Source organism: Callorhinus ursinus, unplaced genomic scaffold, assembly GCF_003265705.2.
Source record: "Callorhinus ursinus isolate GAN/ISIS: 27379988/994484 unplaced genomic scaffold, GSC_fseal_2.0 scaffold69, whole genome shotgun sequence".
NCBI classification, from domain to species: domain Eukaryota; kingdom Metazoa; phylum Chordata; class Mammalia; order Carnivora; family Otariidae; genus Callorhinus; species Callorhinus ursinus.
Genome location: NW_027397131.1, coordinates 3780660 through 3852748, shown reverse-complemented (window position 1 = coordinate 3852748; position 72089 = coordinate 3780660). Strand labels below are relative to the sequence as shown.

At 38.8% G+C, this 72089-nt stretch overlaps 1 protein-coding gene and 1 non-coding gene across 6 annotated transcripts; one reads left to right on the top strand and one right to left on the bottom strand.

Annotated features, from left to right (window-relative positions):
- Positions 1-47003: 47003 nt before the first annotated feature.
- LOC112807498 (U6 spliceosomal RNA) lies at positions 47004-47108 on the bottom strand. Its single transcript, XR_003204100.1, has one exon. It is a non-coding gene; the product is annotated as a U6 spliceosomal RNA (small nuclear RNA).
- Positions 47109-47849: 741 nt separating this feature from the next.
- Positions 47850-63812, top strand: CDK1 (cyclin dependent kinase 1). 5 transcript variants are annotated; one of them, XM_073886186.1, is made up of 8 exons: positions 47850-47976; positions 49925-49986; positions 54685-54841; positions 55708-55831; positions 58481-58651; positions 59916-60079; positions 60199-60340; positions 62399-63812. In XM_073886186.1, exons 2-8 carry the CDS (start codon positions 49950-49952, stop codon positions 62495-62497), a joined length of 894 nt encoding a protein of 297 aa, XP_073742287.1. In that variant the 5' UTR covers positions 47850-47976; positions 49925-49949; the 3' UTR covers positions 62498-63812. The 5 variants fall into 5 exon arrangements, with proteins under 5 accessions (XP_073742287.1, XP_025706045.2, XP_025706046.2 ...); XM_025850260.2 differs by lacking the exon at positions 47850-47976 and adding an exon at positions 47977-48086; XM_025850261.2 differs by lacking the exon at positions 47850-47976 and adding an exon at positions 48009-48072.
- Positions 63813-72089: the final 8277 nt, after the last annotated feature.

The window sequence follows — 72089 nt, the reverse complement described above, 5'->3', positions numbered from 1 at the left end:
ATAGTGCATGGTATATATTAAGGATTCAATAAATATTTATAAACATCTGTTTAATGAAAGTTTATTTATTAACAAAAAGCCCATGCTCTTCACAATTTACCACTTGGCTGAGGCTATTTCTCATGAGTCACATTATAAGGGTTGGGAAGAAACCATTTCCCATATTCCTTAACATATATCATCACCCCAAGAACATAAGCAGACAAAAACAAACTACACCAATATATTGGCCAGTTAGTTCAATGCAAAGATGATGCTATGCCCCATTTAAGGAACAATACTGTTACGTCAAGGATGCCCACTCTCGCCACTATTGTTCAACATAGTACTGGAAGTCCTAGCAACAGCAATCAGACAACAAAAAGAAATAAAAGGTATTCAAATTGGCAAAGTAGAAGTCAAACTCTCTCTCTTCGCAGATGACCTGATACTTTATGAGGAAAATCCAAAAGACTCCACCCCCAAATTACTAGAACTCATACAGCAATGCAGTAATGTGGCAGGATACAAAATCAATGCACAGAAATCAGCTGCTTTCTTATACACTAACAATGCAACTGTAGAAAGAGTAATTAGAGAAACGATTCCATTTACAATAGCACCAAAAACCATAAGATACCTCAGAATAAACCTAACCAAAGAGGTAAAGGATCTATACTCTAGGAACTATAGAACACTCATGAAAGAAATTGAAGTAGACACAAAAAGACAGAAAAACATTCCATGCTTATGGATCAGAAGAATAAACATTGTTAAAATGTCTATGCTACCCAGAGCAATCTATACTTTCAACATCATCCCGATCAAAATTCCAATGACATTTCTCAAAGTGCGGGAACAAACAATCCTAAAATTTGTATGGAATCAGAAAAGACCCCGAATCGCCAAAGAAAAACAAAGCTGGGGGCATCACGTTGTCCGATTTCAAGCTATATTACAAAGCAGTGATCACCAAGACAGCATGGTACTGGCACAAAAACAGACATATAGACTAATGGAACAGAATAGAGAGCCCAGAAATGGACCCTCAACTCTATGGTCAAATCATCTTCGACAAAGCGGGGAAAAATATGCATTGGAAAAAAGACAGTCTCTTCAATAAATGGTGCTGGGAAAATTGGCAGCTATATACAGAAGAATGAAACTCAACCATTCTCTAACACCATACACAAAGCTAAACTCAAAATGGATGAAAGACCTCAATGTGAGACGGGAATCCATCAAAATCCTAGAGGAGAACACAGGCAGTAACCTCTCTGACATGGGCCACAGCAACTTCTTCCAAGATAATCTCCAAAGGCAAGTGAAACAAAAGCAAAAATGGACTTTGGGGACTTCATCAAGATAAAAAACTTCTGCACAACAAAGGAAACAATCAACAAAACAAAGAGGCAACCCACAGAATGGGAGAATATATTTGCAAATGACACTACAAAGAGCTGATTACCAAGATCTATAAAGAACTTCTCAAACTCAACACCCAAAAAACAAATAAGTCAAAAAATGGGCAGAAGACATGAACAGACAATTCTCCAAAGAAGACATACAAATGGCTAACAGACACATGAAAAAATATTCATCATCATTAGCCATCAGGGAAATTCAAATCCAAACCACATTGAGATACCACCTTATACAAGTTAGAATGGCAAAAATTGACAAGGCAAGAAACAACAAATGTTGGAGAGGTTGTGGAGAAAGGGGAACCGTCCTACACTGTTGGTGGGAATGCAAATTAGTACAGCCACTTTGGAAAACAGTGTGGAGGTTCCTCAAAAAATTAAAAATAGAGCTACCCTATGACCCAGCAATTACTCTCCTGGGTATTTACCCCTGAGACACAGATGTAGCGAAAAGAAGGGCCATATGCACCCCAATGTTCATAGCAGCAATGTCCACAATAGCCAAACTGTGGAAAGAGCCGAGATGCCCTTCAACAGATGAATGGATAAAGAAGATGTGGTCCATATATACAATGGAATATTACTCAGCCATCAGAAAGGATGAATACCCAACTTTTACAACAACATGGCTGGGACGGGAGGCGATTATGCTAAGGGAAATAAGTGAAGCAGAGAAAGTCAATTATCATATGGTTTCACTTATTTGTGGAACATAAGGAATAGCAGGGAGGACATTAGGAGAAGGAAGGGAAAAATGAAGGGGGGAGAATCGGAGGGGGAGACGAACCATGAGAGACTATGGACTCTGAGAAACAAACTGAGTATTCTAGAGGGGAGGGGGGTGGGGGGATGGGCTAGCCCGGTGATGGGTATTAAGGAGGGCACGTTCTGCGTGGAGCACTGGGTGTTATACGAAAACAATGAATCATGGAACACTATATTAAAAACTAATGATGTATTGTATGGTGACTAACATAACATAGTAAAATAAAATAAAATTTTTAAAAAATTAAACAAATAAAGAACAATACTGTTGAAAGTGACAGCCTCATCTTAATAGAGATAAAATTCTGTTGTTTAGATAAGCAGCCTTGCCAACTGGTTTAACTCTTAGAATGCCATTCTTCAAAGGTCTCATTAAAAATGAAAAAGTTGGGCGCCTGGGTGGCTCAGTTGGTTAAGCGACTGCCTTCGGCTCAGGTCATGATCCTGGAGTCCCGGGATCGAGTCCCGCATCGGGCTCCCTGCTCAGCAGGGAGTCTGCTTCTCCCTCTGACCCTCTCCCCTCTCATGCTCTCTCTCTCTCATTCTCTCTCTCAAATAAATAAATAAAATCTTAAAAAAAAAATGAAAAAGTTATGGTCTATAAAGGAAAAAAACTTTCATTTCACACCAAGTTCAGGGGAAATCAACAGGATTTTTTCCATAACTATGTCTTGCCATGAATATGGTCATATGTATTTCTATTCTTAACTAGATTACAGGTCTTCACGAGGAGGGACCACGTTTCTTTTCATTCCCATGATGTTCAACACACAGACATTTAATAAATACTTAATGTCTTAAATAAAAAATAAGGAAGGGGAGGAAACCATGGAAGTGATTGATTTCAAGGCAGTCGAAAGGCTTCTGAATCACCAGCCTGTTAAAAGGAAGCAATAGGCATTTGATTTGCAATACTGAAGAGCATAGTTGTGGTAAAAAAAAAAAAAAAAAAGAATCAGGATTTAGAAGGGCCACTCTCAGGGAGCAAGAATTCCTGCCCTCTTATAGGTCCTTCTATAAGGACCAGTCTATGGCTGGACTAAGAATCAAAATGACATGAGACACATTAACAGGAGAAAATCAAATTTAATAGCTATACATATGGGGAATCCACACAGACATGGAAATGCCAAAGACAGGCAAAATGAGGTTATGTATGTCATTCTGAACTAAGCAGAAGGAGGTAGGGGTCTGGGACCTCAGAGAAAAGGAATGCATTTCACAGAGTGATAGAAAAGCAGATGTTTGGTAATTAGACGTTTGCCCTGCCATACTGATTGGTCACTCAGATAAAACTTATCTCTGTTAATAACCCTTATCTGGGAAAGACCTCTAATTTGGATTCTTCTGTGTAGTTAAATGAGGAACAAAGTTTCCCTTGAGCCCACAGGGTCTGAAATGCCTTTAGCTCAAAATAATCTACATGTCAAAGTGCCACATTCAGAGGGTGAGGGGGTCTGAACCCCTTCAGCTGCCTCATCTGAAACTTCCATGGGAGTTTCACATATTAAAAGTTGAGCTGGTAGGTTGTTTCATCTTATTGATCCAGTCTCTTAGTCCTTACAATAAATCAGTTCAGTCAAACTCATTTCAGAAGGCATGATGTAGGCATATTCTTGAAGTTGTATGGTTCAAGGTATTAAATAAGAGGCATTTCTATGGAAACAAAAGAAAAACAACGGTTAATGATTGGATCAAGACAGTTTCTGAGTCCTGAGGGCTGGCAGTTGATGTCAGACTTGAAGTATCTTAAGACAGAGTGAGGATAGGTAGTGCAATCTGACAGATCTTCCTGGTTTGTAGTTCAAATGTCTCTAGTGATCTAAGTGGCCCATAGAGCAAGAGCACAAAAATTGTCTATGCATTAGCTATTATGGTGATTTCTTTACATCAGTCATTTATATTTAGCTTGCAGGGTTTCAGGGAAAAGGGCAGTTTTAGTCATCAAATGATTCCAAGTCAGAAAGGTAGGAGAAAAACCAAAATGTTAGATGGAGAGTTGTAGCTAGGCATTGAAGAACACTAGAAGAAATCAGGATCTAGTCCATTTTTATAATGAATCATATTAAAATGTAATATCTACAAAGATGTGCCATTGAAATGTATTTTCTCTATATAAGCACTCTCATTTTTACCAAAGATAGCCAAATTAACAATAATTTGTTTGCAAAATAAGTCATTAGCAAAAAAACCGCAGCCTAATTATTTACGTAAGTGCATCAAGAATAATCATTGACCATATAGACTCTTTAGAACTTGCTTTGTTGGAATTTTTCATAAGGAATCTCTAGCCTGAGCTTTTAATAGCCTCTCAAGGCCAGAAGCCAAGCCAAATCCTCGCCATCAGATTTCACCTGCGATACCTATAGATTTGGGTGACTTCCTCTCTTCTTGAGGTCCCCAAAATATCCTGAGGTCCTGCACCTGCCAGGAAGTGACCTTCTTTACTTTCCTGGTAAGGCTGCTAGGAACTCTATAAGCAAGGTATCAGTCTGATATTTCCAAGGAGACTTTATTGGCTCCATAAAGCCAATCTTAATCGCTTCTTGGCCTTTTGGCTAAAATCAAGTGCATAAAGCCAATCTTAGTTCCTTCAAGCTGTCTGGTCATATCTGAGCCTATGCAGGTCCTTCGCATATGACATTCCAATCAAAGCCTTGGTAATATAACCAGTGTTATCATTTGTGTCTTGTCATAAGGATAACAGATTCTTTGAAACTTACACAAATAAATATATTATCATAAAATTCTCTCTGAGAGTTTCTGAATTCTGGAAGGATCTGGTAGGGAGAAAAGATAAATGTTTTAATTTGTTCACAAAGGTATATTTGATTAAATTGCTGTAAGTCAGTTAGCTTAAGAGGAAAAGTTTTCTTAAATCTGGGAAAAATTTTTTTTAAAAAGTCAGCAATGTTTCAAACAAAAAGTCATTAAAAGTATAATTATCTTCCTCAATTCATTGAGTCTCATATTATTAATTCTTGTTCTGTGTGAATCCAATTTTTCCACTACTGGAAATTTTTACCCAGTTCAGTTTTATGATCTTAAGCTTATCAGAAACCTGTACTCAGAGTTTTTTTCCATGAATCTCAGTGAAGATGAAGCACATTTGCAGGAAACTTTTACAGAGGCATCTGAGTAAAAGTATAAACGTCTGTAGGGGCACCTGGGTGGCTCAGTCGTTAGGCGTCTGCCTTCTGCTCGGGTCATGGTCCCAGGGTCCTGGGATAGAGCCCCGCATCGGGCTCCCTGCTCGGCAGGAGGCCTGCTTCTCCCTCTCCCACTCTCCCAGCTTGTGGTCCCTCTCTCACTGTGTCTCTCTCTGTCAAATAAATAAATAAAATCTTTAAAAAAAAAAGTATAAATGTCTGTAAATGATAAAAGACTTAAAAATAGCCATGGTTAAAGATCTGATTTGACTATATTGTACACCCGAAAATAATATAGCACTATTATGTTAACTATACTGGAATTAAAATAAAAAAACTTAATAACAATAAACCACCCACACACCACACACACTACACACACAATTTACATATATACTATGCACACTCTGTAAGAGTACAAATAGGACACACACACACACACAAACACACACACACACACACACACACACACATCTGATTTGAGTTCATCATAATGCAGCTGACAAGGAAATTTGGTTATTTTTGTGACATAGAACACCTCCAGATAGTAACATACCAGGACAGGGGCATCTGGGTGGCTCAGTGGGTTCAGCCTCCAACTCTTGATTTTGACCCAGGTCATGATCTCAGGGTTGCAAGATTGAGCCCCGTATAGGGCTCCTTGCTGGGCGTGGAGTCTGCTTAAGATTCTCTTTCTCCCTCTCCCTCTGCCCTTCACCTCCCCCCACCTCTTGTGTGTGCTCTCTCTCTAAAAAATAAAAATATAATAATAGTAATAATAACAACAGCATACCAGGATATCAGATTTCTAGGAGTTTCATATAATTTTAGAACATTTGTTTTAATAACCTACCTATGTAAATATAATCTAACAGTATTTGATACCACTTATTTGACAATGCTCCCAAGTAATTTAACATACCAAATAAGCTTAGTTAGTTTAATTTCTCACAAAATTTTTTTCTCTTGAAATGTTCCAGGGGCCCGCTGGAAAATTTCAGTTAGATTGTGGTGAAAAGACTTCTTTTTAGAATTTGATGTTGGAAACTATGTCCAAAAAAAATATCAAAAGATTTGAACATTTGATTGCATAGAATCACAATTAGGAAACAATATTTAATTATCCATTTCATCAAAGTGGCAATAAAAGATACCAAAGGCAAATACAGAAGGTCATATAGTTATAAACAAAATTTAGCTTTTAGTATTAAGATTTAAGTATTAAGAAGATCTGCTTCTCCCTCTGACCCTCTTCCCTCTCGTGCTCTCTATGTCTCATTCTCTCTCTCTCTAAAATCTTTAAAAAAATAAAATAAATCTCTCCCAATTCCAATCTTAGTTAGTCCTGATCATGCACAAAATTCTTTTTCAAAGATTTCCCTTCACAAACCTTCCACAACTTTCTTTTTCATTCAGATTTTGTCCTAAGCCTTCTATCTAAATAACCAGTCTCATTTTAAGACAAAATTACTTTCTTTTCCCTCAACAAAAATGTATTCCCATTCCTCATACCTTTCTTACCAAAAACACATCTTATTTTCCTTGCATACAGAGTTGCTTCACTTATCATTTCTAGCATTCTCAATTACATTGGGAAGACCATTACTTTTAGGGGCGCCTGGGCAGCTCAGTCGGTTAAGCGTCTGCCTTTGGCTCAGGTGGTAACCCCAAGGTCCTGGGATCAAGCCCTGCAATTGTCTGGCTCCCTGCTCAGCCCCTCCCCCCTCTCATTTTCTCTCTCTCTCTCAAATAAATAAATAACATTAAAAAAAAAGAATATTACTTTTAGAAACCTCAGTCTCCAGTGAAAACTAAGAAGTAACCAATTGTGAACTGTCTGTTACACTAGAATTCTTTAGATGGGCAGATTTATCAATATGTTTCATTTCATAATTTTTGGAAACATGTATTTTTTTTCATAGTACAATCTTCCAGTAAAGCATAAAATATGTTTACTAACAGACCAAAATTTATCTGTAGTTTTTTCATAATAAGACAAAAGTAGATAAACCATGCTCAGTACTTAATGTTTCATTATTTTATCTTATTCAGAAATATTATCAACGAACTTAACTTTACTTATTATTTAACTTGGCCAAACTTTAAAATTTTAGGTTATCAAAGATTTTGGAAGCCATCTGAAAGCTTAGCTACAAACCTTTTTATTTTTTTACATCTATTTAATTTACTTGTTCTTAACAATTATGCTTAGGCTACCCACAAAAACTTCATGAGGCATTAGACAAAGTCAACCATTATTCTAAGTTTGGGTTTTTTTTGACAAATTTTGCAACAAAAATTTCATGAACTTATTTGACTTTTAGTAAACACAAATAGAATAAAAGTTTTGTACTTAATGCTGATAACTCTAAAAACATGTCTATTTTAATTAAACCAGAAATCTTAAATTAGCTTTAATACCAAATATTTTCCCAGATCATGTGAGCTTGAAAAACATTTGGGTTAGTTTCTACCTTTCTGAGTTTTAGAAAGCCCAATCCTTAGAGGCACATGTCTTCAAGCCAACTAAATAGAGCTCTTTTACATATTAATTTTAGAAATACCATCTGGAGGTAGAGAAAATATCTCATATTTACAACATTCAAAGACACACACACACACACACAGACACACAAACTCAGACAAGATGTAAACAAAAATCTTAATTTTGTTTCTACTAATATTTGTGGAAAGGACAGTATACAGCCAGTTTTTAAATACTTCCCTCTATTTATTTATTTATTTTTATGAAGAACATTTCCCTAAAGTTTGCATGTCAAAGATTGGCTCTTAGGTCCTAGAAGATATTTGTACCAAAATTGATATCAAAGGCAGAGAGTATCTGAGTTTTTTGCAAGTTGCATGTTTATAGCAGATCTGCCTGTTATCAGAGGTGCTAGAATCTGGGCATAAAAGCCCTTTTAGCAATTTGTATTTTTAAAAGGCCTCTTTCCTTCTTTTTTTTTTCTTCAGTCTCAGAAGATTGTGGGCTGTGTTTACATTTTAAAGACATGATAAGATTTATAATTTCAAGGGACAGAGTAAGAACGTAAAGAAAAAAATTTTCAGAGTTTCCGGGTAATTGCTATTTAAAATGTACCCTTCTTTTTAAAGTACAGAACAATTTTGACCCAGTATCCTGATTGGTTTTTTATTTAAATTCAATTAATTAACATATAATATATTACTGGTTTCAAAGGTAGAGGTCAGTGATTTTTTTTTTTTAAGATTTTTATTCATTTATTTGACACACAGAGAGAGACAGCTAGAGAGGGAACATAAGCAGGGGGAACGGGAGAGGGAGAAGCAGGCTTCCCGGCCAAGCAGGGAGCCTGACATGGGGCTCAATCCCAGGACCCCAGGATCACGACCTGAGCCGAAGGCAGATGCCCAATGACTGAGCCACCCAGGTGCCCCAAGATCTGTGATTCTTGAGTCTTATATAACACCCAGTGCTCATTACATCACGTGCCCTCATTAATGCCCATCACCCAGTTACCTCATCCCCCCCACCCTACCCCTCCAGCAACCCTCAATTTGCTTCCTATGATTAAGAGTTTCTTATGGTTTGTCTCCCTCTCTGATTTCTGATTTCGTCTTTATTTTTTCCTCTCTTCCCCTATGATCCTCTGTCTTGTTACTTAAATTCCACATACAAGTAAGATCATAATTGTCTTTCTCTAACTGACTTATTTCATTTAGTATAATAACCTCTAGTTCCATCCACGTTTTTGCAAATGGCAAGGTTTCGTTCTTTTTGATGGCTGAGTAGTATTCCATTGTGTGTTTATACCACATCTTCTTTATCCATTATCTTGATTTTTTTTTAAAGATTTTATTTATTTATTTGACAGAGAGAGACCAAGAGAGGAAACACAAACAGGGGGAGTGAGAGAGGGAGAAGCAGGCTTCCTGGAGCAGGGAGCCCGATGTGGGGCTCGATCCCAGGACCCTGGGATCATGACCTGAGCTGAAGGCAGACGCTTAATGACTGAGCCACCCAGGTGCCCCATATCCTGATTTTTTTTTTTTTAAGATTTTGTTTATTTATTTGACGGAGAGAGACACAGCGAGAGAGGGAACACAAGCAGGGGGAGTGGGAGAGGGAGAAGCAGGCTTCCCGCAGAGCAGGGAGCCCGATGCGGGGCTCGATCCCAGGACTCTGGGATCATGACCTGAGCCAAAGGCAGGCGCTTAACAACTGAGCCACCCAGGGGCCACCTGATTATTTTTAATAATATCCACAAACATCTTGAGAGAAATAGGCAAGGTTTGGAGATTAATAAAATGGGTGGGATTTAACTTGTATCTAGGGTTGTAGTTTGGTTTTGTAAAGATTTCTAAGATAAGGGCAGTTGTTCCTAATTCCCCAAAGAACTGGATTATACCTTGAATATCAATGAATATCAAAGAATTACCTCATCTGTTTAACCAAATTTGTTCTTTATATCAGGGAGAATTTTAACTAAAATGGGAGCTAAAAGATTTATGCTTTTGTAAAGTCTGTATAAAGCATTTTATTAAAATCCTTTTTTCTGGGAATACAATTTAACCTTGGCTTCTATTAGCCCCTGAATATTGGCCTTTGGCAAATCACTTGTAGGAGGGCCCAGGAGAAATCTTGATCATCTATTTCCTCAAAAGGGAAGGTTGTGAATATGGCCAAATAATCATTCTAATTGCTCTCTAAATTTAGTAGGATCTTTTGAAAGGTAAAAGGGCTTTATAATTTAAAAGCTCTCCTGTTGTCCAAGGGACATAAATTTTTTTTGTAGTGGGGGTCTAGGGTACTCCTGCAAAGGACATTGTATAGGAATGCCTGAGGGTAGACAGCCTGATGATAGAGCCCCAGAAGGTCAGAGCAAAAACAGCCCAGCCTCAAGTGCTTTTGTTAAATTTCTTTTCTGGCTTTTAACATTTATGTGAGCAACCTATATACTTAGGACCTAGAGTTTAGGCCAGAATGATCTCTGTAAATCTTGTAGGGAAACAGAAATTCAAACAGACAGATGCAACCCGATTTTAATAAGGGGAATTTATATTGGATGTGGACATTTCTTTTTGTTTGATGTCTAATTTCTGTTCTTTTATCTTGTCAAGGGAGTCCCTGAGGCTAGCCATTATACTAATAAGACAACTGAGAACTCTTCATAATATATATGTTTTTTTTAAGATTTTTATTTATTTATTCATGAGAGACAGAGAGAGAGAGAGAGAGAGGCAGAGGGAGAAGCAGGCTCCCAAGGAGCAGGGAGCCCAATGCGGGACTCGATCCCAGGACTCTGGGATCATGACCTGAGCCGAAGGCAGACACTTAACCATCTGAGCCACCCAGGAGCCCTAATATTTATGTTTTTTAAATATAGCCCTTATCTGGCCATTGACAAGTAGGATCTCTTAATAGTAACTCAAACCAATAAGACTTTTAATGGCTTAAACAAAGACATAAAAGGTGTCCAGAGAGGGCATAGATGACGCAGCCCCCATGATCCACAGCTTCACTCCTAATATGAGTCTAAGAAAGCAAAGCCCTTCATTGCACAGGTGGTAAGGAGATGCAGTGAAATCAGTGTCTCCAGGCTCCCACGAAAATGTGAGATGTGCCCACTCACAGACCCGCTAATCTGTGACACCAGGAAGGTGCTTCTGGAACTTTCTAACAATAACAAGCAACAAAGGTTGAGACAACAAAGGTTCCTATGTGGGACTTGACAAATTCCCCTGAAAGCTGGCATAGCCAAACCCAGAGAGAAACTAGGATCCCCAGTCTATTTGGTTGATCACCAAGGTGCATCTCAGTAGGTGCACTCTCCGAAGGGTGGATACCGCAAAAAACGTTCTCACTGGTAACAAAGCCAAGCTCTTAGGACATAGAACAAGACAAAAGGAAAAGTCTAACAGCTTTATTTAAGCCTTGGATCTCTTGGAGCCACACTAATACCTAAAGGGATGTGCCACGGAGTGGGAGACTGTGTGTGTGTGTGTGTGTGTGTGTTTTTAAAGATTTTATTTGGGGGCACCTGGGTGGCTCAGTCGTTGGGCATCTGCCTTTGGCTCAGGTCATGACCCCGGAGTCCTGGGATAAAGTCCCACATCCGGCTCCCTGCTCAGCGGGAAGCCTGCTTCTCCCTCTCCCACTCCCCCTGCTGGTGTTCCCTCTCTCGCTGTCTCTCTCTCTCTGTTAAATAGATTTAAAAACATTTTTTTAAATAAAGATTTAGGGGCACCTGGGTGGCTCAGATGGTTGAGCGTCTGCCTTTGGCTCAGATCATGATCCCAGGGTCCTGGGATCGAGCCCCACATCGGGCTCCTCGCTCGGCAGGGAACCTGCTTCTCCCTCTCCCTCTGCCTCTCCCCCTGCTCATGCTCTCTCTCTCTATCTCTGTGTCTCAAATGAATAAATAAATCTTTAAAAAAAATAAAGATTAAACAAAATAAAGATTTTGTCTATTTGAGAGAGAGAGAGCATGCACGCACACAAGTGGGGGAGGGGAAGAGGGAGAGGGAGAAGCAGGCTTCCTGAGGAGCAGGGAGGAGCAGGGAGCCCGATGCAGGACTTGATCCCAGGACCCTGGGATCATGACCTGAGCTGAAGACAGACGCTTAACCACCTGAGCCACCCAGGCGCCCTGAGAGTTTGTGTTGTTTTCCAGTGGACCTCAAGTTTTCTTGAAGTTTACAAGTGACCTAGTGTCAATCTAACCCATTCTGTGACCAACTTAAGCTATCACGGGAGTCTTCTTGAGGTGACGAGGCCTCTAACAGCTTTAAAGTGGTCAACTTGTGCCCACCAATTTTGCGGCTTTGGCTTCCAAGATGTCCCTTAGCAACAAACAACATAAAAGACACAGACAAAAGAAAACAAAGACCCTCTCTGGGAGGAAATGGATCAGTAACCAAAGAGTACTCTGCCAAATTTAACCAAAGAGTCGCCAGACTAGTTCCACAAATATTTTCTCCTGCAAATCTAAATTTAGAAAGAGAGAAAAGATTCTTACCACTCTCACTCCATCAGACTCTGCAGAGAGAGATTCCAGGAGACTGACGTGGTAAGAAATCTCACCATCTGCGGCTGTACGTCTGATGTCCCAGGATCTCAGCAGCAACAGGGTCAGGGCAAGCAGTGTCTGGTGAGTTAAAGTACCCTGCCAACCATGCCAACTGTCAGGAGCAAGAATTCCTGTCCCCTTACGGGTCCTTCTGGCTGGACTAAGAATCAATTTGATTCTTGACATGAGACACATTAACAGGAGAAAAATCAAATGTAATAGGCATACGTGCTGGGAACCCACATAGACGTGGAAATGCCAAAGACAGTCAGGCAGAATGAGGTATATATTTCACCCTGAAGGAGAAGGGGGTAGGGGTCTGGAATTTCAGAGGAAAGGAATGCATTTCACAGGGTGATAAGAAGAGCCGATGTTTGGTAATTAAATGTTTGCCCTGCCATCCAGATGGGTCACTCAGATAAAATTTATCTTTGTTAATAGCCCTTATTCTGGGAAAGACCTCCAATTTAGATTCTTCTGTGTGGTTAAGGGAGGGACAAAAGTTTCTCTTGAGCCTTCAGGGTCTCAGGTGCCTTTAGCTTGAAATAATCCACATGCCAAAGTGGCACATTCCAGGGACAAGGGCAGGGGGGTGAGGGGCGTCTGTCCTGAACCCCTTCACTACTCTGAGACCCTGGACAACAACTTCAACTTTTTCAGCCTTGGTTGCCTCCACTAAAAATGAAAAAGGATTAAACTATGTAATCTTAAGGGTCCTTCCCAATGTTAGCATTCTGTGATTTCACCAAAACTTTAATCCCAGCAGCTGAAGAGGTAAGCCTGAGATTCAGCTAAATAAGACACATTGCCATTAACACATTAGTACAAGAAATACAGGGAAAAAAAAAAGAGCAACCAGAATATTCAAAGATACTTGGGCCCACATTCTTCATTCACTCACTTTTGTATTCATTCATTCAAAAATACATTTTTGAATTCTCACAGATATTTTACTAGATGTAGTGAATGGAATGAATCCTAGAAATATTTTTTATTTATTTATTTATTTATTTATTTATTTATTTATTTATTTTAAGATTTTATTTATTTCTTTGACAGAGAGAGCACACAAGCAGGCAGAGCATCAGGCAGAGGGAGAGGGAGAGGCAGACTCCTCACTGAGCCAGGATCCCAATGCGGGACTCGATCCCAGGACCCTGGGATCTCGACCTGAGCCAAAGGCAGATGCTTAACCAACTGTGCCACCCAGGCACCCCCCCAGAGATATTTTTTTAAATACCCAATGCATTCTACGCTCTCTAAATAAGCAGGAGAGAAAGCACAAGGCTTGGAGTATATACACCTGGTTCTAGTCCATAGAGCTCAGAAAGAAACATTCCTAACTTGGTACTCTTCAGAATCTGCCCAGTTCCCTTTGCCAGGATGTGATGGGTCAGCCACAACACTTTTAGATATTTAGATGCATCCTTCCTAGAAATAAAATTTAATGATATGAGGACAGTGGGGGCAACCTGGTCAACGAGTGTCATCAATTATAAGACTATTTCCGATTAGACATTGTGTAGGAAGCTTGAAATGCCCTGAAATCTGAGAGCTCATGTATGAAAGAAAATTGATAGTGGTTTTCCCAAAGTAGAGAACATCCTGAAAAATTTATAGGACATTATCAGTAATTAGTATGAAACCAACATAAACTTTTCTAAACAAATTCAGATCAACCTAGAGGCAAAATTGAATTCGTTCCATTTTCTCTATAGAACATTTTACAAGGCTGTTGTCAGGGTTCAGTCTCCACAAAATCTAGATTCTCCCCAGGATTTGTCAGTAGAAGAGGAATTTAAGGAAGACAAACATCAGTATAATTAGGAAAGTTTTCTCAGAGTGGGTGGGATAAGATGTGGGCTTTAAAGGGTGAACAGAGGGGCACCTGCACCCCAATGTTTATAGCAGCAATATCCACAATAGATGTGGAAAGAGCCCAGATGTCCATCGACAGATGAATGGATAAGAAAGATGTGGTATATATATATACAATGGGATATTATGCAGCCATTAAAAAATGAAATCTTGCCATTTGCAATGATGTGGATGGAACTAGAGGGTATTATGCTAAGTGAAATAAGTAAATCAGAGAAAGACAATTATCATATGATCTCACTGATATGTGAAATTTGAGAAACAAGGTGGAGGATAATAGGGGAAGGGAGGGAAAAATGAAGCAAGACAAAACCAGAGAGGGAGACAAATCATAAGAGACTCTTAATCTCAGGAAACAAACTGAGGGTTGCTGGAGTGGAGGGGGTGGGAGGGATGGGGTGGCTGGGTGACGGACATTGGGGAGGGTATGTGTTGTGGTGAGTGCTGCGTATTGTGTAAGACTGTTGAATCACAGACCTGTACCCCTGAAACAAATAATACATTATATGTTAACAAAGAGGAGTGACCAAGAACCACAGGCACTAAAGGAAAAGGAATCCTGCAACATATATATAATGGAATATTCCACAGCTATAAAAATATGAGATTGTGGGGGCGCCTGGGTGGCTCAGTTGTTAAGCGTCTGCCTTCGGCTCAGGTCATGATCCCAGGGTCCTGGGATCGAGCCCCGCATCGGGCTCCCTGCTCGGTGGGAAAGCCTGCTTCTCCCTCTCCCACTCCCCCTGCTTGTGTTCTCTCTCTCGCTGTGTCTCTCTCTGTCAAATAAATAAAGTCTTTAAAAAAAAAAATGAGATTGTGGCATTTGAGATAACATGGTTGGAACTAGAGAGTCTTATGCTAAGTGAAACAGGTCAAAGACAAATACCGTATGATTTCACTCATATGTGTAATGTAAAAAAAAAAAAAGAATAAATAAATAAAAAGCAGAAGCAGACCTATAGAAAAAAAAATAAAGGGTGAGTAGAATTCAGAAATTGTTTAAGTGAATTCACAACTCAGAGAGAGTTCACAGAGCACCCCATCTTCCAAGCCATGCTGTATTCCAGGCACGCCAAATGATTGTCCTCCAGAGTGCCATCTCTAGTTGATTAGTCTGGGTTCAATGGAGAAGACTGCCCTGATCAGCTGGTGATGAGATCAGAGATGGGGGAAAGGAACCATGTGTACCACACGCTTGCCTTACCTGCTCACATCTCCTAGGGACCTGTTTTTCCACATCACAATGAGAACATTTTGTCCCAATTCAAATGTTATGTATCTTCACATGAAAATACCTTCTCCTTAAGTTATGCCAATGCTGAGGTGTCCTAGTACCAAGATGGGAGAAGAAAATAAGAATGGGTGTTTGTTTTCAGGAAAGGGTTTTCTCACGTTCTCCCCAAATTCCACTGCCCTTCACCTGCTCTGCTTCCTGGACAGCAGAATGTGTGTAGCTGAAGGTGAGAACGTGGAAGTTTCGATATTGTGCCTCTAACACAGCCATAGAGGTCTATGTGACGACCTCTAAAGGGAAGGAGAGGGGGAATCAATTTGTCAGGATGCCAGGTGAAGAGGGGTCCAGCCTAAGGGCCTCTCTGTGCATACATTTTTCCCCCCACTTATTCCCCTTCGGGCTGCAGCTCCTTTGTTTTCTCACTTCTAGAAAACAGTGGGATATACGGAAGGAGGGAGCTGAAGAAGCAGAAGAGCATCTGTGTGGGACATGGGCTGTGGAAAGGCCAAAGGAGCTCTCTCACCTGCTGGGTCTTGGCCGCCATGTCTCTAGGGTTGCTGTGCTCCGTGTGCAAGCCGGGCCCTTACTCTGTGCCAAACACTGGGCTAAGTACTTGGGGTACATTTTCTTGTGGTCAGAAACAATGTAACCAAATGGAAAGACTGGCCTCAGGCTGACCTTGGTTTGAATCTGGGCTCCATCAGTGATCACCTATACGATTTGAGTTGAAATAATTCATTTCTCTGAGTTTCAGTTAACTTGCTTATGAGAAGGTATTACAATAATAATAATCTTGCATTATTGCTGTAGCCGTTAGAGATACTGTCACAGAGTAGGCCCTCCATAAACAGGCTTTAGCACTGTCAGGATTATTATTATCATCATGAACTCCTGGTGAAAGAGCCTGGGGGAAAGACAACTAGGCCTAAGAAGGTCCAAGAACAGTATGGACACAGACTGTTTTTGGAGGTATTGGTGATTAGTGGGGCAACAGGAAAGATGGGGAAGTTGGGAGTGAATGGTTGTGCAGCTTCCCTTGTAACAGCAACAAAAAATGTCCTTCTGGGGTCTTGACCAGAGTACCTGGTCCTAAGGTAGACTTGGCAGGCACTCAGGGAATGCAGGAAGTAGGCTTGAACAAAGACTTGACTTCCAGACAGTTCCCTCCCCCTCACCCCAATGCTAGTTCTCATGGTGCTTTGTGCTTAGCTGGCAGTCAACCCTACTAACGTGTAGGAAGTACCCACAATACGCCACGCCTTGGGCTAAACCTATTAGTGACTAAGGCAGAGTGCCTGTCAGAGACATTGCCATTTGAATAGAGAATCATGAAACCCTATTAACTAAAGAAAGGCAGCTCTCGGTGTCACAAGGCAGGCAATGCGGTTCGTTGGAACAAGCCTGCAATTTACCACTTGTGGTCAGCTCTGTCAAAAGCTTCCAGTTGGGGAACTAGAGAGCGTGACACTGGCCTAAGTGTGGTGCATGAGTCTCCTATGGCTGCCCCGTAACAAATTATCACAAACTTGATGGTTTAAAGGAGCGTAAATTTATTTTCTTATAGTTTTAAAGGGCAGATGTTTGAAATGAGTCTTATGGGGCTGAAATCATGGTGTCAGCAAGCAGGTTCCTTCCAGATGCTCTAGGGGAGAACCTGTCCCTTACCTTTTCCAGCTTCTAGAGGCTGCCGACATTCCTTGGTTCATGGCCTCGAGTCACATTGTCTCTTCTCCCCCTCTTCTGGCCTCCTCTGTTGTCGTCAAATCTCTCTTTTCCTCTCTTTTATAAGGACACTTGTAATTACATTTGGGGTCCACGTGGACAGGCCAGGACAGTCTCTTCATCCCAAAATCCTTTAACTTAATCACATCTGCAAAGTTCCCATTAGGTAAGGTAACATTCACAGGTTCTAGGAATTAGGATCTAGATATCTTTTGAGACTACCAGACTCAGCCTACCAGAATTGTTATGTTTAAAAAATGGCATGTACTGTCCCATTTTTAGATGTGATACAGTAGAGACATTTGAGCCTAGCAAGGGATACCAGGCGATCCTTTGGCACATCAAGTTGGGTATGTTCCAGCCTTGGGGCCAGGATCTTAAAAGGTTCCTTCCTAAGGAAGTGTTTCTAGAATCAGAGAACTGCAAGGGCCCTCTGTGAAGGGATCGAGGTCTTTCATCTTAGAGATAAGACTGAGTTTTTGCAAAATGCCATAAGGTAACTTGCCCAGATTATTCAACCAGACGAGAGCCCAGATGTTTACACTCCAAGCCTCATGCTCTCTTCTCTATTTCTGAAGAGAACTCTGAACGCAATTTATTTATTTAATAAATGTCCGTAAGTTTGCAAGCTTGCAAATGTTATTTCCTTCATGGAAGGAGTATGGCAAAACAGCCCTCTGAAAGGCCGTGCAAGTAGAAATTCACTTGTCTGAGCACCTGAGATGCATAGGAGTTGTAGTGCTGTGCCTTTTTGTTTTTTTGGGGGTTTTTTTTGAGCCCACCTTTGTTCCCTAAGTTCTGGAAACTTTCTCATAGCCCTTTTCAAGCTCAGCTGTCATTGCTGGTGGGATGGAACCTGTCAAGAAATATTGATCTTTGCACTAAGTGGGTCCCCCACCCTATCAGAGTCACTTGGAGGACTTTTTCTTCTGCCCTCACACATTATGGTTTCCAAGTTGTGCAGTGCCTGGAGCAGAAGCATCAGCATCACTTCGAATTTGTTAGAAATGCAAATTACTGGGCCGCACCCCAAATCAGATCTGAAACCTGAGATTTCAGGTTCAGCAGTTCAGAAATCTATGTTTTGGAGTGCCTGGGTAGCTCACTCAGTTAAGCATCTGACTCTTGATTTTGGCTGAGGTCATGATCTCAGAGTCCTGGGATGGAGCCCCACGCCATGCTCCCCACTCAGCAGGGAGTCTGCTTGTCTCCTCTCCCTCTGTTCCTCCCCCTTCTCTCTCTCTCTCTCTATCTCTAATAAATAAATAAATCTTTTTTTTTCAAGAAATCTATGTTTCAACAGGCCCTCCAAGTGATTCTGATATAAGCTAAAGTGAGAACCATGTCCTTAAGATAAAGCCAGGTTTCTCTGAGTGAAGGGGGTGGTGGGCAGGAGAAGAAAGTGAGAGCAGGCCTTGCTTCCTAAGTTGAGAATGACCATGGAAGTTATGATGCTTAAGGATGTGTTTTCTTCACAGGTGTGTTGGGCTAGAGACACCTCTCTTCACGGTGATCGACAGGACAAAAGGAATTGACAAAGGATTAAATCTTGTGGCTAACACTGTGGAAAGGATTCCAGAAAATTCAGGAGTGTAATTTTGGGTGACTGCAAGAACAATTTCAATTTCAATCACTATGTTAGGGAAACTTGGAATATATAGAAAAAATGTCTTTCTTCCCAGTGGCCTAGAGATATGAACATTTTTTTTTTTTCAAGTTCTGTCTTTGAACAAAGGAGTAAGGAAAGAAAGATGGATTCCCAGCAACAAAATCATTACTGGAGAAACTGACAATTGACCGGGTGACACAAGCAGAAATTTGTTTAACTGAGAAACAATTTAGGAGCCTGCTCCTACTGGAAGCAGCTTGATTCAGTTTAGTTATAGTGGGATGTGAGGAGCAGTGGAGAAGGTTTCCTTTCTCCTCTTAGGTCAGGGTATGAAATATGAAGAGATAAGATACAACAGTCTTCAAACTTACAAGGAGCAGAACTTCCTTCTAACACCTGAAGGGACGTGGATCTAGGGCAGTGGTTCTCAGCTGGGGGCTGTTTGTTCCTCAGGGTACATTTGACAATGTGGAGGCAACTTTAATTGTCACAGCACCCAGTGCTGCGACTGGCACCTAATGAGTCAAGGACAGGGATGCTCCTGAACGCCCTCCACAGCACAGGACAGCCCTCCACAGAATTATTCTGCCCCAAAGGTCAACAGTGCCGAGATCAGGAAACCCTGCTCCGGGGTAAGGTGTCCCACAGACCGCACCTCAGTCACACATTAGGTATCAGGCTTCCTAGTGAAAACCTCATATTTGCAGGCAGCAAAAGTTGCACCTTTGAGTATTTAAACGGAGTCAAAGTGACTGAGAACAATTTTAAGTGGTTGGGAGACCTGGGGGTAGTGACAGAGACAGAGGTGAAGACCGATGGTCAGACTCAAAGAAAAGAAAATCATGTGAACAGGTCAGAGAGACACCCCCCATCTTCTGCATCTGGAAGTCACCTCTTCCTAACCCTTTCCCCACATGTGGGCAATGGCTGTCTTCACATCAGCAACTCCAGCCTTGTGAGGGGGCGGGACTGGAGATACATACAACTTTGGGACGGGAACTGTGCTATTTATCTACTCTGAACACCAAACACAAATTACAACCATCCTGAATCACCAGTATGGTTTCATCATTTAACTAGTGAAAGTAAAACCTATTCATTATAAAAGGAGCCCTGTAATGAACTTCTCCATGACCTTGTGTGATGAGAGATCCAAGAGGCTACTATTTTGCGCTAAATGTGTGCCAAGAATGCACTGTGTATTAAACATAAAGATCTATCTACTTGCCATCCAGAATCACCCAAGGCTACCAGATATTCAATTAAGAAAGACTTGAATACAATTCACTAAAGGTACAGAAGAAATAAAAATCCGATTTTACCACCTCTGGCATCTTTCCTCCAAACTGCTCATACTGTCTGCCCCCCCCCTTTTTTTAGTCTACTTAATTAGGTAGTGATGATGTCAAAATTTGCAGATAAAATATAAGTTTATTGGATTCCTTTGTTGATTTTTACTGCTCTCCTAATTAAGAGTTGTGTAACATTTCTAAGTTTGTCTTGTTTTTTAACCGCTTAATTAAAATTTCCTGCAATTTAATTAACTTCTAATTAATTCCTTCACTTCACAAAGTGGTCAAGATAAAGAAATTTGGGGTATGGTTTTCAATATGTAAATTGTAATTACAGCAGTTGTAGATTTCTTTTTTCTTTTTTTTTAATTGGGTGATTTGACTAGAAGACTAGATTTGACAATCTTCTCTGAGGACACTTTTTCCTGCTTCCCCACCTGGTCACCTGTTAGAGCCCCTGGTGGAAATTTTGCTTTGGCCTCAGAACCTCTGGAGACCATGAAGGATGAGACTACTTTTTTTAAGATTTTTTTTTTTAATTTATTCATTTGAGACAGAGAGATACAGAGAGAGAGAGAGCATGAGTGGGGGGCAGGGGGTTGTAGAGGGAGAGGGAGAAGCAGGTTCCCACTGAGCAGGGAGCTGGATGTGGGACTCGATCCCAGGACCCTGGGATCATGCATGACCCAAGTGGAAGGCAGAGGCTTAACCATCTGAGCCACCCAGGCACCCCAGGATGAGACTACTTACTTCCCTTGTTTTTAAAGAAGTTTTTAGAATTGGAAAGAAGAAATGCCATGAATATACTTGGTTATATATTTATTTGGTCTGATAAAATCACAAAGGCTAAAATTCTTTCTGGATAGAAAATAGACATACTTTAAAGCTTGTTAATTTTTTCCTGGTCACTGAGTAATGAGTAATAATGAGGAAATTACTCTGGCTCTGCACAAGGCTACTGGAGTCAAAGAAAGGAATTCATGTGCCTAAGCCAGCACAGAGGAGACTGGCCTAGTCACAATTAATGCAATTACTGTTAAGAATGTCAGAAAACAAAAATGTGATCTGAAATAAGATTTAATTTTCTACTAAATGGAACTATTCCTTTTTTCTCTGATCTTACACAATCACACAGGCTTGCCTGTGTGCGCTTACGCATCCACTTCTTGCACACAATTTCTTTCCTTTTTTTTTTTTTAGAGAGAGAGATTGTGCAAGGGGGGCCAAGTGGAGGGGTTGTTGCAGAGCGAGAGAGAGAAGAGAGAGGATCTTTTTTTTTGTTTTAAGATTTTACTTATTTGAGAGAGAGAGCCCAAGTGGGGTGAGCTGAAGGCAGACGCTTAACCATCTGAGCCACCCAGACACCCCTGGAGAGAGAAGATTTTAAGCAGAACCCACGCTTAGCAGGGAGCCAGACACAGGGCTCCATCTCCCAGAGATCAGGACCTGCGCCGTAATCAAGAGTCAGATGCTTAACCAACTGAGCCACCCAGGTGCTCCTACACACAATTTCTAAATCCCCATTCTCCTGACTACTCTCATTGATCCATCCACATATAAATTATTAGGATTCTTAACAGGGAAGTCTTTTCTTAAGATTGTTAAGGGGTTGCCTTGACATCAAGCTCCTAAAAGTATTGCCTGCTTTACTCTCCTTCTGCCCACCACTTACTGTTAGCTACATTTTTACTTATCCTTTAAAACTCAGCTCAGTCACTGCCACCTCCTCTGGGAAGACTTCCAGGATGCTCCACTCTCAGTTTGGAGGGAGTGGTTTTCCCTCTGGACTCCCTGGCGACTTGTGTAGCCCTCCATCTCCATTGTAAAGGTGTGACTACTGGGGACACCCTCTCCCCTGCCTATGAACTCCGTTACAACTGTCTTTTTTTATTATTATTATCTTTGTACAGTTGGTGCCTAGGACAGATCCTGCTACATGCTGGGTACCAATACATGTTTTATAAATGTTTCTTGACAGGCTTAGTGATAGAATAAAAAAAAATCATTCCTCAGCTCTACAGTACAGGAATGCATAACAATCAAAAGCATGGAATTCAGAGTAGCAACATTGAAAAGAACCAACCAACATGATTAAAAACTGCCACAGGAGATAATACCCAGAGAGTTGCTACAGTTGAACAACTACTCCAGCTTAAAATAAACTCATTCATTCATCCAATAAACATTTGGTGGGTGTTAAAAGCCAGGGGCTGAGCGACTATGCAGGGAACCAAAGATTAAAGAGAGTGTCAAGAGACTGTTATGTGCAGTCATAACAAAGTGAAATAAGGCCCAGTAAAGTTGTGCAGGAGAGGATTGCACAGTGATGAGGTCAGAAGATCCAGACTCAGTGTCCAGGTTCTAGATCCTCACCACTGATTAGTATCCACGTGGCCTGCCGGGGTACACACTCTACCAAGCCTCAGATCCTCACCTATAGAATGGAAACCTAGTAACTCCTGCCTCATATTGGGGTTCTGATTATTAACTAATCCTTCTAAAGTGCTTACAACAATGCCTGGGACATGGTAAATAGTCAATGTCAGCGCTTTGCTTCTGCAACGACTTCAGTGGTATAAAAGAAGGAAGGACATCCTACTAATGAGAGAGAGGGACAGTGAGACGTAATTTTTAAAAAAATTTTTATTTATTTAATACATTAAAAAAACCACATTACTTCACCACATTAGAACACAAAGTTTATACTAAAATCTCCTGTAGTCTCAAATGAACATTTTGATGCATGTTGTTCTTCAATGTTCTATTTCCATATATAAAGATCGTACTACACATACTATTTTGTATCATATTTTCCTACTATTACTGTCTATAAATATGTATTCATATCATAACCATTAATAGTTCCATGTGTTCATTGTATAATTGCAAACTATTGTATTCAGATACTTGTCTGAGTTTTCTTTGTTCTATGAACAACACTGTAATGAACACTTCCCTCTCTCTCTCCAGCCTCCCTCTCCCCGAATTGGCTGATAACCAATTGCCTGATAATTTCTTTCTGATTTATTTCTGGAAGGTAGCAAATATACAGCAACAACTAAACTTATTTTATTTTATTTCTTCAATAGATAAAACATTTGCATTTTCAAATATGAAAACAATATAAAAAACCAAATTTAGATATCTTACTAACACTGAATCCATTCATCTTGTTTCCCATTTCCTTCCATCATAGGAAACAATTTTAATTAGGTTATTATGTAAATTTTTAGTGTTCTTATGCAAATATTAGCAAATACTCCATATATATTCATATTTTTCCCATTTCTATAACAAAAGCTAGCATAGTATGCTCAATGTTCTGTGTTTTTTTTTCCCATTGGAGATACCATTTGTACATAAAAAACTTTTCTTTCTTTTTCCTTACTTCACTCCAGCTTTCTTTTTTAAATAGTAGCATAGATTACGTTATGGGGAGATATCATTTAAACAAGTTTCTTATACATTGGCTCCCTGTTCTAATCCCCAGGATAGGTTTGGATAAATTTGACCCTCCCCTCCACCCCACTAGTCCCTCCTTACTGAGTAATGGAAGGATGGAAGAGCAAGCCAGTGAGCAAACTGCCTGTGGTGTTCCAAACGCATGCGGGACAGTGAGTGTCTACCATTTCCCCATTTAGGTTCTTGCTTTCTGGGGTTTCCTTCCAAACAGAAGAGTGCGATTAGACTATGAGAGACATTTACAACCACATGCTTTATAAGTTTACACTGACTCTGACCAAAAATAGTGGGGAAAACACAGGTGTATGATACCAGAAAGCTCTCCCAAGCACAGGATCAAGTTAATCCTGTATATACATAAACCATTTCCTTCCCCTCCATGACTTCATTCTTTGTTTACAACACAGACCCCTCCCAAAATCATCTCCTGACTTGCTTCCAAGAAATGGTAACTAGTTCAAGATCCCTAATTACTGTTTATTTCATTTGCATGTAGATTTTATTCATCATGGTACAATTACCATTAGATGATCCCATTGCCAGGTCAACAAGAACTGGATAATAGACAATGAAACTTGAACTAATAACTGAATTTCCTCTCCTTGCCTCCCACGCTCAAAGCTGCTCTCTCTCGTGTTCTGGATGACCTTCAGTTTTCTTAAAATTACTGAATATATTGCTTCCATTTCTACCAGCTAAACTTGAGGCCTTTCTCCTCTTCTCAGCCAGTACATTGGCTGACCCTCCTCACTCAACGAAGTGTCAACAAAGCAGGTAGACATTGCAGATAGAGACAATGCAATATGATATGTTTTGAAGAATCACAATTTCTTTGAACTTCCAGGACCACAGAGTAAACATGGGAGATATCAGGAGATGTGACAGATCAGATAGACTGGGACTGTATTGTGATGAAAGTGGAGTAGTATGCTAATTAGCTAAGGCTTTCTAATCTCTGTGATGGAGAGCTCCTGAATAATTTTAAAGAAAGTCATCACATGGCTGTGGAGAATGACGAGAGACTGGAGGGAGGACAACCAGCTAGGCATTTATTGAAATGGTAGACCTAACAATTGATGAGAGCCCGAACTAAAAAAGTAGTAGTGACAATGGGAATAAACGAAAAGGTAAAATGGACATGTTGAATTAGGTGTGGCTGGGGAGGAAAATGTCAGGATCAACCTTGAAACTTCTGGAGTGGGTGGAAATGGAGAGACTGTACTTGGCTGAGGAAGACAGCTGAGGTTAAGATGCGCGTAGGAGGACCAGGTGGAGCTATCTGGTAGATACAAGCCTGCAGCTCAGAGGACAGGTGAGGATCAAAAATGTGCACCATCGGATAGGTGGTAGCTGTGACCTTGGGGTTCAACAAGATCAAGCAAGGAAAGAAGACGAGCAAGGAAAGAAGACAGAGTGAGAAGAGAGTGCCTAGGATAAAATCCTGGGAACCATGAGGGAGAGAAAGAAATCAGCCAGTGAAAGACATGGGGAAGCCGAAACCACTGGGTAAGAGGAAAACCGCTCACCACAAGGGGGCTGGTGTTGGGAAGGATGCATCTTTTAAGACAGTTTCAAAAGAAAAAGTTTTGCCAACAGCATCGAATGCCTCATAGAGGTCACATAAAATTATATCTATGTTTAGTAAATAAATACTTTTTTTTAAAATTTTTTCATTTGAGACAGAGAGATACAGAAAGAGAGAGAGAGCATGAGCGGGGGAGGGGCAGAGGCAGAGGGAGAAGCAGGCTCCCCACTGAGCAGGGAGCCCGATGCGGGGCTCGATCCCAGGACCCTGGGATCATGACCTGAGCTGAAGGCAGAGGCTTAACCGACTGAGCCACCCAGGCGCCCCAGTAAATAAATACTTTTTGTCTGACTTTTCTGTGTGTATGAATAACAAACCAAGTAATTTCTGTTTCTGTAAAATAATCTAATGAACCTAATATTTTTTCAAATTCCCCGTATAGACTTACCCTCTACCTACACTCTTTGTTAGATAACCAATATGTATTTGTAGTCAATATGTAAATGCCATTCTTGTGCTACCCTCAACCAATTTATCTCTATTTCACTACAAAATTATTTATTGGCCCCTTACCATGAGTTAACCCCATCCTGTCCCTGTGGATTCAGAGATAAACAGTCTCTGAGTCCAGGCTTACATAGTCTGTAGTCTCGTCATCCCTTCTTGTCACCTTACACTGAACAAGTAGAAGTCACAAGGACCGGCTGTGGGGGAATCCTGGACCAAAGTGCAGCACACAAGAGTTCTGCAGGTGGAGAGCGAGAAAACAGGGGGAACCAACCTGTCTGGAGTGGGTGCTTCCCCACTGCTCCCCCTTGACACTCCCCAGACTCACTTACCCAGGCTAAGGAGTACTTCCCTTGAAAGCAGACTCATCCTGCCTTTCACAGAGAGAGAAATAATTCATTGTGAGGCTTTGGTGCCTGGGCTCTCTACCCTGGGGCTTAGCCCGCTTTCCAGCACCCAGTCAGGGATGGACTTTGGCATTTCCCAGCACGTGAAGGAGGCAATACTTCTAGGAGAGTAGGAGCTCACAGGCTAAAATAACCAGATACCTATTTAGAAAGAAAAATAACAAGTGATTACCGATTTCCTTAGAAGCATATGTTAGAACAACAAAGAATTTAAAATAAGTCTAAAACATACACATATAGAAAAAGAGGGAAGAAAAATAAAAGTGTAAAAAAAGAAACTATTTTAAAAAGAAAAACAAGTGCAAAAAAATTGTTATGAGAAATACAATCGATGGGATAAATAACATACTAGACGGGATAAATATTAAGAGGATCCGGCTGAGGAGAATAGCTGGGAAGATCATATTGAGGAATTCTCAACAAAGGAAGAAGGAGAGAAAAAGACAAAAGAAAGTATAAAAATAAAGCCAGATGATATGAAAGAATATAATTGGGTGCCTAGCTGGCTCTGTTGGTGGAGCATTCAACTCTTGATCTCGCTGTTGTGAGTTCGAGCCCCACACTGGATGTAGAGATTACTTTAAAAATTAAAAAAAAAAAACTGAAACAAAAAGAAAGAATATAATCACTAACATATGGGTATAAGCTGTCATCAAAATAGAGAAAAATAGAAATAGGGAGGAGTAAATATCTGAAGAAATAAAGGAGACAAAATTTTCAAGTCAAAAAGCCCATAAAGCCCCAAAATAAGAAAAAAAAAAAACCCAAAACAAAAAAAACTTCACCTGGATCTATTTGAAATTTTAAAATGTCATATGAAAAAGAAATTCTAAATCTTGCAGAAAGAGTGAATATATATTTTTTAAAAAGGAAAAAAGATTAAGGATCTAGAATTTTTTAACAGCTAAATATAAGGGCTTGGTAAAAATTTTCTCAGATGTTTAAGGCCTCAGAATATTTACAACACAAAGACCCATCTTGAAAACAGTTTTAGATAAAGTACAAATAAAAGGAAACAAGTCTAAAAAGTATGAGATATATAAAGATCTTCAAATATTTGGTAAAGTTTGTGTTTACTTTAAAATATCTATATTAGGGGTGCCTGGGTGGCTCAGTTATTAAGCGTCTGCCTTCGGCTCAGGTCATGATCTCAGGGTCCTGGAATCAAGTTCCACATCGGGCTCCCTGCTCAGCGGGAAGCCTGTTTCTCCCTCTCCCACTTCCCCTGCTTGTGTTCCCTCTCTCGCTGTCTCTCTCTCTGCCAAATAAATAAACAAAATCTTAAAAAAAAATCTATATTAGTTTTCTCTTGCTACTATATAACAAATTAGCACAAATATAGCAGCTTAAAATAACATAAATTTATTATCTTACAGCTCTCTAGATTAACAGTACAACACATGTTTCACTGGGATGAAGAGCAAGGGTACATTTCTTTCAGGTGGCTCTAGGAGAGAATCCATTTCCTTGTCTTTTCCAGCTTCTAGAAGCTGCTATGGCATTCCTTGGCTTGTAGACCAGCTTCCAAGCCAGCAACCTTGTATCTCTCTAACCATCCTTCCAGATAGTCATATTTTCCTCTGACTCTCTGACTCCTTCTTCCACTTTTAAGGACATTTGTTAAGGACAGTTGACTAGATTGAGCCAACCTGGATAATTCAGGAAAATCTCCCCATCTCAAGGTCCTTAAACTTAATCATATTTGCAAAGTCCTTTGTGCCATGTAGGGGCAAAACACATTCATAGGTTTCAAGGATTAGGATGTGGACATCTTTGGGAGGCCATTATTCTGCCCACCGTAATATCTATATAGTAGGGAGGACAAGAGAAAGAGTATCCATAAATACCCCAAATTTAATATTCTAGATATTAAAGGCATGTGAGAGCATGCCAAAATGGCAAGATATATAATGAGAAGGTTAAAAGAAGCACAGAAAAAGGGGGTAGATTTTGAAATAATAAATTGCAATTATAGAAACAGATCATTTTAATAATTAATAATTACAATAAATATAAGTGAACAGAACTTGGCAGTTAAAAGAGATCATCATATTGTATAAAAGCAAAACTGAAATCTAGAAACCTTGTTTCATCAAATATAACATGCCATCGAATCTAAAAGGTATATCATATTTTGTAAATCTAAGTAAAAAAGAAGAAATGCTATCAATTAAATTATGACAAAAGCTTTCTGATCACTTAGACTTTATGCTAATTTAAAGAGCTCTTTTAGATTTATTTAGACATGTAATTTATCATACGTAACTATTATGTGCATATAGAAAGTAAAATAGAAGCAAAATAAATTGATTAATGTGTTTCTAAAATTTCATCACATTCACCCAACCCTCATGAATCACCTTTCCATTTGCCAATATCCATACAATATTATGGTTTGTTCCATCAAGAGCATTGGTGACTTAGCACTTCCTAAAATAATCCAAAAAAGAACAGAAAGCCACAGTTCTGGACTCTTAGGGCAGCTTCGCAATTATGTAGAATAGTCTATTTTGTTTACTCTTATTTTGTGAATATTGCCAAACAGGTCTGATTCACACTTTCTCCACTCCTTTCCCACAACCGTTTGGTTCTTAGGGGCTAAAAGAGAGTCCCACTATGCTCTCTTGGGATTTGATTCTGAGACACTGACATCCATTCTTCAAGTTTTGATATGGGTACTTTTTGTTTGTTTGTTTGTTTGTTTGTTTACATAAGCTTTAGGCCCAACGTGGGGCTTGAACTCACAACCCCAAGATCAAGGGTTGCATGCTCTACCAGCTGAGCCAGCCAGGCTCAGAGACACAGGTACTTTTGATGCTCGTGCATGTTCAGACAATGTCAACTATGGTGTAAATACCACCTGGATGACAGAGATTGTTAATTCTCCATTGATTGTAAGGTGAATCCTGATTTCAAAGTAGTTTAAATGACAGATTTTATATATATCTTAAACCCCATAAAACAATGCGTATGGCTTTTACAAGGACACAGGGCTCAGGAATACAGAATGTTTCAAAGTAAAAGAGGAAAAAAGAAGCTACAGACAAATATTAACCAAATGTAAGCTGTTGCTCCGATGTAGACCTGCATTGTCCAGTATGGTAGGCACTAGCCACATTTGGCTCCTGAGCACTTGAAATGTGGTTAGTCTGAATTGAGATGTTCCATAAGTGTTCTATACACACCAAATTTCAAAAACTTACCACAAAAAATAAGAAATGTATGATATCTCATGAATAATTATTTCTTTAATATGTTTAATTGAAACATTTTTAATATATTGGGTTAAATAAATGTATTATTAAAACTGATTTCAACTGCCAAGCAGACAACTTCCTCAGGGAATGGGAAAAAATAAATAAAAATAAATAAAATTGATTTCACCTGTTTCTTTTTCCTTATTTTGTTTTTTATCCTTGTTTTTCTTTTTTTTTCTTTCTAACCTTTTGATGTGGTCACCAGAAAATTTTAAAGTACGTGTATTTCTCATATAAAACTTTCATCAGACAGTTTAAGAGCAAAAGCATTGTTAGGAAAAAAGTATGATTACTATATAATGATGAAAGTTTCCATTAGCCATGATGTAGTATAACTAAATATGTAAGTACATAATAAAATATCCTCAAATAAGATAAAACAAAATTTGATAGAATTGCAGGTAGAAATTGATAAATCCAACTACCATATTGAAAGATTTCAACATATTTATCTGAACTATTGATAGATATGGCTGTCAAAAATTCAACAATGATTAAAAAGTTGGATAAAAAACACCATTAATGAGCCTGAATTTAATGAATGTATATATAAATCTACATCTAAGATTAGAGAATACCCTGCTTCCTCTAATTCAAATGGTACATTTACAAATATTGATCCTGTACCAAGCCAATAAAGCAAACATCAACAAATTTCAAAGACCAGATATCATTTAAAAATAGGTTTTCTGTTTTGTTAAAAAATTTACTTTGAAATGATAAATGAAAAGCCCTTACATATTTAAAATTTTAAAAACCTACTCTTAGATAACCCTGGGTTAAAGAGAAAAATCACACTGGAAATTTCAGAATAAGACCTAGAACACTGTAGGGGCTTCTTTGTGGCAGCCTGGAGTAAACTAAATTTATCCTCCCACCTAAAACACCAAAAAATAATAAAACAAATAAGATATATGAAACAACAGTTTTCAAAACTCTGGCCATCAGGCAACTTAGGACAGAGATCCATGAGAGATTGGAATCAAATGGGATGAACCCAGTGATTGTTCCAGTCTGCTGCCTTGAGAGTTTCTAGTCTGTGGTGCAGTGCGCGGAGACACAGGTGGAGACTGGGAGACTCGCCGAATCCAAGAGGCAAAGCTGGGAGTCCTGGGAGTCAAAGTAACACAGCTGGCATTCCCAGGACCGAAGCCTCAGCAGAGAGACATGCACAGAGAACCCTGGAAATCTGCAAACGGTCTCCCCCAAGGATTCAGGAGAATATGGATGGCACATGCATGTGTGGAACCATAAAAGGGCAGGGCAAGAACCACTGTGATGCTTAACTTGATGTGTCAACTTGACTGGGCCACAGGGTGCCCAGTATTGGGTCAAACGTTAATCTGAGTGTATCCGTGAGGGTGTTTCTGGGTGAGATTCACATTTGAATCAGTAGACAGAACAAAGCGGATTGTCCTCCGCAATGTGGGTGGTCATCACCTAATCAGTTGAAGGCCTGAATAGAACAAAAGGCTGACCCTCCCCAAAGAGGAATTTCTCTCATCTGACTGCCTTCAAGCTGGGATATTGGTCTTCTCCTACCTTCAGACTCAAATTGAAACACTGCCTCTTCTTAGATCTTGAGCTTGCCAGCTTTCAGACTGGAATTTACACCATTCAATCTCCCAGGTCTCCAGCTTGCTGACTACAGATCTTGAGGTTTCTCAGACTCCATAATCATGTGAGTCAATTCCTTATATTAATAATTTAGTTACATAATGTAAAAATATAATTAAATGATATAATTCCTGACAATAATAATATGTATCAGTACATATATAGTCCTATTGGTTTTATTATTGTTGTATTATTACTCTATATTATATAATTATATTATTATTGTGTACAATAATACATATATACAGCATATTGGCTCTGTCTCTCTGGTGAACCCTAACACAACTACCCAAAAGGATCAAAGTGTTAAAAGGTGCTCACCCAGGCACCACCAGCCTAGAAAAACCTCATAATTTCTGGGACAACAGGAAGAGTACTCAGGGGGACCTTGCCAGTAGTGGGGAATAATTAGCCCCAGACTTAAACACTGCTTTGGCCCTGCCTAACAAACCATAAAAGCAGCCCTGGAGAGAATCAAACTGTTTCCAAGGAACTTATCTGCAGCCTAGAGCAGAGCTCAGAAGTATTCATAGCAATACAAAGTATCAAGCCCCCAGCAACGTAAAATTCATAATGCTTAACACAGTACAAATTACCAAGCATGCAAAGAAACAGGAAAATACAACCAATATTGAAGAAAAAAATGAACTATAAACAGGGCGCCTGGGTGGCTCAGATGGTTAAGCGTCTGCCTTCTGCTCAGGTCATGATCCCAGGGTCCTGGGCTGGAGTTCCGCATCAGGTTCCCTGCTCCGCGGGCACAGGGTCCTGGGATGGAGTCCCGCATCAGGTTCCCTGCTCCGCGGGCAGCCTGCTTCTCCCTCTGCCTCTCTCTCTCTCTCTCTGTCTCTCATGAATAAATAAATAAAAATCTTAAAAAAAATGAACTAAAAACAAAATAGGACAGACACAGATATATTCTAATTCTATAGCAGACAAAGACATTTAAACAGTTATTTTTACTGTATTCCATATGTTCAAAAAGTTAAAACACTATACGTTGAAGTTTATAGGATACAGAATTAATGATATTATGAGGGATGATTTTTTTGTTTTGTTTTTTAATTCTAGTATAATTAATGTACAGTGTTATATTAGTTTCAAGTGTACACATGAGGGACATTTTATTTTTTACTTATTTTTTACAAAGATTTTATTTCTTTGAGAGAGAGAGAGAGCACAACTGAGGGGAGGGGCAGAGGGAGAGGGAGAAGCACACTCCCCGCTGAGTGGTGAGCTAGACTGGGGACTCGAGGCTTGATCCCAGGACCCTGAAATCAAGACCTGAGCTAAAGTCAGATGCTTAACTGACTGAGCCAGCCAGGCGCCCCTGAGGGACATTTTAGATATTAATACTTGTATTAGAAAGACCAGGTGCTAAAAGTTAATGAGTTAGGAAGAAAGAAGTAATATAAATGAGAGCAGAAATCAAAATATAAAACAAAGGTTAATAAAGGGCCGCCTGGCTGGCTCAGTTGGTAGAGCATGCAACTCTTGATCTTAGGGTCATGAGTTTGAGCCCCACATTAGCTGTAGACTTTACTTAAACACACACACACACACACACACACACACACACAGACTGTTAAAGCCAAACATCATTTCTTCAAAAACAAGTAAAATAGATAAACATCTGACAAGATTGTACCAGAAAGAAAGAGAAAAATCACAAATGCTACTGTGAATTAGAACAATCTATAGACATATTGGAGATATAAAATATCATAACAGAACACTATTATCACCTATGCCAACAGTTTGGAAAATTGGACCCGGTAAACAAATTCCTTGAAAAATATAACTTAATAACCAAATCCTGACCGAGGATCCACTTCCAAGCTCACTTACTAGCAGGACTTCAGTACTGGCTATTAGGCAGAGACTTAGTTCCATCCATGGCCTGATGGTTCCCATGCCATGGCAGCTAGGGGTAGGGAATTAAGATCTATCTTATGAGCAGAAGACTATCAAAGAATTTGTGGTCATATCTTTAAAAAGGAAAAGAACTAAAAGTTATCAATGAATGAAGTGAGCAACTGGCATCATGTCCCTGTTCACACGATGCAGTGTGAAGTGCACAACTTCATTATGAAGTATCCTTGCCGAAAATGTGTAACCTGAATTTTTTTTGAAGATTTTATTTATTTATTCATAAGAGATAGAGAGAGGCAGAGGGAGAAGTAGGCTCCCCCCTGAGCAGGGAGCCCGACGCGGGACTTGATCCCAGGACCCTGGGATCACGACCCGAGACAAAGGCAGACTCTTAACCATCTGAGCCACCCAGGCACCCTAACCTGAATTTAATAAGCTTCTAGATCTAACTGCCAGGTGCAGAAGATACTTTATATAATACAGGGAATATTGGAATAAGGTAAATGACACCATGAAGAAACTATCAGATGTATCATGTGGACACTGTTTCAGGACAACTGGCTTACAAATTATATCATCAAAAACAAAACAATATGGAAAGAGTCCAGATGTCCATTGACTGATTAATAGATAAAGAAGATGTATATATATATGTATATATATATATATACACCACATCTTCTTTATCCATATATATATATATATATATATATATATATATATATACCCCATACACACACACACACACACACACACACACGGGAATATTACTCAGCCATTCAAAAGAAAGAAATCTTGACATGGATGAAACTAGAGGGTATTATGCTAAGTGAAATAAGTCAGACAGAGAAATACAAATACCAAATGATTTCATTCATATGTGGATTTAAGAAACAAAACAGATGCACATAGGGGAAGGGAAGGAAAAATAAAATAGGAGGAAAACAGAGAGGGAGGCAAACCATAAGAGACTCTTAATGATAGGGAACAAACTGACGGTTGCTGGAGGGGTGGGGGTGGGGGGATGTAGTAACTGGGTGATGGGCATTAAGGAGGGCATTTGAAGTAATGAGCACTGAGTGTTATATGCAACTGTTGAATCACTAAATTCTACCTCTGAAACTAAATTGAATTTAAATAAAAAATAAAACAAAAACAAAAACAAAGTAAACCAAAGGCAGTGTTAAAACAGACTATAGAGACATAAATACAATTCTTATGTCTTGATTGTATTTCAGATTTTTTTTTAAATCTTCAAAAGATTTAAATTTGGGGGAAAATTACAGATATTTGAAAGCATATAGAATATTGGAAAGTACTATGGAAAGTATTAGTGTTACTTTCTTTAGATGTCACAATGATGTTTGGTTATATAGGAAAACATCAATCTTAAGAGATGCATGGTGAAGCATTTGGGTTAAAGTCATGGTGTCTGTAATTTATGTGAGAATGAATAACTCAGTAAAGGGAAAGAGAGAGAGGGAGGGAGGGAGGGGTGAAGGGAGAGAAAAGATAAGATAAAGCAAATTTGGCAAAATAATAATAATTGATGAATCTAGGAGAAGGATATATGGGTTTTATTATTATTATTTCTAACTTTTTTGTAGGTTTAAAATTTTTAAATAAAAAATCGGGGGGAAGCACATACACACACTCTCTTCGACACCATATAGATAAGATAAAACCAAATAAAAATACCAGCAAAGGACATGATGATTCAGGATGGCGATTACCTGGGGTTGGGGTGGTGGCAGAACAAGGTGATAGTGGAAAGAGGATCACATATGTGTAGAGTCCTGTTAAGTCGCAGGTTTAATGTTGGGTTATGGTTTCATGAATATTTATTACATATTACTATAAATTAATAATTATAAGAATAAAGAGGATCATAAATGCACCAACGATGAGACTGTGTCATGAACCAGGCATTACATTATTCCACATTTGTGTTCATAAGTCATCACCAGCCTGCCCCCCCAGAAACACTGAAAATAACCATGTATCCTGAGTGGAAAATTCTAGTGATGGGAGAAAAGCTGGATCTACAGCTATTTGAGAATGAGCTCTGAATTTTTCATCCCTTTCATCTGAAGCTAATAATTGTGGTGTTCCAAGAATAATGAACAACTATTTTAAATACTCTACCATTAACCAATGATTCAAACTTGTTTAATCGCATTCTTACTTAAAGAAAATGATACACTTCCACTGTTCTTTAAGGAGACACTAGGGGGGATGAAATTATCATGAAGATACACAGTATAAGAAGACTAAATATATAACTTCTATTTAACAAAATTAGTGTTAATAATATTTCCAATAATTTATCATCTTAGAGTGTATATTTATTTTATTGAATCTAAACGGAAGACTGCACGGTGGTAGAGAAGCTGTGCTTTGGAGTCAGAAAATCCTTGGGTTCAAGGCTCCATTCTACCTCTTATTAGCTGCCTGACACTGGGCAAATATTAGATCTCTCTAGAACTCAGTTTCCTTATCTGAAGCAGAATCTTTATCAGAGGATTATTCTATCTTTAAAGATAGTTCATTTAAAGTTTTTAGCACAGCTCATGGCACTGCCGAATGTCTTAAATGTAGTTATTGTTACCATACTGAAACATTTAAATTGATCTACTTTATCTGTCTATTGATCTACACACACACATATTTTAATATATACATATGTGTATTTCCTACATACTGACAAAGTTACTGTTTATTATCAGGAACTTAAATACAATGTGAAACTCTGAACATTGGTAAATGTAAACACTGAATCTCCTTAACACTTCATTTCTCATTGGATGATCTCTAATTCTCTGCCACTTTACTATTTAAAAATTCTATGATTATTGCCATTACAAGTATTTAGAAACCATTAAAATGAAGATGAGTTTATTTTTACTTTTGGAGTTTATGTTTTTAAAGATGGAAGAGGATGTTCAACTTGGACATTTTCATGACTGAACAAGTCTACCGAGCTTCTGCTCCTACACCAAGACTTGTCTATTTGATGTTGAAATACAGAGAAATTTCATTTTATTTATTTATTTTTATTTAATTCAAGTTAGTTAACATATGGTGTATTATTAGTTTCAGGGGTAGAATTTAGTGATTTATCAGTTGCATATAACACCCAGTGCTCATTACTTCAAGTGCCCTCCTTAATGCCTATCACCCAATTACTCCAGCCCTCCACCCACCTCCCCTCCAGCCACCCTCAATTTGTTCCCTAGAGTTAAGAGACTTTTATGGTTTGTCTCCCTCTCTGTTTTTATCTTGTTTTATTTTTCCTTCCCTTCACCTATGTTCATGTGTTTTGTTTCTTAAATTCCACATATGAGTGAAATCATATGGTATTGGACAAATTCCATTTTAAATTTCTGTTTGCTCTGCTAGCCTTTTTGCATTCCTTTCCTTAAGCTATTGAGGAAGGTATTCACAGATCTTTTATTTGTTTATTTTTTAAGATTTTATTTATTTATTTGACAGAGAGCGAGAACACACAAGTGGCGGGAGCAGCAGAGGAAGAGGGAGAAGCAGGCTCTCCACTGAGCAGGGAGCCCGATAGGGAGCTCGCTGGGATCATGACCTGAGCCAAGGCAGATGCTTAATGGACTGAGCCACCCAGGCGCCCCCACAGATCTTTCTCTTTTTTTTTTTTGGTGAAAAATTTTATATTTAGATTTAGCCAGCTGGACTCAGTTTAGATGATCCCAATTTTGTTGGCAACATCCAAAGCATCATAGTCAGGAGCCAGGGAAACATATGCCTTCTTCTCTCCATCAGGCCTGATCAAGATGCTGACCTTGGCCACATCAGTGTTGTAGAGCTTCTTCACAGCCTGTTTGATCTAGTGCTTGTTGGCCTTGACATCCACAATTAACATAAGTGTGTTGTGGTCCTCTATTTTCTTCATGGCTGACTCAGTAGTCAGGAGTAACTTGATGATGGCATAGTGATCAAGCTTGTTTCTCCTGGGGGCGCTCTTTCGAGGATATTTGGGCTGCCTTCTGAGATGCAGTCGGAATGTAGGTGACGTGCAGATCTTCTTTTTTTATGACTATGGACGCCTTCAGCACCACTTTCTTGGCCTTCAAAGCCTTTGCTTTGGCTTAGATTTTGGGAGGGGCAGGGGATTCCTTCTTAGCCTTCTGCACCATCTTTGTAAAAGGGCCCACAGATCTTTTAAAATACTATATTTTACCCCAGAGATATTTTGTTTGTAGATAAATAGCAGGTATATTCTAGAAGTCTCATTTTAGTTCCTTCCTTTCTCCCTCCTTCCTTCCCTCCCTTTCTTTCTTTCTTTTTTTTTAAGGTAATTGAAGAGAGTTATTCTGATTAAAGGTTTAATATATAGTGATCTTTACACTGTGAAGCTTTGAAAAGTGTTGTTAAATGGCAGTACCTTGAAATTATAAGTAAAATTATAGTGGCAGCATATTCTTTCCTTTTGGTGTGTGGTCATTGTAAAAACAGCACGAAACTAGTTGAATGGCAATGTTTTTAAATGACCACACACCCCATTATCCTAAGAGAACAATCTGTGTCTATTTCCTTCTAGTATAAGTTCATGCTCTTATAAACTTGCAAACACAGTGTATGTGTCTGAGTGTGTGGTATTTGATTAAGGGAAATACCATAATTTATGTATTTAACCATTTCCCTATTGGACTTCTAGGTTGGCTCTAAATTTTTTTTATTCTAGCAAATATTTTTACAACATAAAAAATTTTTTCAGGTGTATGACTTATTTGTATAGAATTATGTCCTTATAACAAAATAATGTTAGAGAAATATTAAGTTTAAAAAAACCAGTAGGAGCATTATGGCTCTTCATTGCTATATTACTTTCCAAAAGGAAATGTGTGTGGGTATATATGTGTATAAAATATAACAGTATCTATTTTAGAATTTTATCTGAAAATGAGTATACCAAAAAATGCTTTTTTTCAACTTATATTATCTAACCAAGTGTACATATTGAAATTAACTTTACCAATCCTTCTTTTGTCTTCCTCATTATTGTCATTTTTTTTTTTTAAGCACAACCAATTAAGAGACTTGGATGTACTGTTCAGGATTCAATTTAAAAGGAGAGTTCCCATTCAAGGCCATAATGAGATATCGGTTATTGTTAAAAGGCTAAATGCCAACTAGTTTTCTGGCCTGGCCAATTCAGCTTTATTGCCTTACGAAAATGGATTATGTTGAATTTATTAACTTGTCTAGAGCTACAACCCACTAAATGTACTTGTCATATTTTTCTCAGTCATGGGATAACTGAAGTAAGCTGCAACCTTTACAAAATATAGACAAGAAGAAAAATACTTGGTTTGTAGCAGGTAGGGATGAGAGCGGCTTCATCTATTTCACCAATTTGTCTCTACTACCCTCTAGTGGTATCATAGTCACAATGTCCTTTACAGCATTGCCTCCAGATTACTAATACACCACGTATACAGAGATTTATAAATTTCAGCTTTATGGAGTTGGTCCCAGCATTGGATATGATAAACTCCTGGAGGGACTTACCTTTCTGCTGGCATTCTTGCACTCTCTTTCCCACACTCATCGTTTCTGTATAGTACTGCCAGATTAACCTGTTTAAATACAAAATGTAATCCTACCACTCCCCTGCTCAAACCAAGAAACGTTTAGTCCTTCCCTTTGGATTGCTGGAAGTGCTGTAGGTAAACTTCCCTGCAGTGGAAAACTAAAAAACCCTTCACAATAGGAATCTAACTCTTCTTTCCCCTCTTCTGTCTCTTTATCTCCTATGCCACTTTACCCTCCAGCCAAATCCAAACCTGCCCCCCGCCCCGTTTTTCCTCTTTCTGCCTAGAATGTCTCCCACCTAATCATTCCCATTGCCAAAGTTGGGTTTATATTTCAAGAATTAGTTCAAATGCACTCTTTGTTCAGCTTTACCAAACCCCCTACGTCAATCCCTTGCACGCCAGGTGCCTCTTTTTTTTTTTTTAAGATTTTATTTATTTGCAAGAGAGAGGATGAGAGACAGAGAGCATGAGAGGGAGGAGGGTCAGAGGGAGAAGCAGACCCCCGGCTGAGCAGGGAGCCCGATGTGGGGACTCGATCCCGGACTCCAGGATCATGACCTGAGCCGAAGGCAGTTGCTTAACCAACTGAGCCACCCAGGCGCCCGCCAGGTGCCTCTTTGACACTGCTGTTTGTTGCATACGCTGTGTCCTTCCCAGATGTTCTGGGCAGGCTCCTCTCCCTCAGTTCCCATTTAAATGGATAACATCAGCTTTTTCTAGAGAAAGAATGAGCACAGAAGTAGAGGGAAGGCGAGAGGGAGAGCCTCTCAAGCAGACTGAGCAGGAGCCTGATGCGGGGCTTAATCTCAGCACCCTGAGATCATGACCTGAGCCGAAATCAAGAGTTGGCTGCTTAACTGACTGAACCACCCAGGCACCCCAACAATCCTGAACTTTTAACTACTGTGATGGTACAGCCATTCCTGGAGGGCTTTTTGTTGGGAGAGCACAGTTTCAGTAGTTCTCCTCCTGCCTCACATTCTTTTTGCCACAATTTTTTAAATTTAAATTCAATTAATTAACATGTAGTATATTATTAGTTTCAGAGGTAGAGTTCAGTGATTCATCAGTCTTATATAATATCCAGTGCTCATTACATCACGTGTCTTCCTTATTACCCATCACCCAGTTACCTCATTCCCCCCACCCCGCGCCCCTCCAGCAACCCTCAGTTTGTTTCCTATGATTAAGTGTCTCTTACCGGTTTGTCTCCCTGACTGATTTCATCTTGTTTTATTTTTCCCTCCCTTCCCCTATGCTCCTCTGTTTTGTTTCTTAAATTCCATGTATGAGTAAAATCATATGATAATTGTCTTTCTCTGTTGTATATATAAGCCACATCTTCTTTATTCATCTGTTGATGGACATCAGGACTCTTTCCATAGTTTGGCTATTGTGGACATTGCTGCTATAAACATTGGGGTGCAGGTGTCCCTTCAAATCATGTTTGTATCCATTGGATAAATACCTAGTAGTGCAATTGCTGGATTGTAGGGTAGCTCTATTTTTAACTTTTTTTTTAAAGATTTTTATTTATTTATTTGTCAGAGAGAGAGAGAGAGAGCACAAGCAGGGGGAACAGTAGAGGGAGAGGGAGAAGCAAGCTCCTCACTGAGCAAGGAGCCCGATGTGGGACTCGATCCCAGGACCCTGGGATCATGACCTGAGCCGAAGGCAGACGCTTAACGACTGAGCCACCCAGGCATCTCTATTTTTAACTTTTTGAGGAACCCCCATACTGTTTTCCAGAGTGGCTGCACCATTTTGCGTTCCCATCAACAGTGTAAGAGGGCTCCCCTTTCTCCACATCCCCACCAACATCTATCTGTTCTTTTCTGATTTGTTAATTTTAGCCATTCTGACCAGTGTGACATTCTATCTCATTGTGGTTTTGATTTGTATTTCCCTGATGCCGAGTGATGTTGAATATTTTTTCATTTGTCTGTTGGCCATATGTATGTCTTCTTTGGAGGAATGTCTGTTCATGTCTTCTGCCCATTTCTTGATTGAATTATGTTCTTTGGGTGTTGAGTTTGGTAAGTTCTATATAGATTTTGGATACTAGTCCTTTATCTGATAAGATATTTGCAAATATCTTCTCCCATTCTATTGTTTGTCTTTTGGTTTTATCAACTGTTTGCTGTGCAAAAGCTTTTTATCTTGATGAAGTCCCAGTAGTTCATTTTTGCTTTCGTTCCCCTTGCCTTTGGAGCTGTGTTTAGCAAGAAGTTGCTGCCTGGGTTCTCCTCTAGGATTTTGATGGATTCCTGTCTCACATTTAGGTCTTTTATCCATTTTGAGTCTATTTTTGTGTGTAGTGTAAGGAAATGGTCCAGTTTCATTCTTCTGCGTGTGGCTGTCCAATTTTGCCAACACCATTTGAAGAGACTGTCTTTTTTCCATTGGATATTCTTTCCTGCTTTCTTGAAGATTAATTGACCATAAAGTTGAGGGCCCTACCTTGCATTTTGAGTCTGTGGTTTGGGATGGGCTATGGAAAGACTCAAATATGATCCCTGGAGCAGGAACAAGTTTTTGTTTTGTCTGTTGAATTAAATGGTCTACTTCCCTCTTTGAAATTTTTTTTTTCTTTTTACTTGTTTCCCCATCTGGACCCCGAAGCTTTGAAGGGCAGGCTTGGGTCTGATTCTTGTTTGTATGCTCATTATTTAAGCCAGCACTTGGGACATAGTAAGGGCTCCATATAGTTACCAAATGTTGTTGAAACAGCAGATATCTTCCCTTTTTGTCTATCTGGATGTGACATCACTTTACTTTGTATTCCCTTAGTACTTAGTTCAAAGTATCAGCTGAAGGAAGATATTTAACTAACCTTTTAGTTAGTCTAAAAGAAATGTAGTCACTTGATATAATTTTCTTATCTTGGCCCCTCCTCTCAAGCTCAAGGAGGACAGATAGTCTAATTCATCTTTGTATCTTTAGTGGCTCCCAAATAATGCCAGGTGAACAGAAAACACTCAAATATTTGGTGAGTGGAACTGAAAGAGTTTAATTTCCTGTCATCCCTGGGGCCCCTGCGTGGCTCACTCGTTAAGCGTCTGCCTTCGGCTCAGGTCATAATCCCAGGGTCCTGGGATTGAGCCCCACATCGGGCTCTCTGCTCAGCGGGACGCCTGCTTCTCTCTCTCCCATTCCCCCTGCTTGTGTTCCCTCTTTAGCTGTTTCTCTCCCTGTTAAATAAATAAAATCTTCAAACAAAAAAATTTCCTGTCATCCTGGAAAGTGCCTGTCTCATTTTTGAAGAAAGAGTAAATTATGTTTCATCTGTATCATTTTAACAGTAGGAGCGTGTTATTGCCGCTCTGCTCTTTGGAATCTGTCAATTAATAATACACATTTAAAATGAAGCAGAATATTCGAGGTGAAACCCCAGGCCTGTATCATTCTAGATGACAGTTTATTGAGTTAAATTAGAACTTCATTTGTTTAACATCATTAGAAAATAAACTTTTATATTAATTCCTTACCTTACTGATCCATAATCCGTTTGCCCTGGGACAACTTTACAAAGATCAAGATTTTTTTTTTTAAGATTTTATTTATTTATTTGACAGAGAGAGAGAGACACAGCGAGAGAGGGAACACAAGCAGGGGGAATGGGAGAGGGAGAAGCAGGCTTCCCATGGAGCATGGAGCCCGATGTGGGGCTCGATTCCAGGACCCCAGGATCATGACCCGAGCCGAAGGCAGACACCTAACGACTGAGCCACTCGGGGGCCCCAAAGATCAAGATTTAAAGAATTAATTCTCACTGTAAATTTTTAGTTTGGCAGAAGGGCCTATGTTAGGCATAAGCAGTATTGTGATAAAATTTAAGGAGTCCCTAAAAAAATTATCAAAAACACCTCAGAGATTCAACTAAAACAATAACCCTGATCATCTCAACAGGCCCGCTCACTTCTCCTGGCTCCAATTATTTTTAAAATTGTTTGCAGGGCGCCTGGGTGGCTCAGTTGGTTAAGCGACTGCCTTCGGCTCAGGTCATGATCCTGGAGTCCCAGGATCGAGTCCCACATCAGGCTCCCTGCTCAGCAGGGAGTCTGCTTCTCCCTCTGACCCTAACCCCTCTTGTGCTCTCTCTCTCTCTCTCTCTCATTCTCTGTCAAATAAATGAATAAAATCTTAAAATAAAATAAAATTGTTTGCTGTTTAACGGTTAGACTCACCATGAATCTCATGAAGCTTAAGTGTCAGGATCCTGCCTTAGCACAGTCCCCTTCCAGGGCTCTGCAACGGGTGTTCACATAATCATAGGTTTTTGAAAAATGCATAAAATAAGGTAGGTTAGCCACAGGTCTTTAAGGCTGTTGTTTCTTTCCAGTTCAACTCCCCACTAGTCGCCATTCCCCCACCTGCCCAGTGGTACTGGTGGGACCAGAACATTGTGGGGATTCAGCTCAGGGGAATTTGAGCTGAGGATACAGTTAGTTGAGGGTTAGCGGTATCTAGTTATTCATCCCCAGCGCTTCCAAGTCTTTGCCAGCCGTCCTAATATAGCAACAGCTTCTGGAAATACTCCTTCTACCCATTCTGTGAATTCTCTTGGCATGTGGAAATAAAGGTATAGGGTCAGAGATCTTATCTGAACTGGAAGTAAGTGGGTCGTGGGTAATACAGGAGAAGCTATCTGTGGGAAATTCTTCCAATTAGCAGATGTGTGAAATTATATCATTACCTCATTCAAACTTGTGTCAGGGATGCACTTATTTTTTTTTTAAGATTTTATTTATTTATTTGACAGAGAGAGACACAGTGAGAACCGGAACACAAGCAGGGGGAGTGGGAGAGGGAGAAGCAAGGCCTCCCGCCGAGCAGAGAGCCCAATGCGGGGCTCGATCCCAAGACCCTGGGATCATGACCTGAGCCGAAGGCAGATGCCTAACGACTGAGCCCCCCAGGCGCCCCAGGAATGCACTTATTAACACAGCATGAACAACTATAAATGCATCAGACAATTTTTGGAATCTGGAATCTTTAGAATCATGCGAATTAGAATTAAGCATGACACCTGTGTTTGTAGGGCATAAGCTTAGAGCAGTCACAAAAACAGCTCCTATGTGAAAGAAACTTGATAAACGTTTTTTCAAATTTAATAAAATTCTAAAAATCTACATGATGTTATCAATAATGAGGTAAGAAGTCATAAAAACTTTTCTGAAATAATTAATCATAAGAAGCCAATTCGGATTAACCATGTTAAAGGAAAGACTGAATTACCTTTTTTCTCTTCATAGTAAATATTACAAAATTGTGTTTTGTATAAAGAGGCAAAGATAAAGAATTTGCCAGCTGAAAGGATGAATAAGCATTTAAAAAATGGATTCCAAAAGTTGTTGCTCCCCAAAAATGTAGGACAAAATGCATTGTAAGGGATATGTCAGGTAATTAATAAAAATATAATTTTCTATGAATTTTGCGATTTTATGGCACTTTTCACCTTTTAAAATTTTGTAGTTTCACAATTTCTTATTCTCAAAATATATTCCCTATCACACTGAATCTAGCATTCTTTTTCTTTAAAAGGGTCCCCAAATGATAAATACTTCAGGCCTCCTGGAACCTACATCTACCTTTGTCCATCTGCGGCCACATGGATATTACATTGGTACCTCACAATCAACATGCCCAAATCAACACTCCCCCCGCCCCACCCCCCACACTCCCTCCCCACCGTAAGTATCCCTCAGCCTCTCTCCAGAACTGTGGTGGCATCCATCCATTGTCAAACATATATCCTAGTCATCCCTCATGACTCTTTCTCCTTCAGTCAACACACCCAATCCACCCCTCAGGTCTTATAGTTCTAGCTCCTCAAAATAGCTCATCATCATTTCCTCCTTTTCAAACTGACCACCACTGCCCTAGTTCGGCCCGTGTTGGGGTAGGTGCAGAGCCCTCCACTGGTCTCCTGGCTCTGATGTTACCTCATTGTCCCTCCTCAGATCTCTTCAGTGACTTTTCCCTCCTAATCCCACATCTGACTTTGTCACCCCCTACTCACATTTTTTTTTTTCAATTCCATCCTCCATCCAAATCCTTTGGTGGGACCCTGAAAGGCCCTCCCAGGTATGGATATTGCCTAACTCCATAACATCATTTCTCTGATCCTTTCTCTAGCCTCCCAAACTCCATTTATGTTCCAGGAATACTGAATTAATTTCAGTCCATCAAACATGCCTTATTGTTTCTTCTCAGTGGACCACAAATCTCTCTTCATGCATGTGTCTGCTTGGCAAACTCTTCATTCCTCAAGACTCAGTTTAGAACCTACCTCTGCTGTGAAGCCTTGCTGGACTCCTCTGCCCTCCGCCACACTCACAACTACTCCTAACAACCACCATGTTCTGCCCAGAGCAGCCTTTAGTTATTACACTGTAAGCATTTGCTCCCCACCTATATGGGATGACACTTATTTGTTCACCTGTTGTCTTTGATTCTCATTGGTTGATGAGTGACTTTCTCCTCCCTACCCCATCCCTGGGTGATCACTTTCATTTCCAATGAAAGATTGAGGTAAGTCGACACAGGTGGATTTAAAGTATGGATGCCAAAAGCTTACCCGTGATTTCTCTTTCTGTCTCTTTAGTTGGAGGAATGAGTGTGGGAACATGGAGGTTATATATGAAAAACTTTTATTACGGAATTGTTTGAACATTTTACAAAAAAATCACATTACTTTTCTAATTACAAAAATGCCTAACTCAGGAACACCCGTGATAGTTCCATGTTTTCAGCTGTGATGAAAAGATCTTGAAATTTCATGTCTTGCTTTTTTCAACCACTTTACTTTCTGAATTATGTAAAGGGAGATCAGTCTTCTCCTTTTGAGTAAGTTTTTCAGCAGCTTCCATGAATTTTATCCAGTAGCAAAAAAGAGGCTTTGGCCTCATCCATCCATCCATCCAACCATCCATCCATCCATCCATCCATCCATCCATCCATCCATCCATTTTTAGCCTACGTGATATATTCCCATGGTTCAAACTTCAAAAGATACAACAATCTCCCTCCCCACCCCTGTGCCCCAGGCACTCCTCCTCCAGGCACATTGTTATTTGCTACATCTCCTTCCAGGCTATTTTATGTATTTACAAGCAAATGTTTCTTAACATTTTTACCTGAAAAAATACTTGTTTTAGTCAGCTTGGGCTGTCATAACATAAACTGGGTGGCTTATACATCAAAAATGTATTTCCTCACAGTTCTAGAGGCCGGAAGTCTGAGACCAAGGTGCCCACATGGTGGGTTCTGGTGAGGCTTCAGGGTTTATAGATGGCGCCTCCCTGCTGTGTCCTCACAAGGAGGAGAGAGAGTGACCCAGTTCTCTGGTTTCTCTTCTAATAAGAGCACTAATCCCATAGTGAGGACTTTACCCTCATGATCTCATTTAAACCAAATTATCTCCGAAAGGCCCCATCTCTAAATACTATCACTGTGAGGGGTAGGGCTTCAATATAGGAATTTGAGGTGGAGGGAGACATAATTCAGTCCACAGCAATATTGGTTTCTAAAAACAAAACAAAACAAGCTTATATGCAGTGCCAACTGCTCTTTTTTTTTTTTCCTAAATGGAGCTTACCAAAATATAAGTATGACATTTTTTGTAGCACATCCCTTTCCACCCTCTCCTCTTCCGTTGTTTTTTCATAGCACTTAGAGACTAGTTCTAAAATAGTTCTGCACCTCTCCTGTGCAACCCCTTAGGACAGTATTCAGGGCTCTTTAAGATTCTCATTCCAAACTCTCTTCTCTGCTTAACACTGGGGGACATCCTGCACCCTACAATGGCGGCGCACCTGCAGACGGCATGCACTCTACAACAACGGCATCCTGAATGCCCTGGGCAGACTTTAAGTGCTTACCTCATGAAATTTCCTCTGTTTGGAAGCTCCACCCAACAATTCTTTCTCCAATATCTGTTCGAATTAGTAATTTGCCCCTCTATGTTCTCATTTCACTTTATAGCATAATTTACAGTGTAAAATGCCAGAATAAAATTCTAAGTAATCATGTGTTCTCTCACCTCCAACACTTACAGCAGGAATTGTATCTGATTAATTTTGTGTCTCTAAAGTACTTTAGAGACACTAAATTCAAGTTGGCCCGAAGAATTAATAAACTGTATTTGTGAAGACGATAGCATGAATTTACAATAACCCCTGAAAGTTTAAAAAACAAAGATAACTGAGTTAAATTGAAAAATCTAGCATCACAGCTGTGGAAACTTGTGGTCTTTATGTTGAATGTAGAATGGATATAATGAATTACTAGCTGTTTTTAGTTGCTATAAAATGAACGCCTTGCTGCGGCCTCCCAGAGAGAAATATTTATATATGTACTCATTAAAATCAGTACCCTGAACTGGCACAGAACAGTCTTCTTCCCTAGAGCACTTCTCTGGGGTAGTCAGTTTTTATTTAAAATGTGAATTTGGGATTTTAAAAGTAAATTTTAAAAGTTCTTAGGTTCAGGCAGAGATTTCAGAACCCCCTACCTCCAATGTGAATCCCAAATATTCTCTGTCACCTAGGAGCATAAAATTGTTAAGGCCATGTGTTCATACCACAAATAGTGCCAGATGACAGATGCTGCTCCCTGTGTAAAAGGGTACTAAACACTTAAATGCATGTGATGTACTAGCTCCCTTCTTTATCCTAATCTGGGTCTTTTTTTTTAATGGAACACTTCACCAATTTGTGTCATCCTTGGGCAGGGACTAGGCTAATCTTCTCTGTATCGTTCCAATTTTACCAACTGTGCTGCCGAAGTGAGCACCTAATCTGAGCCTTCTAATAGTATTTTGTAGAGTTCACAGTAATCAGTCTTTGTCCTACATCCCATTAAGGGTGGTGCAAAGAGAAGCCCTTATTAGGGGACTCTTCTTATCATTTCTATTTTACTCTTATTTTCTTAAAAACTTAAAGAATGATGTTCAAGCACAGACATCTCTCTTAAGGTTATGGTGGAGGGCAATGAGAGAGAGTTTTTGATACTTTTATTATTTAAAGAATAATTTAGATCTCTTTTTTTCCCTCTCCTGGAATTGTGAATTTTGTGTTTTAAAAAACAACTAAAATTCTGATGTGAAATATTTTAAACTTTAAAAATGTAAAATTTTGTTTTTAATTTTTAAATAAGTAGAATTTTTAAATAAATAGAATTTTAAATAAAAAGTTTAAAAAGCAAGGTAAAAACAAAGTATACATATGTGTGGGTGAAATGTGCTCCTTTAGCCCAGCCGGAAAATTATCCACTTAGAAAAACATAAATATACAGTAGCTTTAAGTATTAGAAGTGAAAATAATGGAATCTGAATGTAAATGTAGTATCAGTGTTGTGATGCGATATTTGAGAGCAGTAAGTTTTAATTGTGCCAATACTGGAAGGGGAAAAACCCGACCCATGGCGAACAGATTTCCGACGACCAGAAACAGTAGGACGACGCTCTCCTGCGATGAAAGAATGCGCCTGCGCTCAGACTCAGTTGGCGCCCGCCCTCCTGCTTTTTGTCCATCCGCCGTTTCCACTCTCTTTCGCGCTTCAGCCACCCGGGAAGCCCAGCCCCAAGCGTCGCTGGGCTCCGATTGGCTCCTTTGAAAGTCTACGGACTACCTGATTGGTGGGCCTCGGGCCCTTCAGCGCGGTGAGTTTGAAACAGCTCGCACTTAGCTTCAAAGCTGGCTCTCGGAAGTTGAGGGAAGAGCGACGCCGCCGCTTTCGTCGCGGGATAATAAGCCGCGTAGAGTTGCTGAGGTCAGGGTCATGCCTACGGGGCGTCTACTCGGCGGGGGCCGGCTCGGAGACCCCGGAGAAGGAGTATTGAGGAACCGGGTGGTATGAGGAGGCCGGACTGGGCAGCAGGGGTCTGCGCGGGGCCGGGCAGGGCCTCTGGAGGCTAGGCCGCGCCTTCACTCGGGCCCCGGGGGCCTGGGCGTGTGAGCGACGCCGGGGCCCGGCTTTTCGGGAAGGCTCGCGGGAGCCCAGACTCGGCGGGCATACCGTGGGGAGGGCAGGGGCTGCCCTGGCCTCGGAGTTGCAGTCTGGGGTCGCGGTGGGCAGTTCTCGCGAAGAGGCCGCCGACCTGGCTGAGGAGATTTTCGGGTCCTGCGTGAAGCCAAACCCGTGTACTGGTTCGACGACGCGGATTTCCAGGCTCCGTCCTAGGCGCTGCGGTTCCGGCCTGTCCCGCGTGCGCCCTGCTCTAGCCTGCGGGGGTGAAAGCCAGACCGCACCTGGGTCAGGTACCCACGCCGGCTCCCCAAGCCGGGCTGTCCCGGAACACCGGTCGGATGAACTGACTGGGCCTTCTCGGACTTCCCTCCGTGCCCAAGGCCCTTGTGCTCCCAGAGCTTTTAAGAACACCTGGCCAAGGATAGAACCGGAGGGAATTTAGATTTTTTCGTTTTTATTTTATGCTTGGTGACTGTTAAATACTATGCAAGGTGGAAAGCTAAGAAATGCCGAGAGATACATATATGTGTGTTTTAGTATCACTTAATTTTTGTTGAATACTAGGGTTACCAGTGTGCACGTCTTGCTTCCTTTAAAGACCTGGAGGTTTCTAGATAGGAGATGAAGCTGTTGGTGTTTTACATACAGCTGCTAGTAGTACAGGGCCTCAGAAGGCATTCAAAAGGCATTTTAAAGCTTCATCCTTTATTTTAATTGTTAGAACAGGAAAATGGAGAGAGGGTAATGAAACCCAGCTTTGAAATTTATTGTTCAGAGTGAGCTCAACAGTTTTGTTCTTTAGGCATAGTAAATCTGGATATTGTAGAAAAAGGTGATTATCCTAATTACTGCCGTTTTGAAAAATTAAAAAATACTTAAGATTGGCACTCATGGCCAGTGTAGTGCAATTTTGTTCATTTAAAAAGATTTGTCTCTACTTCTGGAATGATTTTGAAGATGACTGTGAGAAATAGAACTTAAGTGTCAATTAGTGACCTTCATATATGATCTTAGTGATGAGTGTGTTAGAAAATCAAAGTAATTATGCTTGGGCTTCTGAAGATGTTTCAATGGCAAACTTCTCAGCTGAGGAAGTCGTGAATGTCTCCTTGTCAGCATTTCAACTGACAGTTGAGCAATCTTGCTAGTGGGTGAGCAGTGTGGCCACCTTAGCTCTCTCTTTGTGTCTTTAAATATTTTTCCTTTTGAATTTTCTCCAAAAAAAAAAAAAATGTAAAGTACAATTGAGTCAAATAAAATTATTTGTGGAAGTGTTTGGGTATAACTAACACACGTTGGTGCTCCTTAGAAGTGTTACATAAAGAAAACATACTTCTGGTTTTTGTTTGGAAGGGATAGATAAGTTGATAGCTGAATTTGAGGGTTAATTTGACTGGAAGAAGCTAAATATTACACTGGTTAAGATATACAAATCCAGTGTTTTAAGAGCTAACAGATGGAAAAATCTTATTGCAGAAGTCCTTTCCTTTGTGAGTGTTGTTTTAACATAACTAATATTTATGGAAAATTAATACTGCACTAGACACGAAAATGCTTTACATATTGTATCTCATTAAAAACTTCAAACCCCCTTTTGAGTTAGTGGCATGAGACCAAATTAGCTTTTCCTCTCATTTTAGGATCTACCAAATCTGCTGATTAACTATGGAAGATTATACCAAAATAGAGAAAATTGGAGAAGGTGAGTGGTTTTAATAATAAAGTTTTTAAAAAATGATTTAGTAATGCTATAAATCTGGGGCATGAAGACATGTAAATATTTATTAAAATCCAATTTTTAAGGTATCCTGTGCTAATGTGCGTTAATTATATGTTCTTTACATGGTAACTTGTAAAATGTTCAGATTTTAAGAAAATTGAAATTATTCTGATATGATTCCCTGTCTACCCTCTCCATCCCCCTAATAGTCTTACATTTTAAAATACTAAACACTTAAAACAATATTTGTATTCTGAGAAGACTACTGATATCTTGTATGTGTGTTGGCGGGGAGAGGTTAGGGCAGTAGAATTATGTTGAGTTTAGTAGTGTACTTTTAGTCTCATACAATTATTTTTAAGATCAGTATTTTTACCTAAACTTTGTAAATTAGTACAGTAGATTATTAAACCAATTTAAATAAATTTTCGATTTAGTTTCCTTGGATTTAAATGACCTGTTATGTGTACATGTTTAAGCAAATCTAAAACAAATAACTCTTGTATATAATCATTCATTTCCTTTCTGTAGTACTTAAAGGTTTTAAAGAATGTTTATGTGGCACAAATGGAAGAGTAAAAATATCCCTTTGCCTTTTTTTCCAACAGAGTATCTTAAGTTTCTATTAAGTTGGTATTTACATTCTACACTCTAGGAACAAATGGTACAACTTGTACAAAGTAATTTGCTATTAGAGTCCAATTTTTATAGGTTCTGTTTGAGGAACATTTCCAACTAGTATATTTTTAGTGTGTTCCAAAACCGTATTTGTATAAGGAATACTACTAAAAATCCAGGGGCGGAGTACTGGAAAGAATTTAGTGAGATAGTAATGATAAGTTTAGGTGGTGATTGGTTTAGAGAGCTATTCTTTTTCTTAACTTACAAATATTATATGATATTTTTAAAAATCACTTAAATACTTTGTTATACCTGCTCAACTAAGCTAATTTTGTTTCTGAGTTGAAAATAAGAAAATATCTACTGTCTTCTGCTTTGAGTTTTTCTTAATCCTCAGAGAATTAAATGAGTGCTGATTTTTAGTTTGGAACAAAAAGTTATTCCTAAAGTGTAAATGTGTTTTTCTTTAAAACTCTGGAACTCCTGACATGCAGGAGACTACAGATTTGACTCTTGAGAAAAGGTACTCTAATTGAAATACAAGCAGTAAAGAGTATAATTTCAAATGTAGTCTTAGTTTCTTGAGTTAAAAGATTCCATTCTACTACATGATGTCCTCATATTCCCTATTCACTGACCCTGGGCTTTTGGCAATGGCTGTTCTTTCACTTTGAAAGCCACTCTCTGCTGCCTTCACTTTCATCTCATTGTTCTGGTCCAAGTGCGTTTTGTAGTTCCCTTTTTGTTATCCTTAATATCCTTTTTCTTTACTGCATTGTAAGTAAGCTTTATGAAGTTTGGGATTTTGTCTTGTTCATAAGTGTTTGAACAGGGCTTGGCAGTAGTGTCTAGCACTATTGGAGATATTAAAATATTTGATAATAACATTATCTATTTTTCTTGGTGTGTTTTCCTCTGTTTCTTTTTCTGACTTGTATTGTCTTCACTACTCCAGTGCCTGGCTGTTTTGGATTTTGTGGTGGACACGTTTTTGAAAAAATAAATTGTATGAATAATTTAAGGCCTAGATGATACCTTTCACACAGTATTTTCTTTTGGTTTGCCAGATACCTGGTCAAATTCTACCAGCATTAAAGTACCAATTTGAAAAGTTAAATTTCTTTCCCTCAACTTTATTATATTTCCAAACAGAGAAGTTGAAAGATAAATTCAATGAACCTGTAATACCTTTTGCCAAGATGTTAATTTTGTCACATTTACTTTATTATCTGTGTGTGTTTTTAGCATTTTGTTTTTCTTTTCACCCATGTAAAGTAAGTTGTAGAGATGTCCTTTACTGCTAAATACTAATGTATGTATCTTCTGAAGAACTAGCCAATGTCATGCATTTCATTTGGTGACTAATGTCTCCTTAATCTTTTTCTAATTTAGAATAGTCATCCTGACTTTTCCACCTTGACACTTCAGTTTTTTGACAACTTGATTCATTTCTTAAATACCTCTAGTCTTTGCTTGTTTTAGTTATTACAAAGGTGTTCTCTGGTTTCTTCTGAATTACAAGGATCTGAGTGTTGTCACATTCTGTTATAAGAAAATGTCTTTTTGGATCATAGAGAGTAGCTATATCCATGATGTGGGACCTAACGTGGCCTTTATTCACTCAATCAACATTTGATTAAAGTTTTTGTGCTTACCAGTTAGAGTCTCCAGAACCTGACCATAACTAACATTATTTTTTTAATTTAATAATGTGTAGTTCAGGGTGGTTGGGTGGCTCATTTGGTTAAGCATCTGCCTTTGGCTCAGGTCACGATCCCATGAGTCCCACATCTGGCTTCCTGCTCAGCAGGGAGCCTGCTTTTCCCTCTCCCTCTGCCTGCCGCTCCCCCTGCTTGTGCTCTCTGTCAAATAAATAAAATCTTTTTAGGAAATATAATTGTAGTTCATTTCAGAGTATATATTATGCATTTCATAAATAATTTTTGGTGCTTAACCAGCAGAATCATTCTGCTTTGTTTAACTAGAGCTCTGTACTAGTAGTTATGAGTGGTAATGGTTCATAGAGTCAGAAGAGAGACATAGAGCACTTGTGATGTCTAAAATTGAATAAATACTAAGAGTTAGATATAAGTTAGTTAATTGTTGTGAGTAAATTTTAGGCCCAGATGAGATTGTACAGGAGAGAGAGGAATAGTAGGGGAAAAAATTAGTTCTGAATTTACCATTAACTGCTTATTATGCAATTGACGAATCTTGAATTTGCTTTAACAGTGTGCCAGGTAATTGTGCTACTGACTTACCTACTTTTGTGTTTTTTGATGCAAGAATAATTCATATCCAAAAAATGGACAGACTTCAATTGAACAGAAGGTTATTTTTAAGGATGGTTGTGAAGATCAATAAAGTCAGGGTTTTTTAAAATCTGGAATAACTTTGGTTATCCAAAAGTCACACTTAACCCAGATTTAGTCAAAATAATGTAAAATTTTAGGCTCTTAGGTCAATTATGTCTTTAAAATCATACCAGTATTTAGAAAGGCAGATAATTGTGTAGAATTTCTCTGTTTAAAACAAAATTAGAACAAAGTTTATGTAACATCACCAAACCATCCTTAATATTCTAATTAAGCCAGGAGATAATTTGATAGTAGTTCTTAGCCTTTTTTGAAATATTGCTACCTTTGGAGAAACTAATAAAAGCTATAGAATAGATCTCCTTAGAAAAATGCACTCTAATCGCTTTTGAAGTTAAACCGTTGTACAGAAAAATAGGTTATTCAAAATTTTATGTAGTCAAGTTCAAGATCTCCTATATTTTCCAACCTGAATTTAAAATTTTTATTTATCTGTTAAGATTTTATTTAGTTTTTAAGTAGGCTCCACACCCAACATGGGGCTTAACCTCACAACCCTGAGATCAAGGTCATGCTCTGCCTACTGAGCCAGCTAGGCACCCCTCCAACCACAGTTTTAAAAAGCACTTATCTCGGGGCACCTGGGTGGCTTAGTCATTAAGCATCTGCCTTTGGCTTAGGTCATGATCCCACGGATCGAGCCCCGCATTGGGCTCCCTGCTCGGCGGGAAGCCTGCTTGTTCATTCCTTATCTCACTGTGTCTCTCTCTGTCAAATAAATAAGTAAAAATCTTTAAAAAAAAAAAAAAAAGCACTTATCTGGGACTAAATGTATCCTGTATATGAATTTTTTTAAATTTAAGATTTATGCATATTTATTTATGGGGGGGCGAGAGTGAGCATACAAGCGGGGGGGGGGGTGGCAGGCAGAAGGAGAAGCAGGCTGAGCCAGGAGCCCAGTGCTGAACTTGATCGCAGGGTCCTGGGGTCATGACCTAAGCCAAAGACAGACCTAAGCCGACTGAGTCACCCAGGCATCCCATTGTATATGAACTTTTTAAACTAGTTCCTCTCCTTTATATTGCCGCTTCTGCTCTCTGTATCCACCCTCCTCCTGCCCAAGATTTCTTATACTGACATTGTTGCTCATTATCTGAAGCTTATATATCAGAATCTGTGTTCGTGTTAACTTCCAAATGGGTGTGAGGCTTTCATACCAAATAGTAGATATTTTGAACTTTATTAAATTTACTAAATGTTTCTCAAATATTTAGTAAAATATTTTAGCTCCATTTTTTCTATTTGAAATGCATAAAGCACTCTACAGTTTTCTGAAAGTGTCACAGTGACTCCTATTAATAATTCCTCAGCCCAAATCATCTTCACCCTATATTTTATGCCTGCTTTACTGTTGGGTGGGATATTTGAAAGGAGATAAATCTCAATCGGCAAAGGATCCATTTTCTTTTCTTCTCTAAAATGTGCTGGGAAATTATTGGTAATTTAAATGTATGGGAAAATTGTGACAACTACATGAATTTTATTTCTAAACTATAGACATGATAGCTTGTAGTTAGCCTCAGTTTCTTTTTGGAAGTGATGAGGGTATAATTATGAGTAAGACACTAACTATCTGGTCACAGTAGACATTTCTGTCGTGTGACACTTAATGGGATTAGTTATTATTTAAAACCTTAGTTTGTGGAGGGTTTCATACAGTAGACATTTACTTTGTCTATTTCAGGTACCTATGGAGTTGTGTATAAGGGTAGACACAAAACTACAGGTCAAGTGGTAGCCATGAAGAAAATCAGACTAGAAAGTGAAGAGGAAGGGGTTCCTAGTACTGCAATTCGGGAAATTTCTCTATTAAAAGAGCTTCGTCATCCAAATATAGTCAGGTATGGTATATCTGAATTTAAACCATTTTCCGCATCCTATTTCAAATGTGAATTTCAATGTGGAAATTTTTACATTTGCTTAATATCTGGTCTAACTTTGCTGAGCGGAATAGAACCCACTATTTTTGTTAAGTGGGAATGCCGGGCATAGGAAGAATAGGCTTACAGCAGGAACAGAGTTAGAGGAGCTTGGTAATAAGAGATTAGTATTGGGGGTTGGAAAATCAAGGTAAACTGGCCAAGGGAGAAAAGGAAATCCTTTTTCATAGACCTTTATCACCTATACCAGTCTGAGCTCTGGTCCTTGAAGACCCCTTAGTCAGAGGCCTAAGACAGGTAGCTAGGTCAGATGAAAAAAAATTTTTTAAGTATTTGGATTGGTGTTTTTGTTTCCTAATAGTCCAAGTTAGGGTTTAATCGCATTTTTCTGGGGCTGGAAATAGTGAGCAACTGTTAAGGCTTCCTAGTAAATTTTAAAATTAATTTCTATAATTTACTTCATTGAAAAGACAAGCTCTGAGCAGCAGTCAACCTAAAAATGTTCTAAATGTCTTTTTTTTTTTTTTAAGAAATGTTCTTTTGAAATATAAGTGGTATAATAGTTAGCACCTTCAGCATAATATGACTTAATTTTCATTTGCTGCCCTGAATGTTCTTTCTCAAATTCTAGTTTAGTACTAAGGTTTTCACTACTAGGGAAGCTACCATCTTTTCTTTCCCAAAACTGTATTTTTTGTTATAGAAAATTTCTTATAGTCTCACTTTCTGTGATAGCCATTGTTAAATTTACAGAAGTTTTATTTTGTGAGAGGTCAAAAGTGTTTGGTAAATTTTTTTTTTTTTCACATGACTATTTTATTCTCTAGTCTTCAAGATGTGCTTATGCAAGATTCCAGGTTATATCTCATCTTTGAATTCCTTTCCATGGATCTCAAGAAATACTTAGATTCCATCCCTCCTGGTCATTTCATGGATTCTTCACTTGTTAAGGTAAGACGCTTATTTAATTTTATTAGTATTTATCCACTTACTAAATTTATTAGTATTTATCTTACTTAATTTTATTAGTATTTATCCTCTGAGTGTAAAGAGTCTACTCTAGAAGTTCTGTATTTTGGGGGAATATGCTTAGAAAAAAATGTTAGTAGAACAGGAAGAAAAGAATATTTTTCTTCCACAGTGTATAGATTAAAGTTACCCTTTTTATTAGTAGATAGTGCTTCTAGTTATAAAGTGAAAAGCAGTGCCTGGGATAACATAAAACCATTAAGTATGTATTCCATTGTTGGAAACTAGGATATTTTGGTCTTTATTTGTCAGTCAGCTGTGTGTAAAACAATGTAACAAGCTTGGTAGGGTAATGACAGCAAGTGGTTTTATTTTATTCTGGTTTTGAATGTTTTAATTTATTGTTGACATTATATTTCAGTTAAATTATAAATGTATAATTTTTTTTTAAAAGCATTGTAGTCCATAAAGTAGATGTGTCTTTCTTTTAAACTGTACCAATACCAAACCACTCCTCGGGTAGGTAGCCATTGTTAGTTCTTTAGTAGTCTTACAGATGTTTGTATGTCAGCTTTGTATATACACATACGCTGGTTTACAGAACTGTAAAACCCTTTTTCTGTGAGACATTCAGCATAGGTTTGCCCATCTATCTAAATGTTTGATCTAATTATTTATTTTTAAAGATTTTATTTATTTATTTGAGAGTGAGAATGAGCATGGGGTAGGGGCAGAGGGAGAGGGAGAAGCAGACTCCTTGCTGAGCAGGGGACCCCCCACCCAAGGCAGGGCTCAATCCCAGGACGCTGAGATCATGACTTGAGCCCTGAGCCAAAGGCAGACGCTTAACCGACTGAGTCACCCAGGCACCCCTGATCTCATTATTTAAACCAATTCCATACTGATAGGCATTGAAGTTGTATTCCAGCTCGGTGATTTATGCTCTCATGAACCATGCCCTAGTGAATCCTTATTTTTATTTGTGGTCATTTGCAACTTTATAGAATAAATTCTATTTTTTTTTTTTAGATTTTATTTATTTGATAGAGTACCAGCGAGTGCACGAGAGTTGTGGGGAGGAGCAGAGGGAAAGGGACAAGCAGACTCCATGCTGTATGCGGAGCTGGACTTGGGGCTCAGTCTCACAGCCCTGAGATCTTGACCTGAGCTGCAACCAAGAGTTGGATGCTTAACTGACTGAGCCATCCAGGTGCCCCTAGAATAAATTCTTATAGCTTTAATCAGTGAGTTGAAGATGTTTATTTACTTTTAAAATCTTGATAATGCCAGTTGCCCTCCAAACAACAGTAGCGCTTTACTCATCATGGTGCGTGACAGTTATTTTTTTTAGCACCTACTTCTATCAATCTTGTAAATATTTTATCAGTCCATTATGTGAAAAAAGCATATTATCATTTTGTATCTCATTTAATCATTTTTCATTTTTAGCTATTTATAAACAGCCTATACATAATTCTTTTTAAAAAATATTATTTTAAGTAATCTCTACTCCCAATGTGGGGCTCAGACTCAAGAGTCGCACTCTGTTCTGACTGGGCCAGCCAGACGCCCCTGTCAATACAGTCTTTTTTTTTGTTTTTCTAACAGTTGATTTTATGTATTATTTGTAATTTTGAACTTTATAAGTCAATACTATTACTATATGTACTTTATATTTCTGTAACATGCATGTTGCTTCAAATGACAATTACATTGTCTTGGCAACACCTGTCTTATACAATATTTTTCTGTGAACTAGTAAATAGCATGTTATGATAATTGTCTTTATTTAAATATGTAATCATAATATCCTGTTTGTTATTTCTTTTGGAATCTGTGACTAGTGTTTCCAAAGAAGAAATTAATATGTAATGATAAGAAATAGAAATGGGGCGCCTGGGTGGCTCAGATGGTTAAGCGTCTGCCTTCGGCTTGGGTCATGATCCCAGGGTCCTGGGATCGAGTCCCGCATCGGGCTCCCTGCTCCTTGGGAGCCTGCTTCTCCCTCTGCCTCTCTCTCTCTGTCTCTCGTGAATAAATAAATAAAATCTTTAAAAAAAAAAAAAAAGAAATAGAAATGGACCAACCTTATTCAAAATAAAAAAAGTTGCTATAAATATATAGACTAAAGTTTAAAAAACTGTCTGTGGGGCGCCCCGGTGGCTCAGTTGGTTAAGCATCTGCCTTCGGCTCTGGGTCCTGGGATTGAGCCGTGTCCAGCTCCCAGCTCAGTGGGGAGTCGGCTGCTCCCTCTCCGTCTGCCCCCCCCCACTTGTGCTCTGTCTCTCACTTTCTCTCTCTCTCAAGTAAATAAGTAAAATCTTTAAAAAACTGTACAGAACTTAAGAATTGGGTACAAAAAATAGTAGAAGACTAAATGAGTTCATATGGATATGGATGTGTCCATAAGGAAAATATCTTTGTCTCAAGTATACAAACATGATACTGTATATCATCGGGCTTCCTACCCCCAAATGCTCCTTGTTAGTCTCAAATGCCTGAAAGCTTTTGTGGTCGTTAAATTATTTCCCTGCATTATAATTTCTTATATCTTAGAAACAAACCCACCAAGATTATTTAGAAAGTCATTATGTGGGACAGTTAAGTTTCTAACTAACTTCCTTCTTCCAGAGTTATTTGTACCAAATCCTACAAGGGATTGTGTTTTGCCACTCCAGAAGAGTTCTGCACAGAGACTTAAAACCTCAAAATCTATTGATTGATGACAAAGGAACAATTAAACTGGCTGATTTTGGCCTTGCCAGAGCTTTTGGAATACCTATTAGAGTATACACACATGAGGTATGTAGAATAGTGTTTTTTGGTGCTTTTGAGTATGTGTGATTGCTGGTTTGTTTTCTGTATTTGTTCATTAAGTCAAACACTCAATAAGAAAGATTTCCATCCTGCCAGCATGAGTTTATTGCCTCTCAGCTCCAAACTCACTCTTCATTGCATGCTATGTGAAAATCTAACTGGGACCTTTAAATATTCTTTCTTTGCCCACAAGCGTGATGGCTGTAGCTGGTGTGGGAGAGGCATTGCCGGAGGAAGGGGTTTTCTTTGCTAAGAAGAGTTTTAAGAGTTATATAAGAGTCCTAAGAGTTATTCCTTATTAGTCTCTTTTTCTAACCCTCTTTTATTTAATAATCCTTCTTAGTAAACTTTCCCCAAGCAAAACACCGTGTAGTTTCTGTCTCCTGATTGGATCCTCTCTGGTACACAATCAAATTGGTAAAAGAGAGGTTTTGTTGCTTACGGGTTACTGTTTCAGATATATTTAGAAACTACTGAATATAATCAAGTTTTGTCCATGTTCCACAGATGACTTGGCATTTCATTTGTTACTTCCAGAGGGAAAGGGAGTGTTGACTTCTATAGTAAAGGACTTCTGGAAGATGGTTTTCTGTGGCATTGTCTATCCCTGAGCCCAAAGACTATCTCCAAATCAGGACTTATAACATTGTTCATTTGGTTAGATGTATTGGCTTATTTTCATCATTTTTCCTATGGCTGTATAAAAAAGTAAAGATTATTTGGTTCCCATTGGCTTAAACAGTTGCTACTGACCTCATTAAGTTAGAGATGATATTTTTACCATCATGATAAATTATAGATACTAAAATAGTACATCAGCTCTAGACCACTAATAAACTTATTTGACTTACTCATGTTTTTAGCATATAAGCAGTGTATGTACATGCATTGTACAGTGTCACGCCCAAATCCATTATCAGTGGCTTTTTTTTTTTTTTAAAGTGAACGCTGTCTTGACTATTTTGATTCTTGGACTTTAATGATTTGAAAAGCAAGAAAAGAGCTGGTATGCTTTTATCTGATGTTTGTTTTTTTTAACCCCCTCATGAATAGAACTTACAAATAGAACTTACAAATGAAATTCTTATCTTCCATTTATTATTTTGTGTATAGTTAGTTGACGTTCAAGCAATATTATCAGAGGCAACCATGGAACCTTTTAAAAGACAGTCTTACTGAAATATAAAAGTGTATATTTAGTAATTTAATGCACTGCATTTATTCAGTGTAAAAATTTGCTTTGTAATAGGTGGTAACACTCTGGTATAGATCGCCAGAAGTATTGCTGGGGTCAGCTCGCTACTCAACTCCAGTTGACATTTGGAGTATAGGCACCATATTTGCAGAATTAGCAACCAAGAAACCACTTTTCCATGGGGATTCAGAAATCGATCAACTCTTCAGAATTTTCAGGTATTTTTGTCTTTTTAAGAACTTTAAAATTTCAAGTGAAATAATAATGAAGGCAACATGTATGTAATACTAAGATTATGCTTTAACTAATAATTTCTTGTTTTGCTATACCCTTTTAGAGCTTTGGGCACTCCCAATAATGAAGTGTGGCCAGAAGTGGAATCTTTACAGGACTATAAGAATACATTTCCCAAGTGGAAACCAGGAAGCCTGGCATCCCATGTTAAAAACTTGGATGAAAATGGCTTGGATCTGCTCTCGGTAAGGAGACCCTTGACTTCAGCATTTTTGATTCTGAATGTGCTCGATTCATTTCCTTTACCTGGGAAATAAACCAACATATATTGAGCTACGCACATAACTATTATGCCTGTTATGTTTATTTTATAACTAGCTCCATTTTAGATACCAAGAAACACGAGTGGTTTTGAGAGGAGGTTTTAGCATTAGTTGTTTGAGTTTTTAAGTAGCTATAGATGCTCTGTGAAGGAGAGGCCAGGGCTAATATGCCTTAATTGTTTTTAAGTAGCTGGTTCATAGTAGCCTTCCTTTCTAACTTTTTATCTTGGTGTTTACAACTTTTTAGTTTATCTGAGACAGTTGTTTTCCTTATTGCTTGATATTTTTAGTTATTGAAGCCTTTTACTGCATGAGCTCATGAGTTTCTCACTTTGTGCCTCATTTGTATATCAGAAAGGTTAGTAGAAGGACTAACGTAGTTCTTAAAAATCTTTCCCCTTTACTACATTGCCATTCCCAAGTAATAGTTGTTTTCTTGAAAAGCAAGACAAAAAAATCTGTTAGGATAAAATATAAATTGTCCTAGGTAGGCCTTTAAGAAGGTAGGCTTTAAGAAAATTGTTTTAGAACAGTATTTAAATATTGAGCTTTTAGATGGAACTAATTTTTATGAATCTTAGCTAATGTAATGACAGAAGAAAATAAGGTTTGTGTAGGTTACTGAACAAAAAATATATATATATTGCTCTATTATCCTGTAAACCTTCTAATTGGTCTTTGGGCTCCTTTCAGAATTTATAAATCATGCTACCAAATTCAGCTCGGATTTCCAAATTGCTTGCAGTGAAGTCCAAAGTCCTTTATCTGTCATTCAGATATTTTATATATCAGTTGTTGATTTGACTTAGAAAGTCTTCCTTATCCTGGGCCCAATCTGTCTTTTTAATGTCTGTAATTCTTGAACACAAAGAACACAAAGAATTTCACTTCAACAAAAATCAAATACTGTAAATCATGGTTCCTTAGTCTAGCTGGTATTGACCTCTTGGACTGGATCATGTTTTGATACTAGGGGCTGTCCTGTACATTGCAAGATATTTAACAGCATCCCAGTTCTCTGTCCCATAGCTACCAGGATCATATTCCTCTCTCACTTGTGACAACCCAAAATGTCTCCAGACACTGTCAAATGTCCCCGGACAGGCAAAGCGTCACCCAGATGAGAACCACTGCTGTAAATCCTCAGACTTGGTTTTAGATTTAAACTTCTCAGGTCTAAGAACTTGGGCAAGTTACTTAACCCTTGAGCCTCAGTGTCCTCATTGTAAAATGGGACCAGTACTTAGCTTTTGTGGTGAGGATTAAGTAACATTATATGTGCCTAGCACTTAATATAGTGCTTGTTACATGATAAGAGGTCAGGGTTACTAGATAGTAAAAGTGTATCTAGTCTGCTTATTGATTTGGTTTTCTTTAAGATTAATGTTTAAGATAAAATTTAAGATCAATATTAAACTTTATACAGTCTTTTCTGGTGGTGTGTAAATTAAAACTTTAATACTAGATTGATTATAATTCATTTACTGACTCATTTTAACTATGTTTATAACACATTGTGCTCTGGTTTTGTTTTTATTTGGAACTTGCTGGAAGCTACATTAGAAACCACTATAGTTAATTGCCACCATTTCAACAATGTTATAAATAACTCAGATGGCCATTTAATTCTCAAAGTAAATATAATTAACTAGATATCTTTCTTAAATTTATGTCCTGGTTTTAAAGCTATCTCTGAATGCTTGTGTCTTAAAGCATGATTTAGAGCAAAAAGGGGTTATTGAGATATCTATAATTTAAGGAATAAGTTATTTTAGAGCTAGAGGGTGAAGTATGGAGGATGAGGCATTTATGTGGTTTGGTATTGAACTAATGGAAATGTTCATTTAGTTGTTTTTTTATTAAAATTATTAACTTATGGCTTATTGGTAGAGAAATTAAGGCTTTATGGAAATTTTTTTTATGGTTCATTTCTTAAATAACTTTTTTTTTCTTTTTATCTCCCCCCCCCCCCCCCCCCAGAAAATGTTAGTCTATGATCCTGCCAAACGAATTTCTGGCAAAATGGCACTGAATCATCCATATTTTAATGATTTGGACAATCAGATTAAGAAGATATAGCTTTCTGACAAAGAGTTTCCACATATCAAGAACAGATAGTTATATTTTTATTGCTAACTTTGTCTGTTTTTGTTTTGTGTATTTTTCTTTTCTTTGTTGTAAACTTAAGCTGTACTTCATCTTCTGATTTCAAAAGTGTAACTTAAAAATGTAAATATTGTTCTATATGAATTTAAATATAATTCTGTATATGTTTATAGATCTCACTGTAACAACTATTTTTTTTTTTAAGATTTTATTTATTTATTTGACAGAGAGGGAACACAAGCAGGGGGAGTGGGAGAGGGAGAAGCAGGCTTCCCGTGGAGCAGGGAGCCCGATGTGGGACTCGATCCCAGGCCCCTGGGATCATGACCTGAGCTGAAGGCAGACGCTTAACGATTGAGCCACCCAGGCACCCCTGCAACAACTATTTGTTACCATAATAAAACTATAAATCTAGTTTTGATGTCAGGAATTGCAAAAATTTTGAGTTAGTTTAAATCATCGCAAACCTTAAGAGTCTGGTTTTCCTGTAGTTGGAACCACTAAAATTTAGGAACGTGTGCTAAGTTCAAAGTTCATAAAGCTTTGAAGTGTTTTGATACTCTGAGTGTTTGAATTTTGTCAGTTTCTTGCCAATTGGTAACTGTTCAACCTGCCTGAAGATGAGTTTTTCCTGCTGGTATTTCAATTTGTGACCTAAATGTTAAAGCATTCAGAATGAGAAAACTATCCAGATTTGAGAAATGATGCTAAATTTATAGAGGTTTTCAGTAACTTATAAAACTAACATTAGAGCATGCCAAAGTTTTCTAAGTTTTACAGTCAGAGATCAAGGGCTGCTCACAGCAGGGAAGAACAGTTTAGAAAATTTATGAACTAGCCTATTTTTAGGTAGGTTATGAAAGTTATTTGTCTAAGTGAATTCTTATGCCTTGGTCAGAGGTAATAACTAGAAAAAGGAGTTGCTCATCTTGGCTTTCAAGTCTGACTTAAAATCTATTTGCAAATTTTGACATAATTTTGCCTTTTAGCAGCCTTAGAAGGTTCTAATATACAAGTACTTAGCTAAAATCACTAGCTTTAGGAATTGTTAAATTAATAATGCTGTTTGTTGTGATTCCTATCTATAAGGAGCCTAATTTAAATTATGTGTTATAGCCAAGAGAAATTTCTATAAGAAGTTTTATCCTTTCTAGTGTACATCTATCTGTCATCTAACTATAACCATCTATTTTTCTTAACAGTTACCTAAGGCTGGAATGGGCATTCCTGTGTTATTGGTTGCATATGGAATGTGTGATCTACTTAATCTATATTGTCTTGGAATTTTTGCACTCTGTAGGAGAAAGTGTGGTTATTTTCTTTGGCAATGGGATTTGTAAGATGAGAGGTTTGGTGGCCTTGTTCTAGGTCCTTTGGTAGAAGCCAGCCTGCAGTAAGAGAATGCAGAACCTAGAGATGGAAGTTGTTTGGGGTCACATTGTAAAGAGTTACGATTTCATGGTGGGAATTTGATAAATGAAAGGTCACACAAAAGATTTAATTGAGATGGTGAAATGACATACCTATAGACTTGAGTTTTCTTACCTATAAAGTGTTGAACTGGCTCTGTTTTTCAGATTGTGGATTGCAATCCTATAGTGGTTCAGGACCAGTCTTAATCATGACCCTCCCCAATGTAGACTAGAAACTCAGGGTATCTTCTACAATTATTCCTTGGTACTTTGGTTTCAGTGATGTATAGATACATGAGGGTTACAAATGTTTGGGGCTTTGTGGATTTGGAAGAAGTAGCATGCAACCTCACTGTGATTGCTCCATGAAAGTCAGTAAGTCGTCAGTTTAGAACCTACTTTGTGGACCAGGGAAATGAGATGGTAGAACAGTGCAATCAACTGCTATAATGAGCATCTTACTTATTTGTGGAGTCCGACGAAAGTGTTTATGTCAGCTTCAGTGGCTGGGTGAAAAGCTACTGAATTGGGTCCTCCCTCATCTCATGCATATTTTTTAATTGGCTTGTGCTATGGTACTTCTGATTAATTTTAAAATGGAATGTGTCTCTGGGCCAGTAGTTCTTAAATCTGTTGTACACTAGAAACACCTGAGACTAATTCTAGTCCTACCATGAACAATTCTGAAGTTGAAAACTGGGAAATGTATCCCAGAAACTATTTTTTTCAGAAATTCCCCAAGCTGATTCTGATGCCAGTTATCAGTTGGTGGGGAGTTTAACGAATTTGTACCTACATCTAGTTTTAGTTGTCTTAAAACTTCATGGCATCATGCAGTATCTTTAACTTGTTCTATTTCTGTTTCAGTCTATACTCTTTAGTGAGGGGAGATGGCTATATATTTTGTCACCAGTGTAAGATTTTCATATACTTGAGTATAGCACTGTGACAATTGTGGTATGTTAACATCGTCCCTAGTCTTTACAGGAGGGTGTTTTTTGTTTGTTTTTTTTTTTTAGTTTTTTTTTAAGTTTAAATATATAAGCAGTTAATACAGAGGTTAATACATAATGTACAATAAAATCTTGGGGACATGCATATATAAATTTAATGTTTTGGGAAAAATGGTAGTATTTTAGAGTTGAGTTAATAAGATGGCCCAATAAGAGGTCTTTTGGGGACTTGGATCAACAGGCTTAAATAATTGTTAATTAGCAAAATAATTTTTAACTTGAAAATTCTGTTGGATGCAACAAACTTTTTATATTGGTACCTTTAGCAAACTGTACTTTATAATAGGGTTAACTTCAGGCCCATCTCTTAAGTAATTGCCACATTCACACTGGACGCATTGGGGCTCCATAGGACCATAGAGACATTTTGCAGGTGGATGGAACAGAGACAACTGGGAATATGTGTGGAGTGAAGAGAGTAGTGGGCATTGTTTAAATAGGTTTGGGCCAAAATGGATAGAGTATTGAATGACTAAAGGGAAGGATGGAGGGATAAAAAGTAAAAGACCTTGAAGAGGGAGAAGTATTTCTGACTTAAAAGTAGCATCTAAAAGAAGGCAAAGTTGGGGTAGTAATGGTATTGGCAAGCATTGTAATTTTAGTTCATTTGGTGAAGTTTAATGAGGTATTTGGAAGCAAAAGTAGATCTTTTAATCCTGTGTCTTAGTGTAAATTTCAACTTTTTAAGATCTCTTAAAAACCAGAAGAGGGGCGCCTGCGTGGCTCAGTTGATTAAGCGTCTGCCTTCAGCTCAGGTCGTGATCTCAGGGTTCTGGGATCGAGCGCTGCGTCAGGCTCCCTGCTCATTGGGGAGTCTGCTTCCCCCACTATCTGCTCCTCTCCCCACTTGTGTTCTTTCTCTCTCTCTCAAATAAATAAAATCTTAAAAAAAAAAAACAAACAACTTCGGGGACGCCTGGGTGGCTCAGTTAAGCGTCTGCCTTCAGCTCAGGTCATGATCCCTTTCTCTCTGACAAATAAAAATCTTTTTAAAAAAACCCCCACAAAACTTCGGAAGAAATGTATTGCGAGTCATACAGTTGGTTGTTGAAGAGGAGAAAAGGTATCAATAGTAATATTCCTTCAGAATGCTGAAGGTCTGCTTTAGCAATTTGCATTAGGATCTCCTGGAGAGCTTGTTAAAACCGATTTCTGGTCTATGCCCAGGTTTCAGCAGGTTTTGTGTGGCAATGAATATGCTTTCTTAACAAGTTCCCAGGTGATGATGCTGATGGTCGTCCAGGGACCACAGTTGGAGAATCACTAATGGCTAGTACTCAGAATTCAAAGAACTGAAGAGAAGCCACCTATTTGGCCCATGTGTTGGGTTTGTAGAGGGAAGTACAGGAGGTGCAGAAGGAGAAATGGACCTAAAGCCAGGCATACATTTAAAGGTCAAACTGGAATTTGAACCTAAACCTTCCATTGTCATTGTTGAGAAAAGTGAATGCTGTGATGTAAAGAACTGGAGAGATTAGGATTTGGCTCCCAGTTCTGCCAATTCTGTTTGTGACCTTGCATAAGTTAGTGTCTGAGTCGGTTTCCTCACTTGTACAGTGGAGATCACAGAACTTATTTATGTAAATATATTACATATATTTATATAATATAGAAATAGGATTGTAGCATTGTCAGGAATAGAGATGGGCTTGCCAGGCATCCTGCATATATAGGACATGTCCATTTTTGCCAGGATACCCTAAATGTCCTTTTTTCCAATATATTACAAAAAATTGGGCAGCTAATGCTATTTTCTTGCTACAGTAATTGCTGCTTAAATCCATTAAATAGCAACACTAGGTGGGGGAGAGGGTGTAGGTGAGGTTCCTAGCATGTGGTAATTTCTTTGCATGCTTAGTTAGTTTTTCTCATTCCCTCTTGAAGCACTTCTTTTACTTTCTCCTTCACTGAAGTGTGAGTCCAGTGAGGGCAGGGGCCATGTCTTGTTCTTCTAACCTCCCAGCCTTTGGTCTAGTACCTGGAGCATTAGACATGATATTCCAGTCCTTTAAGTTTGCCCAGAGGTAGTGGCACCTTGCCTTCAGTAATAATTGGACATGTGTTATGAGCAGCCACTATGCTTTACATACATTTCCTCTGTTTTCACAGCAACTTTGTAAGGGAACAAGCATTCATTTTACAGACGGTGAAACTTAAGATTTGTAGAACCTGCCGAAGTAACCTACCAAAGACCACAAGGCCCGTAAATGCGAGAGCAAGGAGAGATCTGGGCTTTTGGCTTCAAACTGTTCTCTTTCCATGGCATCATGTTGGTTCCCAGATAAATCCATAAAGAAAACATGTATCTCGTTTCAAACTTAAGAAATCACTGAAGAAGGCAGGCAAATAACTAAAGCCAAGATGACCGAGATGCCAAGAAGCACCAAACTCAGTTGTCAAAACCAACATGATGGGCCTGCAAGTCTCTTCATTAGCACCAAAGCTCCTGACAGGTTATCAGAAACCTCCATGTCAAGGTTGAAAGGACCAAAGTCACCAGAGGAACATAACAGCTTTCGGTCTAGTCCATTTTCCGATCCTGTTTTAGGTGGCAATATCCCTTTGTATCGGGGGAAGCCCACTACTGTAGCATGTGGTCCTATTGGGGTTCTTAATTCTGGCTCTCCACTCCTTGTTCATAAGGATGACCCAGATTGGATCAGCTACAGTATGCCACAACCCAGCTGCAGTAACTGGTTCAAGGAGTGGACAAGTGGCCTAAACAAGACCCATCAGGGTCCCTTTTGCTATAGAAACCTTGAGAGAATGAAGTGCTCTTTCTGCTGGTATTTTTAACCTGGGAGAACATGACTGGAATCCTTAACCATCTTCACCCCAACTCAAGCTACCTGAGCTGACAAAGTGATAGATTCTTGGGACCATGATGTCCCTGCTTCTGGTCCTGAAGCCCTGGTTCCTGCAGGGCTGCTTTAAAATAGTATGAGCTACTCAGTATTCCTTATAGGTGTAGGGTCTGTGGGTTTTGTTTTGTTCTTAATCTAGTTTGAGTTGGGCTTCTGTTGTTTAAACCTCAGAGTCCTGACTAATTCAGCTGTCAATATAAAGGCAACTGGATGAATAATTTTAAAGGAGCCCTCAATTTAAGCACACTTGTAGTTATAAATTCCTGCATAATATCTTCCTTCTTTGAAAGCTCTTTATTGCTCATAATCATAGTTTTCACTGCAGCTTCTAGTACTGGTTGTGTAGGATAGTACTGATATAAATGTATGCCTATTGACCTTTCAAAAAACCTATAAACTTTGGGGAAATGTTTATATTATGGTTATCTACTCTATCAGGAGTAGAAATCTGTAAAGTCCACTTTTCTACAGGCAATCATTCTTTTCCTTGAGATAGGATTTCACAACCATGCTGTACTTCTCTGTTAAGGAAATAATGCAATAACAAGAGTGGAATGTATTTGGAAAATTTATTTGCTAATGAGTGTTAGTAGTTCCTTATATTTGCAAAGAGCTTTATAGTAATTAAGTAACATATGTTATTTCATTAGACAGAAGCTTCCTATACTATAAAAGTGCCCTGAACTATAAAACCACAAGAATAATTATACCATAACACATTCTTTATAATACAGAGAGAAAAGACACTTTTCCCAGCTGAACATAGCCATTTGTCTCAATGGTTCTGGTATTATGACAAACATATTTATGTGCAAGAAAATATAAATGTGTTCTTCATGAAGTGTGTTCACTGCTTCAAGGATCCAAATGGGAAGCAGAGCATTTGCTCCATCTTAAATCTTGCTAGAATTTGAACATAGTTTTAGAAGTGCTTTTTTGGCTTCTTGTTTGAAATACTTCTCATGCACAGGCACTAATGGAAAATGGCTCAGAACATAAAAAAGATCGCAAATTCCCAGGTGAGCACAGAATGTTTTTTTGACCCATCAACATCAGTCTGAAGCCCCGTGAACTGGTTGACAAATGCAATGTGAATTGTATGTTGGGAGCTTTTAATTAGCCATGCTAACTAGAAGGTCATAGCAGGTTGGATAACTCTAAAGAACAAACAAATCTCACCTTCCTTGCCCCAAATTTTGGCATTCACTGTGTGACCCACCCACTTTAGGCAATGAATTATATTAATTAGTGAAATAAACTTGTAGAATTGAATGGGATCTCTCAGACATCAGTTTAATCCTTATTTTCCCCAGGAGGAACCTGTGGATTTTAGCAATAGAGTGAGAATTAGAACGTAGGCTTTCTGATTTCCAGTCTAAGGAGATTTCTACTGTTTCAGCTTGGCTCTGACAGTGAATTTGGGTCAATAATGGAGTCAAGAAAGAAATGTATTTTAAGGATGAAATATTCAGGCAGGAGAAAACACAAGTAATCAGGAGAAAATAGTAAGTTGGATCAGAGAAAGTTATATACATTTTCACTTCCTAGAAATTAGAAGGGAAATAGCCAACAATGCAAGTAGCACATGCAAGCCAAGCACATGGTGCATGATAGGAACTGAGTGTTTGCAAAAGCAATAGCAATTCTCATTCTCTACGCCCCTTCAGAGGATAATCTGGGACTTAACTCAGATGCTACGGGTAATTTTAAGTAGACACTTTATAAAAACAAAAAACTTGATCCCACTGCAATTTAAGTATAAGATAAACATTGTGCTAGTTAATATTACATATTCATAAAGGTCTCTGGCACTGGAATAGCCAACATATATTAGCTGACGTATAATAAAAGAAAAAGGCAAAGAGCTCAACTTCATCTCTTTTATCATTTTTCAAGAGAAATATCTCATGTGTTATGATGTTTGGAATATTTCCTAACATGGCCCACAAGTGAGGAATAAACAATTCAGTGTGCCTAATGGCAAAAAATAAAAGAATTATTCGCAAACAGACAACTGGACTTTTGAGCAGATGTTTATTTAAATCCAAACAGCAACTCCTACTTTTCCTGTTATCTCCAATTATGTGATGCAACATATTTACCAGAAGAAGCACTTTTTAAAAACCGCCTTCCGGGGAGTGAATAAACAATACTATATTTGGCTAACAGCTGCTTTTGGAAAATGAGATGTCAGCAAAGCTGAATGTTGTTTAAAGAAAACTAATTATCCAACTACCTTTGACTTGGATCAGAGTAAATAAAGCACTTCCCTATTTGCACTGAAATGTTTTGTCTAGGATTTAAATATTAGGTATTATCCAGATATTTTACTTCCTCCTTTTGCCATGTGGAGCAAATAAATTTAAAGAAGTATTCCTGTGTTTGATTTTGCTGCCAAAACCACTTTAGGTCATCTGGTGCTGTACAAGGCTATTGCTTCTTCGCTTATTCACCATCCACTATTTATGGTGTTCAGTTTAAAGCAGTATTTATGGACACATTAAAACCCAGATAACCTAGTGACATACACTGTGGTTATATTTGTGTGAATTTATGCAAATGTGAAATACTATAAAGTTATGTTTAAACCCGTGTGGAATTTGAAATAATGCAAATACCCCCAATTTTTGAAAATGTATCTTAAGGTTGGCAAGCCGAGTAAAGGGTAAGACTGGTTTATGATCTTGCTGCACTGTGCTCTGGCTGGTAGCACAGAAATACGTGCAGCCCTTTGTCAGTGTCGTGTGAGCCAGGCTGGGTCTCCCTGAACTAGAACTCCTGCCGGTGGGGGTGGGAGGTGGTTATGATGCTGTACTTATTTGAACATTTACTGTTTATAATTTGAAGTATTTTTACATCCTGAAGCAATCTCATCCATGCACTCATTAAATGGGGGTCCGTGGCTGGCGCTGAAAAATAGGCCTAAAAATTAGGCATTTTGGAATGAACTGGAGACATGCTTTAATGTCACCAAGAAGGCCAAACAACTCCCATGGTACATTTTCGAGCAAGTATTCCATAAATTGTTAGTGATACTCGAAAAAATACAAATAGTTAAAGCAAAAATATTAGTTATCTCCCCACTTTACACTTATTTCTGTGGAAAAATCAGTATTGTATTATGCAAGTTCTTCAAGAATATATCCTCTGTATAAAATCCGGCATACGATTTTCACATAAAGTTATTAGGTGTAATATTTCATAAATGTTCCTCCAACAAGTACTTACTGAGCATATATTATGAGCCAGATCATGAGGACACAGTGACTTTACATTTCCTCATTGGGAAGACCGATTACAAGCAAATAAGTAGTGGAATGGGACATGAGAATGGGATTCTTCCTGCCTGGTGTGACTTAGGTCAGTAAGATAGCTATCTACTACTGGAGTAGTCATCAGAACTCCATAGCTGATAGCAGATTTATAAGGAAATGGCTCTCGGAACCTGTCCCACAGCTCTTTGGCCCAGGAGAAGCTATACATTTTCCGGGGCCCAGTGCAAAATGAAAATGCAGGGTCTCTCACTCAAAAATTAAGAAATTCCACACAGCCCCAGCAGAGCCTTAAACAAGTTCAGGGCCCTTTGGGGTGCAGGGTCCTGTGTGACTACACAGGTCACAGGCTGGTGAAGCTGGCCCTGCTTAGATCTAGCCAAAGGAAAAAAGTAACAAGGTTTGGAGTGGAGAAGAGAGATTTGGGGATGGTGAATTTAGAGAGCTGTGCCATGCTTTGGGAAGGCTACCATCTCACCCAGGCCTTATGGAGGAGAGATGAGCTCTGGAACGTGTTTCTTGCCATCGTGAGACAGAATCAGTGCCTGGGTGAGGTCTTGGAAAACTGAAGTCAACTCACTGCAAGCTTAGCTTCTACCCAGAATATCTACAGGATAGCCAGGAGAATACCACTGCTGGTTCCCACCTGCATGTCTAGAGCTTACGGGGCAATGGTTGATTGTTTGCCTAACTGGATTGGGTTCGAACGGGAGAGACGGCTGGAAGGGGGTATCTTGGGCTGGTCTTGCCCATGGCATCTAGCCCTGCCTCCAAAACAAACATAATGAAGTGTCCTCCTGCCGTTTAGGATAGCCAGCTCCATATTGCTCATACTCCTCCAAGCTCCTTTGTAAGACTAAAATTTAATGTATTAGGAAATATTTTTTATATAAACTATAAACAGCAATATACATTGCCCCATGTATCCATCACCCAGTGTCATTATTATTACATTTGAAACCTTCAGAGTATCTCTTCCTGTTCACATCTCCCTTTCTCCCCAC

What these genes read in the sequence shown, in the direction of transcription:
- CDK1 (XM_073886186.1), top strand. Translation starts at nt 49,950, where the DNA reads ATGGAAGATTATACCAAAATAGAGAAAATTGGAGAAG. An exon ending in CGTCATCCAAATATAGTCAG is followed by an intron (nt 54,842 to 55,707) that starts GTATGGTATATC and finishes TTTATTCTCTAG; the next exon opens with TCTTCAAGATGTGCTTATGC. An exon ending in TTAGAGTATACACACATGAG is followed by an intron (nt 58,652 to 59,915) that starts GTATGTAGAATA and finishes GCTTTGTAATAG; the next exon opens with GTGGTAACACTCTGGTATAG.